The sequence below is a fragment of the Canis aureus genome, chromosome 10 (genome assembly GCF_053574225.1).
Source record: "Canis aureus isolate CA01 chromosome 10, VMU_Caureus_v.1.0, whole genome shotgun sequence".
In the NCBI taxonomy this organism is placed as follows: domain Eukaryota; kingdom Metazoa; phylum Chordata; class Mammalia; order Carnivora; family Canidae; genus Canis; species Canis aureus.
Genome location: NC_135620.1, coordinates 49,495,797 through 49,567,885, shown reverse-complemented (window position 1 = coordinate 49,567,885; position 72,089 = coordinate 49,495,797). Strand labels below are relative to the sequence as shown.

Below are 72,089 nucleotides of genomic sequence, written 5' to 3'. Positions count from 1 at the left end.
GAAGGACACCTACAGCCTGAAAATAAAAGGCTGGAGAACCATTTACCATTCGAATGGTCCTCAAAAGAAAGCAGGGGTAGCCATCCTTATATCAGATAAACTAAAATTTACCCTGAAGACTGTAGTGAGAGATGAAGAGGGACACTATATCATACTTAAAGGATCTATCCAATAAGAGGACTTAACAATCCTCAATATATATGCTCCGAATGTGGGAGCTGCCAAATATATAAATCAATTAATAACCAAAGTGAAGAAATACTTAGATAATAATACACTTAAACTTGGTGACTTCAATCTAGCTCTTTCTATACTCGATAGGTCTTCTAAGCACAACATCTCCAAAGAAACGAGAGCTTTAAATGATACACTGGACCAGATGGATTTCACAGATATCTACAGAACTTTACATCCAAACTCAACTGAATACACATTCTTCTCAAGTGCACATGGAACTTTCTCCAGAATAGACCACATACTGGGTCACAAATCGGGTCTGAACCGATACCAAAAGATTGGATCGTCCCCTGCATATTCTGAGACCATAATGCCTTGAAATTAGAACTAAATCACAACAAGAAGTTTGGAAGGACCTCAAACACACGGAGGTTAAGGACCATCCTGCTAAAAGATAAAAGGGTCAACCAGGAAATTAAGGAAGAATTAAAAAGATTCATGGAAACTAATGAGAATGAAGATACAACCGTTCAAAATCTTTGGGATGCAGCAAAAGCAGTCCTAAGGGGGAAATACATCGCAATACAAGCATCCATTCAAAAACTGGAAAGAACTCAAATACAAAAGCTAACCTTACACATAAAGGAGCTAGAGAAAAAACAGCAAATAGATCCTACACCCAAGAGAAGAAGGGAGCTAATAAAGATTCGAGCAGAACTCAACGAAATCGAGACCAGAAGAACTGTGGAACAGATCAACAGAACCAGGAGTTGGTTCTTTGAAAGAATTAATAAGATAGATAAACCATTAGCCAGCCTTATAAAAAGAAGAGAGAGAAGACTCAAATTAATAAAATCATGAATGATAAACGAGAGATCACTACCAACACCAAGGAAATACAAACGATTTTAAAAACATATTATGAACAGCTATACGCCAATAAATTAGGGAATCTAGAAGAAATGGACGCATTCCTGGAAAGCCACAAACTACCAAAACTGGAACAGGAAGAAATAGAAAACCTGAACAGGCCAATAACCAGGGAGGAAATTGAAGCAGTCATCAAAAACCTCCCAAGACACAAGAGTCCAGGGCCAGATGGCTTCCCAGGAGAATTTTATCAAACGTTTAAAGAAGAAATCATACCTATTCTCCTAAAGCTGTTTGGAAAGATAGAAAGAGATGGAGTACTTCCAAATTCGTTCTATGAAGCCAGCATCACCTTAATTCCAAAGCCAGACAAAGACCCCGCCAAAAAGGAGAATTACAGACCAATATCCCTGATGAACATGGATGCAAAAATTCTCAACAAGATACTGGCCAATAGGATCCAACAGTACATTAAGAAAATTATTCACCATGACCAAGTAGGATTTATCCCCGGGACACAAGGCTGGTTCAACACCCGTAAAACAATCAATGTGATTCATCATATCAGCAAGAGAAAAACCAAGAACCATATGATCCTCTCATTGGATGCAGAGAAAGCATTTGACAAAATACAGCATCCATTCCTGATCAAAACTCTTCAGAGTGTAGGGATAGAGGGAACATTCCTCGACATCTTAAAAGCCATCTATGAAAAGCCCACAGCAAATATCATTCTCAATGGGGAAGCACTGGGAGCCTTTCCCCTAAGATCAGGAACAAGACAGGGATGTCCACTCTCACCACTGCTATTCAACATAGTACTGGAAGTCCTAGCCTCAGCAATCAGACAACAAAAAGACATTAAAGGCATTCAAATTGGCAAAGAAGAAGTCAAACTCTCCCTCTTCGCCGATGACATGATACTCTACATAGAAAACCCAAAAGTCTCCACCCCAAGATTGCTAGAACTCATACAGCAATTCGGTAGCGTGGCAGGATACAAAATCAATGCCCAGAAGTCAGTGGCATTTCTATACACTAACAATGAGACTGAAGAAAGAGAAATTAAGGAGTCAATCCCATTTACAATTGCACCCAAAAGCATAAGATACATAGGAATAAACCTCACCAAAGATGTAAAGGATCTATACCCTCAAAACTATAGAACACTTCTGAAAGAAATTGAGGAAGACACAAAGAGATGGAAAAATATTCCATGCTCATGGATTGGCAGAATTAATATTGTGAAAATGTCAATGTTACCCAGGGCAATATACACGTTTTATGCAATCCCTATCAAAATACCATGGACTTTCTTCAGAGAGTTAGAACAAATTATTTTAAGATTTGTGTGGAATCAGAAAAGACCCCGAATAGCCAGGGGAATTTTAAAAAAGAAAACCATATCTGGGGGCATCACAATGCCAGATTTCAGGTTGTACTACAAAGCTGTGGTCATCAAGACAGTGTGGTACTGGCACAAAAACAGACACATAGATCAGTGGAACAGAATAGAGAATCCAGAAGTGGACCCTGAACTTTATGGGCAACTAATATTCGATAAAGGAGGAAAGACTATCCATTGGAAGAAAGACAGTCTCTTCAATAAATGGTGCTGGGAAAATTGGACATCCACATGCAGAAGAATGAAACTAGACCACTCTCTTTCACCATACACAAAGATAAACTCAAAATGGATGAAAAATCTAAATGTGAGACAAGATTCCATCAAAATCCTAGAGAAGAACACAGGCAACACCCTTTTTGAACTCGGCCATAGTAACTTCTTGCAAGATACATCCACGAAGGCAAAAGAAACAAAAGCAAAAATGAACTATTGGGACTTCATCAAGATAAGAAGCTTTTGCACAGCAAAGGATACAGTCAACAAAACTCAAAGACAACCTACAGAATGGGAGAAGATATTTGCAAATGACATATCAGATAAAGGGCTAGTTTCCAAGATCTATAAAGAACTTATTAAACTCAACACCAAAGAAACAAACAATCCAATCATGAAATGGGCAAAAGACATGAACAGAAATCTCACAGAGGAAGACATAGACATGGCCAACATGCATATGAGAAAATGCTCTGCATCACTTGCCATCAGGGAAATACAAATCAAAACTACAATGAGATACCACCTCACACCAGTGAGAATGGGGAAAATTAACAAGGCAGGAAACCACAAATGTTGGAGAGGATGCGGAGAAAAGGGAACCCTCTTACACTGTTGGTGGGAATGTGAACTGGTGCAGCCACTCTGGAAAACTGTGTGGAGGTTCCTCAAACAGTTAAAAATATACCTGCCCTACGACCCAGCAATTGCACTGTTGGGGATTTACCCCAAAGATACAAATGCAATGAAACGCCGGGACACCTGCACCCCGATGTTTCTAGCAGCAATGGCCACGATAGCCAAACTGTGGAAGGAGCCTCGGTGTCCAACGAAAGATGAATGGATAAAGAAGATGTGGTTTATGTATACAATGGAATATTACTCAGCTATTAGAAATGACAAATACCCACCATTTGCTTCAACGTGGATGGAACTGGAGGGTATTATGCTGAGTGAAGTAAGTCAGTCGGAGAAGGACAAACATTATATGTTCTCATTCATTTGGGGAATATAAATAATAGTGAAAGGGAATATAAGGGAAGGGAGAAGAAATGTGTGGGAAATATCAGAAAGGGAGACAGAACGTAAAGACTGCTAACTCTGGGAAACGAACTAGGGGTGGTAGAAGGGGAGGAGGGCGGGGGTGGGAGTGAATGGGTGACGGGCACTGGGGGTTATTCTGTATGTTGGTAAATTGAACACCAATAAAAAATAAATTAAAAAAAAAAAAACAAAACAAGAGGAGGGCAGCCCTGGTGGCTCAGCGGTTTAGCACCTCTTTCAGCCCAGGGTGTGATCCTGGGAACCCAGGATTGAGTCCAGCATTGGGCTCCCTGGGTGGAGCCTGCTTCTCCCTTTGCCTGTGTCTCTGACTCTCTCTCTCTCATGAATAAATAAATAAAATATTTTTAAAAAATACATAAAAAACTAGAGATGATTAATCTCAGTAAGCAAGGCATGTCAAAAGCCAGCCTAAGTAGCCTGAAAGCTAGACTTCTGGTGCCAACATTTAGGCAGTTTGTAAATGCAAAGGAAAAGTTCTTGAAGGAAATGAAAAGTGCTACTCCAGGGAGTAGATAAATGATAAGAATGCGGGACAGCTATATTGCTGCTGTGGCAAAAGTTTTACTGCTCTGAATGGAAGATCAAACTGGTCACAACATTTCCTTAAACCAAAGCCTAATCTAGAGCAAGGTCCTAACTTTATTCAATTGTGAGAGAGGTGAAGAAACTGCAAAATAGAAGTTGGGAACTAGCAGAGATTGCTTCATTTGGCTTCAGGAAACCATAACATAAAAGTGCAAGGTGAAGCAGCAAGTGCTGGTATAGAAGCTGCTGCAAGTTCTCCAGGAGATCCAGCTAAGATAAATAGTGAAGGTGACTATATTAACAACAGATATTCAATGCAGATAAAACAGCCTTCTATTTGAAGAAGGTACCATCTAGTACTTAAACAGCTAGGGAAGAGAAGTCTATGCCTGGCTTCAAAAGATAGGCTGACTCTCCTGTTAGGGGAGAAGCTGGTAAAGTTGAAGCCAATGTTTATTTACTATCCCAAAACTCCTAGGACTCTTAAGAATTATGCTGAATCTACTCTGTCCATGCTCTATACGAAACAACAAAGCCTGAATCATAATATATCTATTTATCACATGGTTTATTGAATATTTTAAGCCAGCTGTTAAGAACTACTCAGAAAAAAAAAGGATTCCTTTCAAAATATTATAGTTCAAAGACAAGGTATGTGGTTACCCATTGCTCTGATGGAGATGTATGAGATAAATGTTATTTTCATGCTCACTAACACAACATCCGTTCTGCAGCCCATGAATCAGGGAGTCATTTCTACTTGCAAGTCTTATTATTTAAAGAGTACTGGTCGTAAAGCTACAACTGCAATAGATTCCTCTGATAGATGTGGGCAAAGTAAATTGAAAATCTGGGAAGGGATTCATTATTCTAGATGCCTTTAAGAACATTTGTGTCTACGGCCATACCACCCTGAATGTGCCCGATCTCGTCTGATCTCGGAAGCTAAGCAGGGTTGTGCCTGGTTAGTACTTGGATGGAAGAACATTTGTGATTGACAACAAGGGGTCAAAATATCAATATGAATACGGATTTGGAAGAAGCTGATTCTAATCATAGATCTCTGGGGGGTGTTCAAATTCAGCATTCAGTGGAGAAATTAACTGCAGATGTAGTGGAAATAGCAAAAGAACTAAAATTCAAAGCAGAGCCTGAAGATGTGATTGAATTACTGCAATCACATGTTAAAACTTGATTAAATAAGACATTGCTATCTGTGGATGCACAATGAAAATGGTGGGGTTTTTTTTTTTTGTATTTTTTTTATTGGAGTTCGATTTGTTGGCAAATCAAATTGGCATAAAACCCAGTGCTCATCACCCAGTGACCCCAACCCCCAGCCCACCTCCCCCTTTCCACTACCCCTTGTTCGTTTCCCAGAGTTAGGAGTCTCTCATGTTCTATCATCCTTGCTAATATTTCCCACTAATTTTCTCTCCTTTACCCTTTATTCCCTTTCACTATTTTTTATATTCCACAAATATAAAATGAGACCATATAATGTTTGTCCTTCTCTGACTGACTTACTTTACTCAGCATAATACCCTCCAGTTCCATCCACGTCGAAGCAAATGGTGGGTATTTGTCATTTCTAATAGCTGAGTAATATTCCATTGTATACATAAACCACATCTTCTTTATTCAGTCATCTTTCGATGGACACCGAGGCTCCTTCCACAGTTTGGCTATTGTGGACATTGCTGCTATAAACATTGGGGTGCAGGTGTCCCTGCGTTTCATTGCATCTGTATCTTTGGGGTAAATCCCCAACAGTGCAATTGCTGGGTCGTAGGGCAGATCTATTTTTCACTCTTTGAGGAACCTCCACACAGTTTTCCAGAGTGGCTGCACCAGTTCACATTCCCACCAACAGTGCAAGAGGGTTCCCCTTTCTCCGCATCCTCTCCAACATTTGTGGTTTCCTGCCTTGTTAATTTTCCCCATTTTCCCTGGTGTGAGGTGGTATCTCATTGCGGTTTTGATTTGTATTTCCCTGATGGCAAGTGATGCAGAGCATTTTCTTATGTGCTTGTTGGCCATGTCTATGTCTTCCTCTGTGAGATTTCTCTTCATGTCTTTTGCCCATTTCATGATTGGATTGTTTCTTTGGTGTTGAGTTTAAGAACTTCTTTATAGATCTTGGGTACTAGGCCTTTATCTGATAGGTCATTAGCAAATATCTTCTCCCATTCTGTAGGTTGTCTTTTAGTTTTGTTGACTGTATCCTTTGCTGTGCGAAAGCTTCTTATCTTGATGAAGTCCCAATAGTTCATTTTTGCTTTTGTTTCCCTTACCTTCATAGATGTATCTTGCAAGAAGTTACTGTGGCTGAGTTCAAAAAGGGTGTTGCCTGTGTTCTCCTCTAGGATTTTGATGGATTCCTGTCTCACATTTAGATCTTTCATCCATTTTGAGTTTAGCTTTGTGTATGGTGTAAGAGAATGGTCTAGTTTCATTCTTCTGCACGTGGCTGTCCAATTTTCTCAGCACCATTTATTGAAGAGACTGTCCTTTTTCCAGTGGATAGTCTTTCCTGCTTTGTCAAATATTAGTTGACCATACAGCTGAGGGCCCATTTCTGGATTCTCTATTCTGTTCCATTGATCTATGTGTCTGTTTTTGTGCCAGTACCACACTGTCTTGATGATCACATCTTTGTAGTACAACTTGAAATCTGCCTTTGTGATGCCCCTGGCTCTGGTTTTCTTTTTCAATATTCCCCTGGCTATTTGGGCTCTTTTCTGATTCCACACAAATCTTAAGATGATTTGTTCCAACTCTCTGAAAAAAGTCCATGGTATTTTGATAGTGATTGCATAAAATATTTAAATTGCCCTGGGTAGAATTGACATTTTCACAATATTAATTCTTCCAATCTATGAGCATGTAATATTTTTCCATCTCTTTGTGTCTTCCTCAATTTCTTTCCGAAGTGTTCTGTAGTTTTTAGGGTATAGATCCTTTACCCCTTTGGTTAGGTTTATTCCTAGGTATCTTATGCTTTTGGGTGCAATTGTAAATGGGATTGACTCCTTAATTTCTCTTTCTTCAGTCTCATTGTTAGTGTATAGAAATGCCACGGATTTCTGGGCATTGATTTTGTATCCTGCCACACTGCAAAATTGCTGTATGAGTTCTAGCAATCTTGGGGTGGAGTCTTTTGAGTTTTCTATGTACAGTGTCATGTCATCTGCAAAGAGGGAGAGTTTGACTTCTTCTTTGCCAATTTGAATGCCTTTTATTTCTTTGTTTTGCCTGATTGCTGAGGCTAGGACTTCTAGTACTATGTTGAATAGCTGTGGTGAAAGTGGACATCCCTGTCGTGTTCCTGATCTTAGGGAAAAGCTCCCAGTGTTTCCCCATTGAGAATGATATTTGCCTTGCGCTTTTCATAGATGGCTTTTAAGATGCTGAAGAATGTTCTATACCTACACTTGAAGAGTTTTGATCAGGAATGGATGCTGTATTTTGTCAAATGCTTTGACTGAATCTATTGAGAGGAGCATATCATTCTTGTTCTTTCTCTTGTTGATAGGATCTATCACGTTGATTGTTTTACGAGTGTTGAACAACCTTGCATCCCAGGATAAATCCCACTTGGTCATGGTGAATAATCTTCTTAATGTAATGTTGGATCCTATTGGCTAGTATCTTGGTGAGAGTTTTTGCATCCATATTCATCAGGGTTTTTGGTCTATAATTCTCCTTTTTGGTGGGGTCTTTGTCTGATTTTGGAATCAAAGTGATGCTGACCTCATAAAATGGGTTGGAAAGCATTCCATCCCTTTCTATCTTTTGGAACAGCTTTAGTAGAATAGATATTACTTCTTTAAACATTTGATAGAATTCCCCTGGCAAGCCATCTGACCCTGGACTTTTGTGTCTTGGGAGGTTTATGATGACTGCTTCAATTTCCTCCCTGGTTATTGGCCTGTTCAGATCTTCTATTTCTTCCGGTTCCAGTCTTGGTAGTTTCTGGTTTTCCAGAAATGCGTCCATTTCTTCTTCTAGATTGCCTAATTTATTGGCATATAGCTGCTCATAATATGTTTTGAAAGTCGTTTGCATTTCCTTGATATTGGTTGTAATCTCTCCTTTTTCATTCATGATTTTATTAATTAGAGTCTTTTCTCTTTTGTTTTTAATAAGGCTGGCTAATGGTTTATCTATCTTATTAATTCTTTCAAAGAACCAACTCCTGGTTTTGTTGATCTGTTCCCCAGTTCTTCTGGTCTCTATTTCATTGACTTCTGCTCAAATCTTTATTAACTCTCTTTTTCTGCTGGGTGTAGGTTTGATTTGCTGTTCTTTCTCCAGTTCCTTTAAGTGCAAGGTTAGCTTGCGTATTTGAGTTTTTTCCAATTTTTTGAGGGATGCTTGTATTGTGATGTCTTTCTCTCTCAGGACCACTTTTGCTGTATCCCAAAGATTTTGAACAGTTGTATCTTCATTCTCATTAGTTTCCATGAGTGCTTTTAATTCTTCTCTAATTCCCTGGTTGACCCTTTCATCTTGTAGCAGGATGCTCTTTAACCTCCATGTGTTTGAGTTTCTTCCAAATTTCTTCTTGTGATTGAGTTCAAGTTTCAAACATTATGGTCTGAAAATAGGCAGGGGATAATCCCAATTTTTTGGTATCAGTTATGACTTGATTTGTGACCCAGTATGTGGTCTATTCTGGAGAAAGTTCCATGTGTACTTGAGAAGAATGTGTATTCAGTTGCATTTGGATGTAAAGTTCTGTAAATATCTGTGAAATCCATCTGGTCCAGTGTATCATTTAAAGCTCTTGTTTTTTTGGAGATATTGTGCTTAGAAGATCTGTCATTTGCAGAAAGTGCCGTGTTGACATCTCCCAGTATTAGAGTAATATCTACATATGTCTTCACTTCGGTTATTAATTGATTGATATACTTGGCAGCTCGGCATGAATATTCATAATTGTTAGGTCCTCTTGTTGGATAGATCCTTTAACTATGATATAGTGTCCCTCTTCATCTCTTACTACAGTCTTTGGAATAAACTGTAATTAATCTGATATGAGGATTGCTACCCGAGCTTTCTTTTAAAGACCATTTGAATGGTAAATGGTTCTCCAACCTTTCATTTTCAGGCTGGAGGTGTCCTTGGGTCTAAGATGAGTCTCTTGTAGACAACAAATAGATGGGTCTTGCTTTTTTATCCAGTCTGAAACCCTGCGTCTTTTGATGGGATCATTAAGCCCATTTACGTTCAGAGTTACTATTGAAAGATATGAATTTAGTGTCATCATAATACGTATTCAGTCCCTGTTTTTGTGGATTATTTCTTTGGACTTCCTCTTTCTTTTACAGAGTTCCCCTTAATATTTCTTGCAGAGCTGGTTTGGAGGTCACATATTCTCCCAGTTTCTGCCTATTTTGGAAGCTCTTTATCTCTCTTTCTATTCTAAGAGCCTTGGTGGATAGAGTATTCTTGGCTGCATGTTCTTCTCATTTAGTACCCTGAATATATCCTGCCAGCCCTTTCTGGCCTGCCAGGTCTCTGTGGAAAGGTCTGCTGTTAATCTTTCTCCCCATATAAGTTAGCGATCTCTTGTCTCTTGCTGCTTTAGGGGTTTTCTCTTTATCTTTGGAATTTTCAAGTTTCACTATTAAATGTTGAGGTGTTGAATGGTTTTTATTGATTTTAGGGGCAAAATCTCTCTAGCTCCTGGATCTAAATGCCTGTTTCCCTCCCCAAATTAGGGAAGTTCTCACTATGATTTTTGTTCAAGTACACTTTCTGGTCCTCTATCCCTTTTGACGCCCTCTGGAACCCCAATAAATGTAGATTTTTCCTTCTGAGGCTGTGATTTACTTCCCTTAACCTTTCCTTATGGTGTTTTCATTGTTTTTCTCTTTTTTCCTCAGCTTCCTTCCTTACCATCAACTTGTCTTCTATGTCACTCACACTTTCTTCTACTTCATTAACCCTTGTCATTAGGACCTCCAATTTGGATTGCATCTTATTTAATTGACTTTTGACTTCGGCCTGAGATCTAAATTCTGCAGTCATGAAGTCTCTTGAATCCTTTATGCTTTTTTCCAGAGCCACCAGTAGTTTTATAATTGTGCCTCTGAATTGGCTTTCTGACATTGAATTGTAATCCAAATTCTGTAACTCTGTGGCAGAGAGTACTGTTTCTGATTCTTTGTTTTGTGGTGAGTTCTTCTTTCTAGTCATTTTGCTCAGTGCAGAGTGGCTAAAAATGAGTTGTACTTGTTAGAAGCACAAACTCTTCTCTCTGTAGCGTCCCAGCTGTTCTCTCTTTAAATCTCAGGTTGAATTCGTAGGTTTTCAGGATGATTTGAAAGTTATCTAGGTAAGTTGGTGGGGACAGGTGCCTTGGGGACCCTACTCCTCTGCCATCTTGACCCGACCCCCTGGTTTGTTTGTTTGAGTTGGAATCAATTGATGAAGATGCTGTGAAGATAATTGAAATGACAACAGAGGATTTAGGATATTGCATGAACTCAGTTCATAAACCAACAGCAGCTTTCAAGAGGATTCACTCCAATTTTTAAAGGAAGGAAGGCCTATTATAGTTAAAATGCTTTCAAACACATCACATGCTACAGAAAAATCCTTCATGTAAGGAACAGTCAATTGCTATCGCAAACTTCATTGTTGTCCTATTTTAAGAATATGCCACAGCCACCCCAACCTTCAATAACCACTATTCTAATCAGTCAGCAGCCATCAACATCAAAGCAAGACCCCTCATCAGCAAAAAAGATTAGGACTTATTGAAAGTTCAGATGATGGTTAGCATTTTTTGCAATAAACTGATTTTTTGCAATAAATAATTTTAATTAAAATGTAGTATGTACATTGTTTTTAAGACATACTATTGCACACTTAAGAAACTATGGTATAGTATAAACATAACTTTTATATATGTTGGGAAACCAAAAAAAAAAAATCATTTAACTTGCTTTATTGTGAGTAGTCTAGAGCCAAACTGACAATACCTTTGAGTTATGCCAGTAAGTAATCAAGGGTTTTTTGGTTGATTACCTTGGATTTTTTTCCCCCACATTTTATTTATCTGCACCTTCTGCATAGTCACTTATGGGTTCCCATTCATCCAGTCACCCAGAGAAATACCTGATAAGGATCTTTGACCAAATCTCTCTTTATAGGAAAGTATGATTATCTATTTTCCAAACATGGTGAAGTGAATCCTTTTACTGGAACACTTTTAAAAGTGTTTTGTAGAACTAAATATTGACATTCAAATAATCCATTGTACCGAACCACCAAATTTCTTTACTACTGTATTACGGTTACTTTTCTAAACACTGCATAGCATATCAGAGCTAACTAGGGATTGCTAATGACTTACATCTGAGAAAATTAGAAAAAAAAAAGGGTAACATCCTCTGTAGTCTTGGAGATTAAAGCAAAGCATAACTATTCTGGGTTTTTTGGGCTTGTGTTTATCATGGTCAAGATAGCCAATGTCTAATTACCTAGGTAGAGAATTGTAGAATTAAAAAATTATGTGTAAAAAATTTTTAATATGAAATTCAAATTTGTTATGAACAAAGAGAAATAACAACTTCTTACTTAGTGAATCATAGTATCAACAAGTCATTATTTTAAATTTAAGATGAATAAATTGTTATTTTGGGGCTGAAAGTGTATATTATAATCTTCAAAAATGAAGTGATCACTTGCTAAGAATAAGTCACTCAAACATATATCTTGAAAGAAAGAGGGCACATAGAAATAATCAGACCATTAAGAGATACCATCCCAAGACAAGAATAATAAACTCTTAGATGAGTAAATCACAGACATGTGAGAATTTCAGAGTTACATGATATGGAGTCAGAATGAGAACAGCATTTTTAAACATTTTTTTAAAATTTTTATTTATTTATGATAGAGAGAGAGAGAGAGAGAAGCAGAGACACAGGCAGAGGGAGAAGCAGGCTCCATGCACCGAAAGCCCGATGTGGGATTCGATCCCAGGTCTCCAGGATCACACCCTGGGCCAGAGGCAGGCGCTAACCTGCAGCGCCACCCAGGGATCCCGAGAACAGCATTTTTAAAAACGATTTTATTTATTTATTTGACAGAGAGACTGAGCACAAACAAGGGAAGCAACAGGCAGAGGAAGAGAGAGAAGCAGGCTCCTGGCTGAGCAAGCCTTATGTGGGGCTCAATTTCAGGACCCCACAATCATGACTTGAGCTGAAGGCAGATACTTAACTCTCTGAGCCATCTAGGTGCCTCAAAAATAGCATTTCAATAGAGGAGAGGTTATTCAGTTTCTACAGTTGTGAATAGCACATCAAAGAAGAATCTAAGAAGATGCAATTTATTTTGTCTAGAAGGGGATGACAACCTTTGAAATACCAATTTCTGTAGAATGGAAGGGCCAGAATTGAAAGTGCAAAGTATTAATGTATAAGGATTATTGGGGAAAGATGCCAGTTTTAACAATCAGAAACACCAACTATGGTAATGCAGAATAAAGTTGTTTTGGGGGCACCTGGGTGGCTCAATCAGTTAAACATCTGCCTTCAGTTTGGGTCATGGTCCTAGGGTCCCAGGATCAAGCCCCACTTTGGGATGCTTGTGGAGTCTGTCTCTCTCTCTCTTTCTCTCTCTCTGCCCCTCTTCTCCCACTCATGCTCTCTCAAATAAATATTTTTTTAAAAAGAAAGCTATTTTTGAAATTAGAAGGCATTATAGCTAATACCAAGGTTTTAAAATGGACCTTACTTCTTTATAATGTTGAAATACTATAAATTTCAAGAAACACTAGCATCTATTCTTCACAGATATCTTATGTACTCAATAGCCCTGTAATAAACATTTTACATGTACTAACACATTTTTTAAGAAGATTTATTATTTTAAAGAGACAATGAGAGAATGAGAAGAGTAGTAGCAGGAGACAATCCTCAAGCAGACACCCCACTGAGAGCAGAGCCCAAAATGGGGATCGATCCCAGGACCTTGAGATCATGACCTGAGCCTGAATCAAGAATCATGCATTTAACTGAGCCACCCATCTGCCCCTACATATACTATCACATTTAAGTTTCATCTTTGAAGATAGAAATTATGCTTATTTAACAGACCAGGAGATAAGCTTTAGGAGACTCAGTAGCATCTCTAAAGTCACAAATGTAGTATGTGTTAAATCTCCAACTGTATTTCTGGATTTGTCTATGTCTCCCTTTATTTTTCAGTTAATTTTTTTTGTTTATTTTGAAGCTCTTCGATTAAACACATTTGTGATTGTTATATGTTCCTAATAATTTTACCTTTAGTTATTATTGAATTATCTTCTATTTCTGCTGAGACTCATTATTTTGAGATCCACATTGGTATTAATATAGATAAAGCGGCCTTTTTGTGTTTACTTTATGAATAGATTACTTTTTTCATCCTTTCTTTTTCAAAGCATAGTAGGACTTTATATTTCAAGAAAAAAATCTCTTTTAGACTATATGTAATTAGGACAGCCTATTTTCTCTGTGGAGTCTGTCTCTCTCTCTCTCTCTCTGCCCCTCTTCTCCCACTCATGCTCTCTCTCTCAAATAAATATTTTTTTAAAAGAAAGCTATTTTTGAAATTAGAAGGCATTATAGCTAATACCAAGGTTTTAAAATGGACCTTAATAAGAAGGACATTTACTTTTAATACAGATATTTAGTTAACTTATATTTAGTGGAATTAGTGATGTAGGTAGATGTGGAGCTTCCACTGTTAAATTTTTCTCATTTGAACTGTTCAGATTTTCTGTTTACTTTTGAATTAATCAAAAAAACTTAGCATTCTATTTTAATTTCTCTTGGTGTTTATATCCATCTATTTTTGTTGTTGTTGTTAATGCAGAAATTATAGTACTTTATCTCTCATCAGAATCTACATGGAGGAAATGTCACACTTTATGTAGAATATAAGAACCTTGAATAATTCCCTTCACACTGCTGCACTCTTGATAACATTGTTTCTATATATTTTTTCAATTACATATGTTAAAATTCACGAATAGAGAGTTTTAGCCTGTCAACTGTTAGGTAAATGAAGAAAAGAAAGCATTTATATGATCTTTAATCAGGTAGACCTTCCTTCTGGTGTTACCCTTGCTTTCCTGTAAGTGCATGTGTCTCTTCACTTATAGTGCTATCATTTCCATTTAGCCTAAAGAAGTTCCTCTGTATTTCTAAAGAGTTGGGATATGGTGGTCACAAATTCTCACAGCTTTTATTGATCTGAAGAAACATTTCATACTTGAATATTTTCACTGGATATTAAATACAGCTAGTACTCACTTTATGCAATTTTGATATGCTTGAGTTTCTGTTACTATGGTTAAATAATATCAATCCCCCAAAACATGGTTCAAATTTCAGTTACCATGGTGTATTAGCAGTGATAATTGCATAAAGTACAGTATGGTATGGAAAATCCTGCTGGTTCTTAGTCCACAAATCACCAAGTGTCAGATGCATATCATGATTAGCAAGTCACACTGCTTGTTTGAAAGTCATTCAGTGATTGATTACTGCATCTCTATTATTCACTGAAAGCACAGGGAGCAAAGCAAGACATTGTGTCACTTTCTTTTCTCTTAGTGATACCCCTAGGACAGTCTATAAAAATGAGTAATCAAGAAAGGGAATTGGTCAACAAAGATGAAAGTACAGGAAAGAAATAAAAAGTTGTAATGCTTGAAGTGAAATGAAAATCGAACATAAATGGAGTCCTAGAAGAAATCTCTGTCAGAATGTTGATGCTGCTGTCATTTGAGAGACTCTAGATAAGCATCCAGAACACATTCTCGATTTACAGATATGTTACCATCAAAATTGATCTATTAATATGTGAAAAGTTAGGGCGATTCTAAAGTTAGGTTTTTGATCCTCAACTATAAAGAACCTTAGGCATACCTGGGTGGCTCAGTTGAATAAGCATCTGGCTTCCACTCGGGTGATGATCTCAGAGTCCTGGGATGGAGCCCTGAGGTGGATTCCCCACTCATGAGAAGATTCTGCTTGTCTCTCAGTCCCTCCCCTCTGCTCATGATCTTCCTCTCAAATAAATAGATAAATAAATAAAATCTTTAAAAATAAGGAACATTATCTAATAATTTTATGAAAGCTATAGAAACATTTCCAAAAAATACACATAAGTGAATCCTCTGCATACAGCTTCAGGGGTTCACACAAACACTGAAGCTCAGTTAAAAAAATAAAACAAATACCCAGTGTGGAAACTGATTTTTCCCATCGTTTCTCATATAAAACTATTTATATCCTCTATTTCAAAAACTGAACCTGCTTCAAAGGAAATACACATAAACTCAGTAAAAAATAAAATGAATTAGTTTTATTTATTTTTTCAGAAAAAATCTGAACCAATGTGGAAAATTCACACAGAAAAAAGTGATTCTATAATTGACATGAATATAATATTTAAGTTTCTAAACATACTACTTTCAGAAGTGCAAATTTTCAGCTACCTCAAGGAACTTTAGGTTTGTTTTGGAGGTGACTCTCTTTCAGGAGTCTTGGGTGAATGTTGCCACAAATACTGGTCATTTAAACTTTTTAAACTGAGTATCTCATGTGGTTTAAACAGTAGGATTCCAGTTCTATGTTAGTTAATTAAGGGTTATCATTTATTTAAAAAATAAAGAACTGACTTGCAGAAATAGTGCAGATTCTAAACAACTGACTCCTACTTGGAAAATCAGACACCATCACAAAATATGTTTGACTGTGATTATGAATTGGCTCTGTTAAATTGTATCCCTACACTACCACCCACTGGCATTGTGAAGAGTATATGGACTAGGATGATTTATGCTCCTTCTTAAATTGATAAACTCTGAGAGCTCATTCATTTCCAATTAATCTCTAAAGAAATCAGTAAAGTTATCCTTAAATAACCAGAATTAACAAGAATGTGCTCAGCAACCGAGAGTCTCAGGACTGCACTGTTTTGTCAGTTTGTAACTTACCTGATCAAATAAAATCTGTTCTCTCTCTCGGACATGTAAGCCATTAACCACCAAATATAATGCTGTTGATAATGATCATGAAGCATAGTATTTGTACACTAATGTGATTTGAAAGTCTTATTTTATTATATGCTTTCTATCATACTGAATTAGCAGTGTAGCACAATTAGCTGTTGTTTACCCTAATAAGAAAGGATTTGTGGTAATTAGATCTCCTCGTATTTGTAAAAAACAGATATAATTTGGGATAGCAGATTAACTCCTGTAAAATGTCTAATAAAGAGGAAGTTTCTCAGAGTAATATCCCCAAAGCACATTTATTTTTTCATTGTGTGTATTTGTGTATAATCTTTGCATCCCTATCTCTATGTGATCTCTATATATCCTTATATCACATCATTATTGGATGTGTATTTCTCTCTCTATATAAAGCATTTTCCTTTATATATAATATCTATATATCATATATGATATATATTAAATACACATATACTTATTGCATGTGAATAGATATGTTTTTACAAACATGTACACACATACTTTGTATATATGCATATATATGTACTTAGGTTTGAGTGCTAATAAAATATGCATATGACAGTTTTCAAAATACATATTTTAGGTTTTTATTTTTATCTTAGAGAATTTCATATTTTAAATATACTAAATTCATAAAGTTTATTATCTTTCATCTTTAAAATCCTTTCAGCTATGAATCGTGTTTATCATATAATCTACCATCCAATAGTTTTTGAAAAGCCCCATTTGATAGTCATGTTTTCCTGATTTTTGCATTTTATTTCTATGAATCTTTTGGATTGTAAGCATTCGTATATTGTTTAATCATATCTTCTTTTATTAGCTCTGATAAGTACTAAGTTCCTTGATGATATGATAATATGTATAATTAACTAAAAGCACTACATGCTTTGAATGGCTATTCTACGTTTGATAAAGTATTTTCTTCACCCATGTGAGGTTGTATCTTTGTCACATTTCTTAGTGTAGATTACTATTTTTTGCTTGTTTCAGCACCACCACTGGAGTGTGGTATGATACAAGGTAACCAAAGAGAAAAAAATAAATGTAGTAATGAGGTAGAAAATGGGGCATGTTGAAGGTGTTAAATTATCAATCATTGCGTCTGTTTCCCTTAGATGAATGTTTCTCTTAGGAAACATATGGCGTCAATGGTGCATAAAAGATACAGTGGATAGTTAGGAAATATTAATTTGTTACTTGCCATCTAGGGACATGTTCACACTCACATATATACAAGGAACTGTCCTGCAATTTATGCAATGTTAATTTTTTTTATGTTCTCCATTAGATGAGCCACATAACAGAATTCATTTCTTTAAGTAGATTTGCTGTTTCTGAACTGTCTGGGGTTCCACCTTGATTTCTCCTGCTGCAGTTGGACCTAGATATTTGTTGTCCTTTTTAACTTTCAAAATAGAGGAAGGATATCTCCCCTAGTCCTTCAGTTCTATAAAAAAAAAGTTGCTAATTTTTCAAGATCACCTGTGTACATAGAGGTTCCATCTCATTTTGGATAAATAAAAAGTCAAATAGGTTATTTATAAGAACCAATAACTATCCCAATATTCATAGCTAATGACCATATTACAGCAAACAACAAATTAATCTATAGTAGTAAAACCAAATACATGAGAAATTGCAATATAAAATGTTACCTCCTAAAAAAGGAAAAGAATGGCAACTGTAAGAAACACTGAAAGAAAATGACATTATGAATAAAAAGAGAATTATACCCTTCCTTCTTTATTTTTCTTTACTGATGACTAGAATATTCAAAGAACGTGTTTAGCAAAAAAGTAAGGCTTACAATATTCAAGAACCTCTTTTTCTCTTCTATTCGAAAACCTTTTTCCCATTATTCCCTCAAGTGATTGATAGTTGATATTCTGTGAGGTCTCTTATGTATAAATTATCATGCTAAGATTTCCTACCTTGTGTGTCATAAATATAATAACTTTAAATATCTCCAATTTATTTCCTGTTAAATATTTTATCATATGTCTATATAAAAATAAATTACTTCTCACAACAGTAAATATATTATTAAATACTTATATTTATACAAATATAAGAAAAAATAGGAATACAAGTAAAACCAGTAGTTCACCAAATTCTTAAACAATATATCTTAGTCTCATTTAAGAAAACTGAAGTTCTGAGGAGGTGGCTTGCACGGTATAATACAACACCTAAGACATAAAGATGAGATTCAAACTCAGGTCTCCATGGTTTGGTTTTCTGTTTTTTTAAAAAAAGATTTTATTTATTTATTCATGGGAGACACAGAGGGAAAGGCAGAGACACAGGCAGAGGGAGAAGCAGGCTCCACGCAGGGAGCCCGAGGTGGGACTCCATCCCGGGTCTCCAGGATCATGCCCTGCGCAGAAGGCAGATGTTCAACCGCTGAGCCACCCAGGCCTCCCTGGTTTTCTATTTTTAACTATTATTCTTGCTGGATTCTTTAGAGTGGTCATCATTAAATAATGTCCCTTTTTTCTAGCCTGATTCTGAATACACTGAGAATAAACCAAGGAATGAAGATGATGATTAGCATGCCGAAATAGGCATGGTTAGAAGATAGAGCTTACCATGTGAGCTACCGTGCCTTCTGATGTAACCCTAGCATCAGGTTCACTAAAATGTCACTCACAAGCAACGCAGAACAAAGGCAGAAACTCTCCACGGCAAAGTAGAAATGTCCCTTAGAGGAGCGGGAAAGACACCACTTTATGACAAGGTAAAATATTTAACGGAGTAAGCCCCCTCCTCAGGGGCTAAAATGTTGGGGAAGTTCATATGAAAAATCTCCCATGATTGAAACCAGTCAGTCCTAAGGTAAGAGTTTCATCTGACCCCCTACCCCAAGGAATTGACACAGAAGAAATCTATTTCTCATTAAAGAAAAACTTTGTTTCTAAAAACTCTGAAAGTGGGATCCCTGGGTGGCGCAGCGGTTTGGCGCCTGCCTTTGGCCCAGGGCGCGATCCTGGAGACCCGGGATTGAATCCCACGTCGGGCTCCCGGTGCATGGAGCCTGCTTCTCCCTCTGCCTGGGTCTCTGCCTCTCTCTCTCTCTCTGTGACTATCATAAACAAATAAAAAATTAAAAAAATAAAAATAAAAAATAAAAACTCCGAAAGTATACACTCTATGAAAGGAGTATTTTTAACTCTAAGTTAAAGTCTTTTGGAATGATGATCTTCATAGAAATATTATTGAGGAATAAAATCAAGTTTTCCTTTCTCTGTGAATATGTAAAATAAGTGCAATAAAAAGAAAATGAACCAAATTACTTGCTTAGAGAAGTGCAAAATTTTATCAGCTATGTATTACATTTTTATATTTGTTTAGATAAAATGAAATTACTTTCTTTTAAAAATCATAGAAACATTAAAACTAATGACCCAGTGCCACCTTTTTCAGAGAAAAATGTAAATTTCTTTCTTATTAATCTTAAAAGTCATATCAACTTTAGTTTCTATAAATATTAAAAAATACAAATGAATCTATGGCTAAGTTTATTGGTTTCAATATTGCTATTAATATTATTTTTCCTTTGTTACTTCAACACCAACAATGTAAACATTTCCACACATATAATAATCTGGATATTTATCATATTTAACATTTTCTTGTAGACATTTCAAGTTTCTTTTTGTTCCCATCTTCAACTTTATTTCTTCTAAAAAATGAGAAAAATAAAGAATAAAAGCAGAAAGGTCACAAAACATAGTAATAACATTCAAATTATATTTATAGCTAATCAAAAGTATCCCTTGGAGCTATCAAAACTTTAAGATACTTTTTTCAGAAAAGCAATTTGCATTTTTTTCTTTCATTTCCATGTATCTTGGAGAAAATACATTCGTTTTTTAGTAAGCAATGTGTTACTGCATGCATATCAATACTTTTTAATTATCTTTGCTAAAAGTAATATGTTCTTCAACTATATCATTGCACAGTCATAAATCTAATATTATTTTAAACTTTATATAAATTGCTCTTAAAAATATCCAAAATTAATGTTCCATTCATTCTCTTTAGCTTTATATACATATTATAATTTATTTATTACACCTAATAAAAGAATGAAGAATTCATTGCCCCAAGCAAAAACATACTTTTTCAAACACCTTTTCTATGATTTTATCAGGAAAAAATGTACCAGTATTAAATGATATATTATTATTTTAGATGATAGAGCTTATATTGACTTTTGTTTTTAGCCGTGATGTTGTAATAGCAAATTCTTACCTTAAACAACTAGATCGAGGAAAAGATATGTGAAATGATTGTTTTCAGACATTTAACAACAAGAAGTGCTAGACTGTGTTCTGTCGGTCAAGGGCAGTGAAGGCATGGCTTGCTGTCTGGTGGCACCTTTCATCCGCAGAATGGTGTCAAGATTCCACAGCATTACTGCTGAGCTGTGAAAACAGATGCAGAGATGGAGTTCAGGAAGTCTGAGATGACTGACCATTGTGAAGGAGAATTCCAGGAAAGAGAGGTGTGCAGAAAAAAGAACGCCAGAAATCTGTATCAAGATGCCCTTGGGTCTTTGCTGAAAGTGTAGTTCTACAAAGACTTTAAGCATATAGTTTCTGGCATCTAAGATTAGTTCATTTGTCTCCCCTTTTAAAAATTTAAATTCAATTTGCCAACATATAGTATAACACCCAGTGCTCATCCCATTAAGTGCCCTCCTCAGTGCCTGTCACCCAGTCATCCCATCCCCACTCTCCTCCCCTTCTGCAACCCTTGGTTTGTTTTCCAGAGTTAGGAGTCTCTCATGGTTCAAACTCATTCTTCCCCACTCAACCTTGAGGAAGGGAAGGGAAGGGAAGAAGGGAAGAAGGAAAGAAGGAAAGAAAAAGAGGTCCATCCCATAGATTTTTGCTTATGAGGGCTGCCACCCCAAAAGGTTGGCCTTTATGGGGTAACTTGAAGACAGTTTAACCCTTAAGAGCTGCTTACCTGTAGGAAAAGTTTATATCCTTATCATGCAAATAGTTGGAATATACACTGCCTCTATAACTTCTCTCAGCTCAGCCATCATTCCCTGACCTCTACCTCTGTGTCCTCATAGTAACAAACACACAGCTCAGTATTCTGTAAATTAGAGACAAGACATGACAGGTCTTACATTTGCTAAATCAAAATATTTAATTATGGATTTCACTTTTTAAATAATATAGGACGATTTAGAATTTGATTTTTTCTTGTGTCCATTTAGATCATTTACATTTTTCTAGAACTTACCCATTTTTTGAAATTTTCTAAATATTAGGTATAAAGTTATGTAAGAAATTTTTAAGTCCTTTTGAATAATACCAACTTTTTCATGCTATTCTCCTTTATATTCCCCAAACTAGTTACTTGTGTTTCTTTTCCCCTTTTGCTTTCTTAACATGTTTTGGTAATTATCCTAAGTTAAATGAGTCTTATCAAAACTGCTTTTGCTCCTTCAATTTTCTTTATAGTTTTTTTTTTTTTTAAGATTTTATTTATTCATGAGAGACACAGAGAGAGATAGGCAGAAGGAGAAGCAGGCTCCATGCAGGGAGTCTGATGTAGGACTCGATCCCCTGTCTCCAGGATCACACCCTGAGCCAAAGGCAGACACTTAACCGCTGAGCCACCCAGGCATCCCTTCTTTATAGTTTTATCTTCTATTTAATTGCATCTGATTTCTCCATTCACTATTATTTTCCTTAATTTTCTTTTGGTTAATATACATTCTTTTTCAATTTTTGTTAAATGAATACTTAGCATTTTGATTTTCTGCCATTCTTATTTTTTACTATGCACATGTAAGGCTAAAATTTTTTCTGTTAGCAAAACGTAGCTGCATTGCATATTAATATACTTTACTTTTGTTATACCATATGTCTGTTGAAAATATTTTCTTAAATCCTTTTTAAATTTTTCTTGAGTCTATCTTTTATTTAGGAGTTTGTGTCAAAATAAAATATTTTATTATATGACTTCATTTCGCCCCTTAAATCTCTCTAGATCTCCAGTTCCCTCCTACATATTCTGTATGATTTCATTTCTTTCATGTGTGCTGAAATTTGTGTATAGTCCAGCTTAAGGTCAATTTTCATAAAGAATTGCTCTTGAAAATAATGTATGGCTCCAATTTGGGGATACCACAGTTTCTACATATCAGCTATGCCAAACTTATGTGTAGTGTTCAAATCTTAACCTTACCATTTTATTTTCCTGTTTATTTATCTGCTACCAATAGAATTATGTTAATTCTAATTCCAATTATAAATCTTCATTTTTCTACTTCTATTTTGACTTCTCTTGATTTTTACTTTATATGTATTTTGATGATACATGAAATCTCTGTCCAGTACAGTAATCACTAGGCACATGTACCTATGTAAATTTAAATTCAATGAAACTTCAGTGACTTAGTCACAATAGCTGCATTTCAAATGTTCAATAGCTACATATTGGACTGTAGCTCTTATATTGTCCAGTGCAGATACAGAATATTTCTTTTATCCCAGAAAGTTCTATTGAACTACACTGCTATATAGTTACACTTATATAAATTTAGATTTATTATATTTTCTGAGAAAATTAGAAGTTTTTTGAAAGGATCTCTCTCTCTCTCTCTTTTTTTTTTTTTTTTTAAGATTTTATTTATTCATGATAGTCACACAGAGAGAGAGAGAGAGGCAGAGACACAGGCAGAGGGAGAAGCAGGCTCCATGCACCGGGAGCCCGACGTGGGATCCAATCCCGGGTCTCCAGGATCACGCCCTGGGCCAAAGGCAGGCGCTAAACCACTGCGCCACCCAGGGATCCCTGAAAGGATCTCTCTATATCTGGAAATCCTTTTTAAAAATTCCCCTTTGATGCTAGGATAATTACACAAAATTTCTTTGGGATAGTTTTGCATGTTGGATCATTTCTTAATTTTTATTCTTTATGTGTACTTACATTTAAATGTTTTCTCTTTTGGCTAGAAAAGAGAAAGCAATTAATCTACTTAAATGTACTTTAACGCTAATATAGTTAAGTTCATATCTAACATTTTATTATGAGCTTTCTCCCTATCCTCTCTGCTATAAATTTATTTTTCCCTGTTTCTTTTCTTCTTTTAGGCATATTCTATATTTTTTGGCAATCCATGTTTGCCTTCCCCAATGTAGATTAGTTTAGTGTTGTTACTTTCTTTTTGTAGTAGCTACCTTCCAAATTAAAGCATGAGTCCTTAATTAGCTAAAAATAGTAAATATCCATTAATTCCATCTTTAGCTTCTCAATATGTATGCAAACACAGATTCATATGTATATATTTGAAACTTCACAAACCATCATAATTATTAGTTTGCAAAGAAATTGCTATACATAAATATTTAGTGTGTATATATATTTCTACATATATATTCTTTTTTCTTGCAAATTCTTTCATTCCCTCTGTATTTTTCTATTAGATAATTTTCTTTTCTGACTAGAGCACATCCTTTAAATGTTTCCTTATTATGTGTCAGTTACTGGAAAACTCTTCAGTTTTGTTCATCTGAATTTTTTTTTTAAGATTTTATTTATTTAATCATGAGAGACATGCACACAGAGGGGCAGAGACACAGGCAGAGGGAGGAGAAGCAGGCTCCATGCAGGAGCCTGATGTGGAACTCGATTCTAGAACTCCAGGATCACATCCTGAGCCAAAGGCAGAGGTTCAACCGCTGAGCCACCCAGGTATCCCTGTTCATCTGAATTTAGCCTTCATCCTTAAAACATATTTTTTTCTGAATCTCAACTTCTACATAGCAGTTAATTTCTTTCCTCATAGTGAAAATATCTTTATGTTGAGTGCTGCCTTCCATCTTGCACAGAGAGGTCTCTGTGATATTATTGCCACCTTCCATTTTAAAATTTCTTTTTATCTTTGCTTTTCTTTAGTTTATCTCTACTGTGTTCTGGTAGGGATTTTTTTTAACTTATTCTTTTAAGAATTTATAGCATTTCTTGAATCTTTGATTTGGGATATTTCATTAAAAAAACAAAAATTCAAAAAAAATAAAATAAAATAAAACTCAAAAAAAAGAGAGAAAGAAAAAAAAATAAAAAAAACAAAAATTCAAGCTCCCAGTATTGCTTCTTCCTCCTTTTCAATGTCCTCTCCTCCTTTCTCTGTCTCTCGCTTGACACTTTTGTGTTGGACTTTCTGACTTGACCCTTTATGTGTCTCATTATCAACTATTTATTGTTTTTTTTTTGTCTTAGATAATTATCTTCTAACCTATAGCCCAGTTCACTAATTCCGTCTTCTTATGTATTTGATCCAATGTCAACCTCATTTTCCCAAGTTCTTATTTTCTGTAGTTAGCGATTTTTTGGTTTCATATTTAAATCTGCTCTGCCACATGTCTTATTTTCAGTTCCTCTGGACATTTTCACTGTCTTTTGTCATCTTAGATACAGTTGCTCTAGTCATTTTTCAGTCTATATTTGAACATTGCCAACATCAGGGTCCCTTTGAGTCTGTTTCTGCTATCTAATTCTGGTCTTTCTCACTAATGATTTTTTTTTTAACCATTTGTGTCCGACAATTCTTGTCTGTGTACTAGATATTGCACTTTTTAAATAGGAGAAATATTTGGAGCCTAGAATAGATTCGTGTACAGTCCAGCTTAAGGTCAATTTTCATCAAGAATTGCTGTTGAAAATAATGTATGGCTTCAATTTGGGGATACCACAGTTTCTACATATCAGCTATGTCAAACTTATGTGTAGTGTTCAAATCTTAACCTTACCATTTTATTTTCCTGTTTATTTATCTGCTACCAACAGAATTATGTTAAAATCTCTAATTATAAATCTTCATTTTTCTACTTTTATTTTGACTTCTCTTGATTTTTACTTTATATGTATTTTGTCTTTTTTTTTTTTTTTTCAAAGATCATTTAAAAGTTAGAAACTACTATATTGCACATTCATGCCCTTTGATGCTCTGGACCATTGTGGTGATGCTAACTTAGATTGTAGTTTCAGGCCGGTACTGTTTGATTTCTGGTTCACATTACTGTACGTTCATTTTTTGTATTTCAGTTTTCCTTTTAAGTTTCAGTTATAAATGTGGGGAAGTTATCAAACTACATTACCTTGTGTTAGTTCTTTGCCTTACATTCCTTCTACCCTGCTATTCTATCAAGACCACAGCATATTTTTTACAGCCATTTCTTTTGAATTGGGAAAAGTCTTCAGGGAAAAACCAGAAATGTTTAGTACCAATTAGCTTATGATGAAGCAAAAGCTGTGCTATGAAGTCACTTCAGCTATAGTACCTAGCTAGTCATTTATCACCTCAGTACTTCCTGGCCATCTGCCTTTCTCTTGCAATAGTATGTATTATTCTATCAGTTACTTATTAATATTAGTCTCAAAACCAAAGTACAGGTACCCAGTCTTGTATAAAATCATTGGCTAGATTTCTTCATATTTTGGATCTGCCATAGATAAGCTTCTGAGAATCTCTTGATTTTAATGTTTCAGGGAGCTTGAAAAGTATCAAAACTTTAGGGATCCCTGAATCTACTCTATACATTCAGTATTTGTATACTCCTCTTGATTATGACAAGAGACTTAGTTAAATGCCCATGGAATATTTACCCACTAGGACTATTTGTGCTTAGTCTTAGGTTATTCTTTTATAATATATTAATATTTTTAAAGACCATTGTTAACATAGTTTATGTAAATGTTTCCTTTTTTATGGATTTACTCTTGCTTATTTTTTTGTCTTATGTTCTCATTTTTCTCTTATCTCTCAATTTACTTCTCACCAAAGGTTGGCATTTTATGTCACTTTAGTGAGAGTCTTTAGGTACTAAGACTTACTAACGTTCCAATAATCACGAATATTCACTAATAACTAATTTTTGCTTCTGAATGTATCTTAATGTTCTTCCTACTGAATGAGTGTTCAGCTGGGTATACACTTCTGAGTTCATTTTATTTCTAGAGCATTCTGAAGATACAACCATACTGTTTTCTGGAATTGACTGTTGAAGTTCAGATATCTAAGATGAATTTAATGACTCTTTCTTCATAAACACTCTTATTTTGTAGCTCTCTGTACTGTTCATTTTTCTTTGATGTTTTACTGTTTCATTACAATATTAATGGACTTAGATTTTCTTTTATTTATATTATTAATTACTCTGTACTTTCAAAATAGGAATTTATATCTTAATTCAAACCTGAGAAATGGGGCAACCCAGTTGGCTCAGCAGTTTAGTGCCACCTTCAGCCCAGGGTGTGATCCTGAAGACCCAGGATCGAGTCCCACATCCAGCTCCCTGCATGGAGCCTGCTTCTCCCTCTGCCTGTGTCTCTGCCTCTCTCACTCTCTCTCTCTCTGTGACTCTCATGAATAAATAAAATCTTAAAAAAAAAAAGAAACCGGAAAAATATTTTTTCATAATACTTCAAATATTACTTTTTCTGTTATTACCTGTTTTCTTCTGTAACAACTATTACTTAAAAATTGAATTTTTCACTGTATCTCCAACATTCTTAACTATTTATTCATATTTGTATTTAAATTACCTTTTATCTCTCTGCTGTATACTGTGTGAATTTCTCCATACTATCTTACCATTCACTGATCTTTTATTAAATGTGTTAAGTCTGGAAGTTTTCCCACATGTCGCATTTCAGTAACTAATTCCTTTTTCAGCTTTCCTATATAATTTTTTTCTCATGTTGTTTTTGTTTGTTTTTCTTTAAAAGACACTTCTTTTTTAAACTAGAATTTATACACTCATATTTCTCTTTGAATATTTTAATCTAATTAAAATCTTTGTAAGAATCTGTCATAACTTTCTGCCCCTGGACACCACTGAGTAAGCATCATTAAAGTCTCCCCTCCCACCTCCATCATGTCTAAGTCAGAGTCTCCCAAAGAGCCTGAGCAGCTGTGGAAGCTCTTCATCAGTGGTTTGAACTTTGAAACAACTGATGAGAGTCTGAGGAACCATTTTGAGCAATGGGGAATGCTTATGGGCTATGTGGTAAAGAGAGATCCAAACACCAAGCGCTCCAGAGGCTTTGGGTTTGTCATGTATGCCACTGTGGAGGAGGTGGATGAAACCATGAATGCAAGGCCACATAAGGTGGATGGAAGAGTTGTGGAACCAAAGAGGGTGGTCTCAAGAGAAGATTCTTTTTGTGCTCAAGATTGCGAATCTGAGAAACCACCAAGGAACCAACAGCCATGCAAGCCCACAAGGGTTTATTAGCAAGCTCAAGCTTGGGTCCAAGTATACCCAACATAGCAGAGCAGGGACTTGGACCCTGAAGTGGGTTACAGCTGGGTTTTTTATAGGCTGGTCTAGGGGATTTTCAGAAGGGGTAGAGGAATTTTTCAAGTTCTGTTTACATTCTGAAATGGGGCTTTCAAGGGCATTGAGCTCTGTTCTCATTCTAAGATGGGATTCTCTGCCAAGGGCAATTCTGAGCTCTGTTGTCTTTCTGATATGGAATTCCTTGCTGAGGACATTCTGCAGTTTTTCCTGTAAAGTTCAGCTCTTATTCACAGAGGCCTAAGATGGCTGTACTTGTGCTAATGGTAAACTTGAGGTGGAATGGCCTTAATTTTTTTCGGCCTCCACAATTATCAAAGACCTGGTGCCCACTTAACTGTGAAAAATATTTTTGTTGGTGGCATTAAAGAAGAAATTGAAGAACATCATCTAAGAGATTATTTTGAACAGTATGGAAAAATTGAAGTGATTGAGATCATAACTGACCGAGGCAGTGGCAAAAAAGTGGCTTTTGTGACATTTGATGACCGTGACTCTGTAGACAAAATTGTCATTCAAAAATACCATACTGTGAATGGCCACAATTGTGAAGTAAGGAAAGCCCTATCGGAGCAAGAGATGGCTAGTGCTTCATCCAGCCAAAGAGGCCTAAGTGGTTCTGGAAACTTTGGTGGTGGTTGTGAAGGTGGTTTTGGTGGGAATGACAACTTTGGTCATGGGAGGAAACTTCAGTGGTCAAGGTAGCTTCAGTGGCAATCGAGGTGATGGTGGATACGGTGGCAGTGGGGATGGCTATAATGAATTCGGTAATGATGGAAGCAACTTTGGAGGTGGCGGAAGCTATAACGATTTTGGCAATTACAACAATCAATCCTCAAATTTTGGACCCACAAAAGGAGGAAATTTTGGAGGCAGAAGCTCTGGCCCCTATGGTGATGGAGGCCAATACTTTGCCAAACCACGAAACCAAGGTGGCTTTGGCGGTTCCAGCAGCAGCAGCAGCTATGGCAGTGGCAGAGGTTTTAATTACTGACAGTAAACAAAGCTTAGCAGGAGAGTAGAGCCAGAGAAGTGACAGGAAAGCTACAGGTTACAACAGATTTGTGAACTCAGCCAAGCACAGTGGCAGCAGGGCCTAGCTGCTACAAAGAGGACACATTTTAGACAATACTCATGTATATGGGCAAAAAACTCGAGGACTGTATTTGTGACTAATTGTATAACAGGTTATTTTAGTTTATGTTCTGTGGAAAGTGTAAAGCATTCCAACAAAGGGCTTTATTTTTTTATTTTTTTTAAGTATTTTATTTATTTATTCATGATAGACATAGAGAGAGAGAGAGGCAGAGACACAGGCAGAGGGAGAAGCAGGCTCCATGCTGGGAGCTTGATGCGGGACTCCATCCTGGGACTCCAGGACGGCGCCCTGGGCCAAAGGCAGGCGCTAAACCACTGAGCCACCCAGGGATCCCCCCAACAAAGGGTTTTAATGTAGATTTTTTTTTTGTACCCATGCTGTTGATTGCTAAATGTTAATAGTCTGATCGTGATGCTGAATAAATGTGTCTTTAAAAAAAAAAAAAAGAATCTGTTATAAAATCCAAGTGGAAAGTTTTTATATTCCATCATATATATATGGCATTAGATTAGTTTCAGATGTAATCTTGAGTGGAATATTTGGAATTTTGGGAATTTGAAGTATGGGTTCCCTCTTCCTGACATTTTCAGATCATATTTTAGTTTGTAACAATGTTTCAGTTACCTACATTCATTTAACCCTATAGGCCAAATCTTTATAAATTTTAGGGTTTTTTTCCCTACAGTTATATTAGCAATATGGCAAGTATGGACATGGACACAGACAGTGATTTGGTTCAGCTCCATTCAGAGGTTTGTCCACTCATCTCTGAAACTTTCTAGGATTTATAGATCCAGACAATGACTGATGGCATTTTGTCACTTCTATTATATAATATAGTTTCTCCATTTACAAAGTTTGTGGTATAGGGAACCAAATTTCATTCACTGGCTTCATGTAGTTACTCTGGTTCAGAGTCACCATCTTACGTGAAACAATTCTAGTACTTTTTATTCTGCAGAACTAAACTCCTGGCCAACAGTGTCTTCTTTTACACCTAAAATTCAGTGAGCCCACAGCTTCAGCCTGGCTCATTAGTGCATGTTTTTATTCTATTTCTGGCTCACAGAGATTTTTTATCTTGTATTTGAGCTCAGCAGTAACTTTTAGATTTTCTTTTTTTAATATTTTATCAATCATTACTGTGTGTTTAGAACAGAGAGAGTGATCAAAGCATGAACTTCATGCTCCAACTTGACCTGAATGCCAGTGGCATTGATTTTTCACAAAAACCATATAGATGCTGTATAGAATGTTAGAACTACCTGTCCTTTAAGAAGATCATGTTGACCACAAACATAAGACACAATTTATAAATTATGCAACATGCAGAGATGATGCAGAAAAATAATACCTCTATCAATAAAAATACTCTTATATGATATTGAGTTTGATTTTTTTCCAAGAAGTTCAACTTAATTGCCAGATGCAACTTAGCTCTACTATTTTACCTTTAGATTTTATGAGGTACTTTTATTTTTTATGAATGCATATCCATGACATTATTTCAGAGCATATTTCTTTGACTTCTGAGAATATATATATATATTCTCCTCCCCCACCCCAGGCATATTATGTCGCTATTTAATAATTGAAAAGAATAGCTCAAGGCACAAGACCTTAGCACAAAAAAAAAATTATCTTATTTTACTTTTTCATTGGGCTTTGAAGTTTTTCCTTATGTATTATTTTCTGCCTTACAATGTTTGTCAGACTCACATTGATGAACATTGATTAAAGTGGAGCTATTTAGATTAAACTGAGGGACACCTGGGTGGCTCAGCGGTTGAGCATCTGCCTTTGGCTCAGGGCGTGATCCCGGGGTCCCAGGATCAAGTCCCACATCAGGCTTCCTGCATGGACCCTGCTTCTCCCTCTGCCTGTCTGCCTCAGTCCTCTCTGTGTCTCTCATGAATAAATAAATTTTAAAAAAGATTTAAAAAATAGATTAAACTGAGTATAATATAGTTGCAACATTGACTTCTTTTAATATAAACTTAGTCATAGACTCTCTCCGATAAGATCGGAAAAAAATGAATATTTTAACTCCTTAAAATTTGAATTGGGCTGTAACTGAACAAAATTTCTCATCTCAATTGGCCTAGATAGATAGATAGGTAGATAGATAAATGATAGAATGTATGGAGGCATTAACATATAGGGTGTTACCATATCTGATGTCCTAATGATGTTTGGTATCAATTTAATAGGGCTTGTGATACTATAATACATACTATTAAACACCAGTTAGCTTTGCAATGGTGACCCAAAAGAATGAAATAACTCTACAACTGTTCTGAATGTTAAGGCTGTGGTTAAAAAAGTCATACATCAGGAATCAAAGCATAAAACCCTAAGGGAAAGTTAAACTTCAGGAGACTTCATATCAATCTGATTAATGAGACTTGAAGACCAGTGGCTGGTCTCTATTCCTAAAGGCTCATTCCTTCTCACACTACCCACATAGTTCCCTCCCTCCAGCAACCACTGGGTCACTTCTTTCAAATGTTGTTTTCTTTATCCCTGAATTAAAAGTGATAATACCAGTCTGCAATTAAAAAAAATTGTTGGATTTCTTTTTCTTTTTAAGATTTTATTTATATCTTTATGAGAGACATGGAGAGAGAGGCAGAGACATATACAGAGGGAAAAGCCGGCTCCTCATAGGGAGCCAGATGTGGGACTCAATCCCAGGACTCCAGGATCACACCCTGAGCCAAAGGCAGATGCTCAACTACTGGAGCCACCCAGGAGTCCCTTGTTATACTTCCAATTCACTAAGAATTTTTTTCTATATAATGTAAAGCAGAGTATAATTTAATTTTCATCCAGAGGATGAGCTATTTTTCCCATAATTTTGCTTAGAGGGAATAATCTAGTCTTATGGAAGATAAATGTCACTTTTATCATAAGTTAAATCCTATCTATCTCTTGAAACTCTCTGCTATGTTCAATTTTTCTATTGTTTTCATAGAGACATTTTACATTTTTTTTAACTGTCTTATGGGGAAAGTCCCCACTAACTGATTATTAAGTTTTATTGGTTTGTGTTAACCCCATAAACAGACTCTACAATATTCAAACAATTCTTTTTGTAATAGCTTTATCTAATCCATCTCCAAAATGTGCTTATTTTATTTTGTTCCTGGTACAACCAATTTTATTACTTATCTTTGAAGGAAACTTTTAATAAATAATTACCTGGTGTTTTATGTTTTGTTTTGCTTTTTACACACTGTAGTCAAAATTATATCTCCAAAAATGAATGCGGGAGTGGTGGCACCCTCTGTCAGATGATACATTGAAGTGTGGAAGGCTCTAGATGTGCTCTAGATGTGCTCTATAGTGCAATGATGGTATTGGATGAGAAGAAATATCTCAGAGACAAGAAGGGGGCAGTGAATTCTTCTGGGGCCTTGGGACTTTTATAACACTCCTGAGAGAGGAGTAATCAAAGAGCTTCTTCATATAGTACATGTATAACAGAAAAAAATATTATGTATGTGTGTGTTTTCTCTGTATCTCTTTATCTAAACTGATCCAGAAAAGAGACTAGAATTAAATCCTGAAAAAGAACTCTTAAATACATAGGACAGAAGCAAAGTTATAGAGAGCTGTAGGAGGAGAGACATGCTTACAGCTTCATTTTTCCCTTCTATTATTCCCCTATTTGGCAAATTACTCAAATGAATAATCTATATGATATAGAAATTGTAAACTTCAAAGCTGTATGTTGTATAATCCCAACACTTTCTATGAAAGTCTTGGAACAGATGATAAATAATCTAGAGCTAATTCACATGTAATAAAGTTGAAAGAACAGAATTTCTTTTTTCTTTTTTCCATCCTATCCTTTTTATATCACTTTCAGCAGATGTAATCCAGTGGCCATTCTTCATGTACATGTTGCTATAATGATAAATGACAGTAGGCCTGATTTACTATTGGAAAGTAAAAATAATAAATTAAAATCTCAATTTATATCCTCATTTTCTTAAACTAATCACTCTTTTTTTTTTTTTCTTAAGATTTTATTTATTTATTCATGACAGACACAGAGAGAGAGGTAGAGACACCGGCAGAGGGAGAAGCAGGCTCCATGCAGGGAGCCCCATGTGGGACTCGGTCTGGGTCTCCAGGATCACACCCCGGGGTGAAGGTGGCGCTAAACCGCTGGGCCACCGGGGCTGCCCTAATCACTCATCTTTAAGTGAAAAAATTATTTGTCTTAAGTATTCCAACAGAATATCAATTTGGAAACATTTCTGGAAAATAATTTCAATTTTTATATTTAGATCTTAAACTTTTCTTTATATTTATTATTTTAGTAAGGGCTATAATTGAATTTGACAAGCAATAAGCTTTTTGAGAAAGTTAATGATTCATGAGAAAAAATAAAGCTAAATATTAAAATTTTTAAATAAAAAATTAGAATTTAATTACAAATTATATTTAAACTTAAAATGGAAAATAATGATTTAAACATTTCTTTGAAAAATCAAGTCAAACATCTGTTTTTAAATTATCATTTATTAAGCACCTAGTAGGACTCCAGGTATGGGAGTAGGCTCTGTTATACTCTTTTTTGTTCTCAGTTTCTTTTTTTTTTCCCTCTGATATCGTCTCTCCTCCTTTTGACTCTACAAGTTTAACATTGCCATAATATAGATAGATATAGATATATACTTTACCTCCTATGATATCCCAAGATAGTAATTGTATGTTTAAATTTTTTAAATGATTAGAAATATAGAAATGATTTTTCTAATGACCTCCCCCCAAAAAATATTTTCCTTTGACTATATGCAATCTAATCTATACATTGCTTGTTTTGCATAATTAACATAGATTTCTATAAAGATTAATGCTTCTAACAGAATTAGTTGAAACAAAGAGAAATACTATCCAGAATTTGAGAGTAAACATGGTTATACTTTAAGATATAGATCTCAGAAGTTGAGGTATGAAATAATCCTCACAATTCTTTCATCCTGTGCATAGATTTATCCCCTGTAATTATAATTTATATTTCTGTAATCCCTGGCTTTGTATAGCTAGCTCTATTCCTATTTGTATCCCATGATACCATGATTTCTACCAGGTCAGGGGCTATGTCCTAACTGTTTTGCTTTTCTAGAATCTAATGTGGGATGGCACTTGAATTATTAGATGTAAGTCTCATATAAAAAAGCCTAAATTAGGGACGTCTGGGTGGCTCAGCAGTTGAGCATCTGCCTTCGGCCCAAGGTATGATCCTGGGGTCTCAGGATCGAGTCTCACGTCGGGCTCCCTGCATGGAGCCTGCTTCTCTTTCTGCCTGTGTCTCTGCCTCTCTCTCTCTGTCTGTGTTTCTCATGATTGAATGAATGAATGAATGAATGAATAAATAAATAAATAAACAAGTCTGAGTTAATCATTGTGATAAATAATCAATATTTCAACATCTGAAATAAGACTGAGTTTGAGAATGTAGGACTTCAGTTTCTCTTTCAACTCAGATATTACAATATTTTCCAGCTGTTTTTTCCTCTTCTTTTTCTCTAAGCATCCCTTTTCCTGATTCCTAAATTGAGTACACCAAACTTTTTTTTAAAGATTTTATTTATTCATTTATGAGAGACACAGAGACAGAGAGGCAGAGACATAGGCAGAGGGAGAAACAGGCTCCCTGCAGGGAGCATGATGTAGGACTCAATCCCCAGACCCTGGAATCACAACCTTAGCCAAAGGCAGGCACTAAACCACTGAGCCACCTAGGTGCCCTAAATACCCCAAATTTAAGCTGACATTAATTGTATTAAGAAAATTCAATGCTTGTCAATCCCATGTTCAACAGCATTTACAGTAAACTGAAATCTTTTTAGCATACTTCCATCTTCTACATTTTCTGCAAATCTCCTTCACTTTCCCAACTGATCCTACAAATATACTGCATACTAGTACACCAAACTGCTTGCTTTTTTCCCAGTGACTGTCCATGCTCCTATGCCTTTGTATTTGCTTTTCAATGATGAAATATTGCCATCCTTCTTTTGCCTTCCCTTCCTTCAATGGCATTGCCGTGGTAGTAGATACCTTACCTTCATACCTCTGGCAGTTAGCTCTACCTTTTCTCCTTCCATTTATACCTTGCATAAGCCACTATTGTAACACTTACCTCTAATTACAATAAGAAGTAGCTTAAAAATAAAAGATTTATTTATTTATTTGAGAAAGAGAGAATGCAGAGGGGAGGGGCAGAATGCAGGGCTTAAGAGAGAATCTTAAGCAGCAGACTCCATGCCCAGCGCCGAGTCTGACATGGGGCTCTATCTCACAGCCATGAGATTATGACCCTGAGCCATAATTAAGAGTTGGACACTTAACCCACTGAACCACAAAGGTGCTCCAAGATGGTTTTAAAGTACCTCTCATGAGTTAATTTGACCTACATATGTCATATGTAGAATGAATACAAAAAAAAAACTCAACATTGTTTTATCCTAGAAGTTTTAGTATTATGTGACTGCATTTCTCAAATTGAAAAATGTTAATTTCCAGTACCACTATTCAGAAAATCTGTCACACACAGCAATAAAGTAGAACACATTCAGTAAGTCTCCATCATTCAGACTAAATGTGGAAAAACCAAAATGAAGAATTTATATTTCAGTCATAAAATTTTAAAAATAAGAATGTATTTGTAACTTTGGCAAACAGTGTTTACAAGTTTAGTCATTAGTGATGATGCTTTAATGAATAGATTAGATTGCTGGCAATTACCACATTAGACTTTTGATTAAATGGTTATTTGAGATTTCCCTGAAGAATTTTAAACATAGCTTCATTGACTCTATGCTTCTGTTTTATTTTCAGTTTTTTCTTAGAATTTGTCTCTAAAATTAGTTTTAGAGTAAACTTTAGTTCATCTTAGGCCTTACTCCAATTACAAAAATTGACAAAAAATTATCATTTTCTAATTGTCAGGTGCTACAATGCTCACAGATTGAAAGAGGTTTAACTACCCACAGCTTCCATGACTTCCATGCAATAGATGTCTGTACTATGGCAATTCCATTTCCTAGATTTGGCAGGTATTTGAAAGAGTCTGTTGAGAACTCTCAGTCCAGATATAACCACAGCAAATACACATCAAGCACTGTCCTATTCTACCAAGAACTGTGTTACATTTGTGCCATATTGTTGTTCTTTCCTCAACCTGAATTAAATTTTCTTTCCAGAAGAAACTTCCAATCTACTCTTAAACTAAGCTACAATTCTCCTTTCACGAAGTGTTCTCTCATCCTTCACCAAATAATTTGTTTCTTTCTTCTGTCTTCCTATTTCACTTGCTTTGTATATTTCATGTATCATTTTTCAAATACTGCCTTTACACAATGGCTAATTGTTTCCTGCATATTTTTGAAGGATGTGCTCTCATTAAATCTCTGGTCATTAAATTGTAGACTTATGCAGAAAAAACTGCTACCATTGCTATTTTGGACTAAAATACGACGAGGCTTCATCACTCGAAACCTACTTTAATTCATCCTTAATGTATTTCTTTTATGTACAGTATCCAAGCCACTTTTAAAATAGACTGCATTAAAAAAACAACAAAACAATCCTTATTCACAAAAAATTTATTTACAAATTTAATAACCACAGGAAGAAAAGAAAATCTGAAACGTTAAAAGTTTAATTTTCTTTATCCTTGACCTACAGGTCTCAACCCTGTTCTCCAAATGTAAAAGCATTTAAAAAAAATAATTTATACAAAGAGCTAGAGGTCATTTTCAAGAAGCTCCAGAGAATTGAGACCAAATCAGTTATATGGACTTCAGTGATTGCAAACAAGGAAAGTCAATTTCCAGTGCTAATATCACGGAACTTAATTTGATCACTCTTATTAGTATAATTAGGAGTAATACTGCTTGGAGGCAAGTAGCTTAATCTATAAAGGAAGAAGAGAAATTTCAATCCATGTAAATTTACTTATTAATATTTTACATGAAAGTCATACCTTGTATTTTTCCCTATGGTTACAGTTAATTGTAAAAACAAGAGTCAGATATCCATGCCTCTAGTTTCAGGGTAAAAAAAAAAAAGAGAAGGGGTACTGGGGACTTGCCAGATGATCTGATATTGCATGAGTTCTTTGACTTACTTATAAGCTGAGATCATAAATATGTGACATAAGGAAAGGAATGATGCAATTGAAGGAAGAAAATCTGCTTACAAACAGGGGACATGTAGCAAATATTTCAACCCCTCTGAGCTTTGTCTTCCTTAGCTGTAAATTGGTAACATCTCTGCCTTCTCACAGGGATGTTGTGGTAAAGATTTCACTGCAGATGTGCGGGTGTGTTTTGGCTGCTGTCTTCAAAAACTGGGAATTAAGCAGATGAGTTTCCAACCTCTGGTAAATTTATCTTTGGCTGATTTTATTCAAACTTCTTGAGGCCAGTATGATGGAAGACTGAAAACTGTATCAGATTCTGTTGCCCTTAACTGTCATTTTAAGGAATCAAATACTTACTGCTTGAGTTCACTTGCTATTCGATCTTCAATAGCTAATTCCCAGCTCAGTTCATCAGGCAAGGCAGAGGAAGTTGGGTATCAATTTGAAAAGAGCAGACTGCCAGGACTTTTGTCCCTTCTCTACTTTTTACCTAGTGGCAATGGCACTTTTCTCTGGCTCAGCTTCCTGATGTATGATAACAGTAACTATTTCATTGGGCTGGTGTGCAGCATCAAGAGTTCCAGCAGCAGCAAGAGTTAATGCTGTGTACTTAAAGCACTTAGAGCAGGGCCTGATGAATAGTAAATAGGACCTTGTTTTTCTTAGGCATTAGGTATATTCTCTGAGGTTAAGTTCATCTTTATTTTTTCATGGGCTTTATTGAGGTATAAGTAATAAAGAGCTGTAGATACTTAATGTATACAATTTGATAAGTATGGACATATGCAAACATACATGTTACCATCACCACAATCAAGGTGATATTTCTATCCAACATTTTCCAGAGTTTTCTTGTGCCCACCTTTTTTGTGGTAACCCAATTAGAAAATGGGCAAAAGACTCAAATTGGTATTTCTCCAAAGACAACATACAAATGGCCAAGATGTATATGAAATGTATATCATTATCAGAGAAATGCAAATTAAAACTATAATGAGATATCTCAAACCTATTAGGACAACTTGAATTTAAAAACAAACAAACAAACATAAATAATAAATAAATAAATAAATAAATAAATAAAAAAAACAAAATAAAATAAAGATAGCAAGTGTTGGTGAGGTTGTAGAGAAATTGGAACTCTTGTAATAATGTTGGTGGGAGTGTAAAATAGTACAACAGGTGTGGAAAATAGAAGGGAGATTCCTTAAAAAATTAAAAATAGAACTATGTGGGGTACCTAGATGGCTCAGTCCATTAAGCATCTGCTTTTATTTCAGGTCATGATCCCAGGGTCCTGGGATCAAGCCCCATGTAAGGCTCCCTGCTCAGTGGGGAGCCTGCTTCTTCTTTTCCCTGCCTCCTGCTTGTGCTCTCTCTCGCTATTTTTCTCTATCAAATAAAATCTTAAAATAATGAAAAAATAAAGATAGAACTACATGATATAGCAATTCCAGTTTGGGAAATATACCCAAAAGAATTGAAATCAACATAAAGAGATATCTATATCCCTCATGTTCATTGCAGCACTATTCACAGTAGACTAGAGACAGAAACAATCCAAGTGACCATCAAAAGATGAAATGCGTTAAGAAAATGTGATATACACATGCATTGGAATAGTATTAAGCTAAGTGCCTCATCTTAACATCCTACGTTTTTAGCCCAGTAATGGCCATTTGAATGAAATAATATGAAGAAAAAATAATAGTTCATAAGATATGAAATATACTCATAGAATTGCCTTCCTTATTTTTACATATATGCATACAATTTCCTTAGCTTGAAATCCTTTCATATTAAAAAAAATCAGATGTTTGGAATATAAGTTAAGGAAAATTTTATTATAGTATTTCATTTGATCTGATTGTGCTGTAACTTTGTGGATAGGAATCTTGGGTTTTTTAATTTGTTTTTATACAAAGGTTAAAAAAATGTGAATTACCATTAGAATGTTATGAAGTTCAAATGGTTTTTGCCAGCTAAAGTATTTCATTTATCTATCACATCAAACTCATTAGTAAAATGAATGTGAAGCACTAATGAGGTAAGTCCCTGAGCTCTCATTCTTGTTCTCCTTTATTCTATTGGCTGAATGTTGTTTTGCTGGCAATTGTTTGCAGAGCTGCATTTATTACCTGTGATCTTATAGCTATTCTCTGTGGGACCATCTAAACTCTCAGTATGTCTACCCACCAAAATCTGTGGTCTATTTTATAAGCAAGAAGAGAAATTCAAGTTTCCAAAGACATCAGGTGTAAATTCAAGTTTACACATTTGGTAAAATTGAGATCATGATCAAATTATTGTGGATTAAAATATATGCATCAGCATAATACATTATTGTAATGTAATTCATTTCGTATTCTCAATAAATATGCAATTGTATCTATTTTATTTATTTTTTATTTAAAAGCAATTGACATATAGTGTATTATTAGTTTCAGAGGTAGAGTTTAGTGATTCATCAGTTGCATATAACATCCAGTGCTCATCATTAAGTGCCCTCCTCAATACCCATCACCCAGTTATTCCCTCCTCCCACTCACCTCCCCTCCAGCAACCCTTAGTTTGTTTCCTATAGTTAACAGTCTCTTATGGTTTGTCTCCCTCTGTGATTTTGTCTTATTTTATTTTTCTCTCCTTTCTCCTATGTTCATCTGTTTTCTTCCTTAAATTCCACATATGAGTGAAATCATATACTTGTCTTTCTCTGATGGACTTAATTTGCTTAGCATAATACCCTCTAGTCCTATCCACATTGTTGAAAATGGTAAGATTTCTTTTTTTAATGGCTGAATAATATTCCATGATATATATATCATATATATATATATGATATATATATCATATCTTATCTGTTCGTCTGATAATATCTGAATAATATTCCATGATATATATATATGAGATATATATATATCTTTCTTATCTGTTCGTCGAAGGACATGATATATATATATATATTTATGATATATATATATCATATCTTTCTTATCTGTTCGTCGAAGGACATCCAGGCTCTTTCCATAGTTTGACTACTGTGGACATTGGTGCTATAAACATTGGTGCAAGTGCCCCTTCAAATCATTGTTTGTATCCTTTGGATAAGTACCTAGTTCTAACTACTGCTTAAAATATGTAATGAACTACCCCAAAATCTAGGGGTTTCACAGTAGCCAATTATTTAATTCATGATTTTGTGGGTCAACCTCACGGCTCTCCTCTTCTGGAGTGGCTTAGCTGATCACTGCAGTTATTTGGAGGCATGATGGGCACAGTCAGCTAGGATGTTTACATTCTGTAGTATACATTCTGTTTGCATACACCTACATATATATTTCATATATGAGATACACATATCAAACCTATCCAGTACATGTATACGTATATGATTAAAATATAAACAATGCCCTTCTGAGGCATTTTATCAGTTTATATCTTTGTAGACATATCAGAAATCAAGTATATGCATAACTTGATAATCAAGGATATGCATAACAAATAAATCAGGCCATGGTGTGCTACCGCATAACTTATATCGACAGTCATATCACTCTGTTTTTCTCTGGTGAAATTTAAGAGCTCCACTCTATAGTAGAGTTTTATATTTGGTTGCATAATAAATTATCACCAATGGAATGTGTGGCCAGCCTGCTCTGTTTATATACTGTCCTATCTGAGGCACTGAAGAGTAAACAAAAAAAGGTTTAGGATTGAGTAATTTAAAATCTAGTTGAAGTAAACCTCACATACATATCTGCATTTAGTCTAAGTAGAAACATCTAAGTAAGTTAGTACAATTTGGGGCATAGGACTTTAACTAGAGAGACTCAGGGAAGAAGACACCTCGGGGAATTGAGTAATGAGTTTCTTATGTCATGAAGTATACATGGATGAGCAAAAGGGAATAATAAGTGTGGAGGTGAAGTGAGATAGGTTTGTTGGAGAACTAGGAAACATGTATAAAAGGAACAGTAGTGAGGTTAACGTCATAAGCAAGGGAGGGTTACTGGATGTTTGTAGGAAAGACATAATCCAATGTGATAGTCATACCTGAAGGGACCTTGTCTATTTAGCAAGACTTTAAATAGCTCAGAAATATAAAGTTGCATTTTAATCAACCTATTTCAGTGTGTTTAATATAACCTACTTTTAATAATTTTAAACTTATTCCTAAGTATCTAGAGATAGGTTTTGTACAAATGAGTCTAGTTTCTTCTCCTAATTATATATACCATAAATAGTTTAAAAACTTATTGATATAGACATGATTACTTAAAAAGTGTACCACAAAATATCAAAAGTATGAAAATTATTATTGTAATTAAAAGCAGTCATTGGTCTTTAATCTTAGTTTTCTTGAGTTTTTCATGAACTTTTTGGAGATACAGAATTAGAATTAAAGGTCTCAAGTTATCTTTAGGAAATGACTCTTTGCAACACAGTGCCAAATGGAACTTTTCCTATTATGTTGGAGATTCTTTGCTTTGGGGAGTGGTTCCCTTAGGCAACACTAGGTGCTAGATCATAAGCAGAACATAGTAAGATACTGTAAAACTAGTTATTTATCCAACTCCAGCCTATATGCTGATAAAAGAGAGCAATGGTGAAACAAAAACAAAAACAAACCCTACAAATTGGGAATTTATTTGGAGAGAGAGCTGTTATTGGGCAAGTTATGTGAAGTAAAGTTAAGAGTACTATTCAGAGATGATATTTGTGTCCTTTAAATGTTTAAGGATACAAGAAGCATTTTCTGATTTAAGCCCTGTCTACAGGTTTTAGTAGCCTGTGGCAGGAGAGTGACATGAGCTGCATGGGAAAAGAACAGAACTTAAATCCTACAGGGCAGTTTCCTCTGGGCTAGAGTTGAACCTTGTGGAAGGAAGCATGGAGAAAGTGATCTCAAGAGAATGTGTTTGGTATAGACAGCTAGCTAGAGGCTGAAGGGCACCTAAGTGGCTCAGTTGCTGAAGCATCTGACTTCCGCTCAGGTAATGATCTCAGGGTCCTGGGATCAAGCTCCACATTGGACTCCACTCTCAGAGAAGTCTATTTGTCCCTCTGTCTCTCCTCCTCCTAGAGCTCAAATTTTCTCTCTCTAATAAATAAATAAAATCTTAAAAAAAAAAAAAAAAGAAGCTAGAGGCTTAGAGAGCAAGTCATAAAAGCCTAATTGGAAGAAGCTTCATTTTCATCAGGGAGCTAAAGGAAAAGTGGCTTTCAGTGATGGTTATCTTGGAGGTACTCCCAAAATATTCTTTGATGAGCCAAGGTACTTTATTTCAGCAGTTAACACAAAGGTGATCTTGATGTCGTACTACAGTTATACTGACTGCATAACATTATGGTTGTTTCCTATAGCCCATTACCCTGCACATAAGTCTGGGAATAGATGTACTAGTCAACTGAAATGTAGAAGAGGAGATAAAGCAAACACAAGAAAGAAACTGTACATGAAGTATTTGAAAGCTGCTCTGACAGATTCAGGTCAAAGCTGCCTGGAAAAAGAATAGTTTGAATCAAATGAGAGAATAAAGTTTTGTCATTAGACCAGACAGGACTTTTAAATACTAGAATGTGATTATAAAAGCTTAGGGATTTACTCAATATTTTCTAAAGTGAGAGAGATGAACAATTCAACAAAGCAGTTAGAAGGTTTACATATGAGAGTGGGTGAAATTGCTTTATGCTTTAACTTTGAGTCTACTTCATTTAATCAAGTCTACCCTAGTTCATGTAACTTTAGGTACATAAACTTTAATCTTCTCAAGATAAGAAATTATATTGGTAGATTGAGGGGAAATATAATAATACAGTGTATACACTTAGTCACAGAAAAAAATAACCAGTAAAATGTAGTTGTATCAGAGCTAAAATAATATAATACTTAAGTATGGGGGGACTGGTAAGTCTTTGAATTCTGCTGAGATATAGATTAAGAAGACAAGTGTTAGATTCATTATTTTAAATGCAAATCGTTTTGGGGGGGCACCTTTAGATATTCTAACCTATTTAGAAATGCTATATGTTTTGCAGTAGGTCAGCAAAGTCATACTCAATGGCCAATTATTTTCAGTAAAACTATGCTCCAGTACGAAAAATAGCTTAAAACCTTGGATGAGGGGGCAGCCCAACTGGCTCAGCGGTTTAGTGCCACTTTCAGCCCGGGGTGTGATCCTGGATATCCAGGATCGAGTCCCACATCAGGCTCCCTGCATGGAGCCTGCTTCTCCCTCTCCCTGACTCTCTCTCTCTCTCTCTCATTCATAAATAAATAAATAAATAAATAAATAAATAAATAAATAAATTCTTATAAATAAATAAATAAATCTTCAAGAAAAAAAAAAAAAAGAACGTAGGGTCATTGAAAGGTACGCAGCAGCCACTGCTCTGTAGCAATTTTGCAGTCTAACTGGATATGTTGCTAGTTCCAGAAGCCTCTTTATCTTGCTTTGCATTTGTCACTTGTAGTCCAAGGGAATAAAATTCTTTAAAAAAGAAAAAACAAACCTCTGGGTTTCTTACGTACCAGTTTATAATCTACTCATTAAAAGAAATCCACGTGCACTAATCACTGTGATAAATTCTTTCAACTTTGGACTTCCTGTGAGACAGCTGTGGAACCTCATCTGTTAGACTTCATAGAAGTCTACTTTTTACCAGAGAGTACCTCAGGGGCACACACTAAAGAACTTTAGTAAACCTCTGTCTGTCTTAAAGGGTCTATGAGGCATCACTTAAAATTTTTTTGGAGACTTTAACAAAGAGATTTTCAATCACACCCTTGGCTTTACATTTACTCTGAGGCCACATTTTCCTGACAACTTTGCAGATCTAATTATTTGCCCTGAGTCTCTTTACTATTTTGAAATTCTTTTGCATTCTGAAGAGGCTGGGAATAAAAAGTAGTTTTGTTTTGTTTTGTTTTTTTCCCAAACTTTAGCAAGTCTTGTCTCTTTTATAAACTTTTTCTAAAGTTTGCTTGAAAACTGAATAATTCCTTTTTAGCTGATTTCTATTTGTATTCTATCATCCATAACTAAAAGGAACCTGGTGGCACTTTAAAAATTCAACATGGAAATATCCTTGGCAAATTCAATTAGTTTATTAGATGTATTTTCCATTTTTCATGTTACTGCAGGTGACAGTATAGCCAAATTTTCTGCCACTATATAACAAGGATCCTTTCTCCTCTGCCTGAGTGATATTTTTTCACTTTCCTTTAAGCCTTCACTGATAACATATTTACGGCCTGCCAGGCTGATATTTGCAACCTAGTCCCAAAGCCAAGGCCAGATGTTTTCAGTTTTGTTACATCAATACCATATTTTGAGATACCAAATTCTACTTCAATTACCTCCTGATGCACAACAAACTACCTCAAATTATTTGTGTAAAACAAAAAGTTATATATGCTAACTGATTTTGTGAATCAGAAATTAGGACAGGTACAGGAGAGATGACTTGGTTTCCTCCATCATGTCTGGGGACTCAATTGGGAAGAATCAAACAGCTACAGCGACTTAAATGACTATGGGCTAGAATTTCTTTCTTATTTATTTTAAAGATTTTATTTATTCATTAGAGATAGCAAGCACACAAACAGGGAAGGGGCAAAGGGAGATGAAGAAGCAGACTCCCTGCTGAACAGGGAACTCAGTTTGGGGCTCAATCCTGGGACTCTGAGGTCATAACCTGAGCTGAAGGCAGACACTTAACCAACAGATCCACCCAGGAGAACCATAGAATGAATTTCTTTTTCTTTCTTCCTTTCTTCCTTTTTCTTTTTCTTTTCTTTTCTTTTCTTTTCTTTTCTTTTCTTTCTTTTTTCTTTTCTTTCTTTTCTTTCTTTCTTTCTTTCTTTCTTTCTTTCTTTCTTTCTTTCTTTCTTTCTTTCTTTCTTTCTTTCTAAAAGATTTATTTATTATAGAGAGAGAGAGAGTGAATGAGGGGCAGGGGTAGGGAGAGAATCCATAAGCAGACTCTCCATAGAGCATGGAGTCCAATGTAGGGCTCCCTCCCAGAACCCCAAGATCATGATCTGAGCCAAAATCGATTTGGACACTTAACTGACTGGGCCATCCAGATGCCCCTCTGAAGGCTTCTTCATGCATCTGTGTTTAGGCTAGGATGACTGAAAGCTGTGCTCAACTAAAGATTGTAGATTGGAACACCCACACATGATTTCTTCATGGGGTTCTCAATGCATAGCAGCTGACTTTTAAGGACTCCAGAAAGTGAACATATAGAGAGCAAGTGTTTTAAAAGACTAAAACAGGGATGCCTGGGTGGCTCAGTGGTTGAGTGTCTGCCTTTGGCTCAGGTCATGATTCTGGGGTGCTGGGATCAAGTCCTGCATTGGGCTCCCCACGGGGAGCCAGCTTCTCCCTCTGCCTATGTCCCTGCCTCTCTCTGTGTGTCTCTCATGAATAAATAAATAAAATCTTAAAAAGAAATAAAAGACTAACATGTACAACTCAGAAGTCAGCCTGTGTCACTCTAGCCTCATTCTGTTGATTATAAGTGAGTCACTAGAGCCAATTCAGAATTTAAGGGTTTTGGCTCCAGTTTTTGATTAGGTGAACAGAAAGGACACAATATACAGAAGAGTTTATAGAGTGAGAGATAGTATTATAGTTATCTTTGTCAAATAAAATTTGCCACACCTAAAAAAAAAATTTGCCACACCTGTAATCATTAATATGCAACTTATCTCCATGTTGGCTACTATATATTATTTGGGGGGAAAAGGTCCTATTCTTGAATTGACTTCATTATGAGATTCTTTGTGAACATACTCTGGAATTCGAATTATTATTCAAATTATTTTTTGAATAAAAAAACAGGATCTGTAAAGGAAAGATTAAAGGCTTTGTTACATGTATCTGATGAACAAAAATAACTTCCATAAAACTCTTTTCATTTAATATTTCCATGTTAAAAAAAATAAAAAATAAAATAAATAAAATATTTCCATGTTAAATTCTATTTAAATGGATTTGGTATTAGCAATGTGAACCTTGACCAAATTATGAGATAACAAGTTTGTTTTTGATGCTGTCTACTTCTTGTGAGAGACCAGGTCACCTGAGGGTAACCTGGATAAATTATGTAGGGTACTGACAAAAGTATGGGACATTTGGTCTCATGGTGTATATAACCAGCCCCATTGTATGACCAGTCCTCTAATTTGGACTAAAAACCCATTTGACCAAGACATCCATGTGATCCAAAAAGCCCTATGAGTTCAGAACAACGTGTGACCAGAGCCCAGTCATTTAACGCCTAATGTTCCAGCTTGCTTAGTCCTATCAAAATAATTCTTAAAATTTTCTGTTATCTCCAGTCCATGGACTATCACTATCAGCTCTTCATATCCTAATTACACAGTTAATATTCCATGAGTCTTCATTATAATAAGCACCTTTACAAACTGTCATAGTCTTTATGATTCCCCCCTACCTCTGTTATGCTGACTTGGAAACATTTCCGTTATCGTTAAAGACAACTATCTTCCTACTCTATGTCTTCCACTGATCAGTTTAATATTGCTGGGAGGAAAAAAAAGAAGACAATTTGTGATATAATTATGTGTCCTGAATAGATTCGATTTTGGCTTGATTAAAATCATGGCTATACCTAGAAGCCACGGGGTTCAACCTTCAATTAATGAAAAATCCTAGTGAGAAACTAACTAAATAAGCTGATGACTAAGTGCTGTGATAATGTTGAACTCTGGACTAGTTACTAACTTTTGTTTAGAAAGATAAGAAAGGAAATGAATGAATATTCACATCTGTTACCAAAAATTTTAGTTAAAGCTTTATATGTTCTGCGACTTGTCACAATAAAGTTCATGTTCTGCCTAAGTTTCTTTACTAAAGGAGACAAAGAGCTTTCTTCCTACAAATTTAATTTTTTTAAAGATTTTATTTATTTATTCATGAGAGACAGAGAGAGAGAGAGCTGGGGTAGAGACACAGGCAGAGGGAGAAGCTGGGCTTCTCCCTGGGCTGAAGGTGGCGCTAAACTGCTGAGCCACCCGGGCTGCCAGAAGATTTATTTTAGAGAATGTGCACCTGGGTGGGGGGAGGGGTAGAGGGAAAGAATCTCCAGCAGCCTCTGGGCTAAATTCAGAGTCCAACTCAGAGCTCCATCCCAGGACCCCTGAGATCAGTACCTGAGCAGAAATCAAGGCAGATACTTAACCAACTGAACCACCCCAGCGCCCCTCATTGACTCGCCTTTCTATGGTAATGTCTATTATAATGATTTTATGTCTGATTGGACATTATATCTCAAGTCTGTAGGATAAAGATAACTGATCTCTTTAGTTTACAAGCTTTTAAATGGAGGTAAGCCACTTGAGAGCAACAGCTGGAAGAGACTCCTCTGTACCTGGTCTGGACTATAATAGTGAGATCCTGGACTTTTGGTTACTTATGTGATGAGATGTGATGAGATATTTGGAGTCTTCTGAAGTGAATGAGTATATTCTGCATATGGAGGGTGTGGATTTTCGCCAGAAGGCATACTGGAACCAATTGTATTTTCCAAAGATGATGCCAACAGTATCTGCCATCCCACATGATCCTCTGCCATATGATCTTACCACTCCTCCACCAAGAGGACAATAACCTTTCATTTGAATGTGGGCTTTACTTAGAAGCTTATAATACATGAGAAGTAGTCAAAGTGAACCTGCAGGTCTTTGGAGGCTAGGTCAAAAGAAGCTTTTTAGCTTCTGCTTGTTTTCTTTTGTTTTGCATGTTCTCTCTCTAACTCTCTCTCTCTCTCATTTCTCCCTTTAAGAACTGAGCTGCAAGACGATATAAGATATTCAAACCATGTGGAGAGACCACATTTCGGTGTTCCATATTCCATCCTCAGCTGAAGTCTTGGAGACCTCCCAGCTCAGGTGCAGATAGGTTAATAAAGAAGCCTCCAAATGACTTCAGGCACCATTCATTTGTGCTATCCCGCTGTTTAATTCGCTCAGCAGAGGCTCCAGAGATCATGAAGCAGAGCTAACCCACCTTATGCCCTCTCTGAATTTCTCACTCACAGAATCATAAACTTCATAAAATGATGGTTATGTAATGCTGTAGTTTGGAACCATTTGTGACATAAGCTATTGATAACTAAAGCATCAGGAAGTGATATTTGAGTTTTGGAGGTCTTCCCAACATTTTAATAACTCCTATTTAATGTTATTATGCTCATGCTTTTGAGGATTAATCCAGCAGAGGAATATCTTGAAACTAAGCTCTGACAAAAATGAAGCCAAAGTATGACAGAAAATAACCACAAAAGAAGAGGGAATAACTGGAGTTAACAAAAATATAGTTGAACCACAGGAATGTATAGATTAAGGACTTATCGGGGCAGTGCAAGCTGCCTTCAAATATGTGAAGAGCTGTCATGTGGAAGATGGATTCAACTTGTACTGTAGAGCTCGAGGGAGCAGAACTAATACCTCCCATCGGAAGGTCCAGGGAAGCAGATACTACATCTAATAAGAGGAAGTATTTTTCAGTAATCAGAAAAATAAAGTTGTGGACTGCTTTTTGAGGTAGAAAACTTCTGTAATTTTCTTTGCGGGAAGCCTGGATATTGTAATTGTGGTACTTTTCTAGAGAAACTTCTTGTTTGAGGTAGAATATTAGAATAGTTCTTCTGAGAAACTCCAACCACAAGATTGTGTAGGAGTCCATAAAATACCCTATATTTTTAATAGTAATCTATATTCAGAGTTTAGGTTTACAGAACAGTTAGAAGACACAGCAAAAACATCACATACAGGTTTTCAGTGACTTGTGCTTTCAAGGACAACAAAATGCCTAGTAATTACTCAGTGCCCGATAACAAATCCAAAAAATACATACTGAATAAATTAGTAGAACATCTATTCTGCCTATGCATACAGGCATCAAAACCTAAAGTTGATGTGATTTTATTTATATATAATTCCATTTTACATACATATATATTCTTTTGTATGAATTGCCTCATTTTTCTGAAGATTTGATGGAACCTCCATGAACATAAAACACATAATAAGAAAAAATACAGATAAGCCCTGAGTAATTTAGATGATACAGAGAACAAGAACTATAGGAAAGTTAACACTCAGGTATTCAGGATTTGACAGCTTAAACTGATTATAGACAAATAGGAGTGGAGAGGAATAAGAAGTAATCAAAAGAAACATCATCATCATCATATCTTCATTTAGATTATCCTTCTCTCTGGGTGGCTGTTATTAAGTATTCTTACATCATGATTGTCTCTTTTAATCTTCAACTGATTTTTTAAAAATATTTTGTTTATTTATTTGGGAAGGTGAGGAAGGGAAAGGAAGAGGGAGAAGCAGAGAATCTCAAGCATCCTCCACACTGAGCCCAACATAGCACTTGATCTCATAATCCTGAGATAATGACCTGAGCCGAAACTAAGAGTTGGACACTTAACCGACTGAGCCACCCAGGAACCCTTAAGCTGATAAAGCTGATAAACCCTTAAGCTTTTTTCATAAAGAAAGCTAAAGTTTAGAAAAAGAGTAGGGCATGGTTGAAGTAACTTAGTTAAGTGGATTAATTGGAAAATGAACCCAGACATTTTATGATGACTGAGCCCAGTTTATTACGTTTTATGGTTTATGTGATATAGATGAGATCTGTATTTTTATGGTATAGGCTTTAGTTATAAAAAGGGATGGATATTTTATCAATAATACATCGCCCAAATACCTTCCTTGCTTTTGTTCACATTTCTATAATCATGTACTTCCCTTTGATTCTTGATACAATAGAAGATGTAAATGTTCTCCGTTTATCTGTGAATAATAACATTCAAATGGATTAGCTAATACATTTGGCTAGTAGACTAAATATAGATCTCCCCAGTTTAGGGAGCTGGAAAGGTCTGGGCACTGTGGAGTTGTCAAAAAGGAAAAAAGGTCATGAAATTCAAGAAAGTAAGGCTGACACAGACAAAACATCTAGTTAATAATATTTCCCACATAAAAAGATCTGCAATATATATTCCAGTGAGGTAAAGAATATAGAATTGTTCACTTTCATTTTGGAAGCATAAATCTTAGCACCAGCAAGTCAACAACATATGATTTGCACCATCGGTGGGTAAATTTGCATCCCAGTAAAGGGTGGATATTGTTGGAATATAGGGGACAAATATAGCTGATATTTCAATAGGTAAATCTTTCTGAACATGTAGAAAAAAATTAAGGTAAAGAAAAGTTCTCCAAATTTCAAATGTGAATTGCTCAAGTCTTCATCAGAATATTTCACTGAAGACTAAAGAGAATGTGCAGATATTTAGGCAGGAGGTAAGAAAGTCAGATAGGGATGCTAGAAGCTGGAGAGAGAAATAAATCATTTGGAATATTTACCTCTTGCTCAAAGTTTTTTGAAATATTTTATACCATCCCAACAAAATTCTCTTAGGTGGAAAGAAATGAGAGTAAATCATAGTCTTTTGTTAGTTTGGTATGACACTACGGATCCTAGGAAGTTTATGGTGGGGATGCCAAATGACAGTTTATATAAAGACCAAGATTCATGAGGTTTGAACTGTTAGGTTTAGCTGAAAAATGTTAGGTAGAAGGAATACCTTTATGTGATTTGCCTAGTACAGCGAGTTCAAATTCAGCTATTTGAAGTTCAAATATTATAACAAAATTATATTTTGGGTATTTTTCATAATCTAGACAAAATGTCCCTCACATGCAACTCAAATTTAATGTGAAATCCAGGACAGGTGGACAATTTTAAGAGACTGAATGTTCTAAATGTTTTTACTTAGCAAAGGAACTAAGATTCTAAAGAATCTATTTAGATATTTTTCTCTTCTGTTATTATTTTTTTTTCCTCCTCTCTTCTTTCTTTACTAAAGCACTTATAGAAAACATGCATACTTACAGAATGGACCAGTTGTGTAGGTAAGTTTCTAAGATCTCACAATTTAGTATTTATACAAATACTTCCAACAATAAGAATAACTCAGATTTACTTGATTTGCTATTTATCAGGCACTGTGGTATCTGCTTCCCATTCATTCTCTCATCTAGTTCTCACAAAAGTTCTGTTAGGTATTTACTACTGACATCTATCATATTAAAGATGGGAAAATTAAAGAAATAGAATTATTAATTAAAAATTTTTGAACAATTAACTGGTTTGAGAGAGATTGTTTATCTCAAATGAATTGGTAAGCAAATCCCTAGACTTAGCTGCATTTTTCTCAATACAGAAAAACATATACACATATATACATATTTAATGAGTTCTATAATTTTTAAACAGTAACTTATGGTTAGTTTAAGGTGGATCATCTATTGCTCAGATCTAATATTTTACAAAACTGATTTGTAGAGAATATGTACAGATCTTAGGGACTTTTGTTAGTAGGTGATTATAAATATTGTCTTTAAAGTTCTAGCTCCTGTAGCACATTTCATATTTCATTATTTGGCACTATTTGGCATCCTTAAATCCTCACAAAAAAACTTTTTTGAAGTGCGTTAAAAGTGCATTAAAGTGTAAAATGCATTAAAGTGCATTTAATTAAACAAATTAGAGGAGTTCCTAGATGGCTCAGTCAGTTAAGCACCTGACTCTTGAATTCAGCTCAGGTCATCCAACTCTTTTTTTTTTTTTTTTTAATAAAGATTTTATTTATTCATTCATGAGAGACGCAGAGAGAAAGGCAGAGACACAGGCAGAGGGAAAAGCAGGCTCCATGCAGAGAGCCCAACATGGGACTCGATCCAGGTCCCCAGGATCATGCCCTGGGCGGAAGGTGGCACTAAACCACTGAGCCACCTGGGCTGCCCAGGTCATCCAACTCTTGATTTTGGCTCAGGTCATGATCTCAGGGTTGTAAGACCAAGCCAAACAATGGGCTCTGTGCTGAGTGTGAAGCCTGCTTAAGATTCTCTTTCTACATCTGCTCCCACTTCTCCCTCTCTTAAAAAAAAAATCTTTTAAATGAACTAGAAAAATCTAGTTAGTGTATCCAGCATGCAGTGGGTAGCCTAAAGAGAAGAACTAAACATTCAAGGTATAATTTAGTCTAGACATTGACCTCAACAGTTACTACTCATGCTTTGTCAATGTTCTTAAGTGATGTTTAAGATCGTTGTCCTCACTTTTATGTATTAGACCTTCCCAAATTTCTAGAGATCCCACAATTATGTGTAGATTATTAAAGTATTTATACAAATCTTTTGTTTGCTTTTTTTCCTCAGTCCCAGAATCCATTTATCTTCTTCATGTCCCTTTACTTCAGACAATTGTAATAGTAAATTGACTAATTGTCAATAATGTTCCAGGTAAAATGCCAAACACTTTATAATTATATTTTGATGTGATTTTCACAAGAAATGATGAAAGATTACAGAATATTGTAATACAATCTTTACTTTTTAGAAGTTATTTGTCAGCAGCCAGACAAAAGAGTGATTCAAGTTCAGGCCAAACTCTGGATTCTAGCATCCAACCATTGACCCCAGCCTCTTAGTGATGAGATTGTTCAAGTGTGGTATCTTTTTGGTTGCCATTTTAGTCCCCTACAGAGCGAAGACTTCCTGTGTTAGCAGTGTCTTGCATGGCTTCTCCTTGCCTCAGTGTACCAAAGTGCTTGGTAGTGTAAGAGTCTTGATGTATTCAGCTTATAAAGTGAAAAAATGCATTGTCCACACTTTAAAAAGTCTGAAACCAACAGAATTCCATTGGTCAAGTACTCTATTTTCAGATAATATGTAACATAACATTAAGCCTGATAGTGTGTTTTTGTTATTTCCAGAAATGATGATTCAAAATGTGCAAGCTGTGTATTTGGACAAAATTAATATTTCCCAAACTGACAGTGGCTGTAATGGAAATAATAAAAAATGTACCATCCCCAATATGCTGGCACTGTACCCGTGGAAGATAAGGCTGAGTAAAACTGTTCCTTGTCGCATCCTTTATGAAGAAAAACGCTCACAACTTCAAAACAGTCTTCTTCTTCTATGTTTTGTAAATGTGGCAAAAATGTATCTAAAATTTTTTCAGAAGTAGTGAAATTTGGAAACATTGAAAAGTGATACATAATATATCCTGCAGAGGTTGTTAGAGTAATAGATATTAATAAATGAGCACCAAGTAATTCTTTTTTGGATATTTAATTTTAGAATTAAAGTTGTTCCTAGGCCAAGTAGACCATGGGGGTTTAGGACAATTTAGCTTTGCAAAAAGTTTTCTAAAACTGTCTGGCCTACATAGCTTTCATTAGGCTTGAACACGTAGCAATTGCAATTTACTCCCTGTATTTTCATTTCATTTTTCACCTCCTTCAAGAAACTAAATGTACACTAGCAAAACAAAATTTTATAAAAAGATAAACAGGGAAGACAGAAACTTAAGCATTAGATGAGTGCTTATTCAATTCATCTATAAATATTTATTCTCTTAAATATGAGGATTTTAACAATATCCTAATTAGTATTGCTTTGATTTGTACCTAGAGACAAAGTAATCATACACATCACATTATATATGTACATATACAAGGTAATTAAATAGATTAACTCTTGAGTGTGTGTGTAGGATATTCAAATCTAATATTAAACCTTGAGGATCATCTTGGAACTATTACATTTCTATATCTCACTCAAACATTTTGAAAATGTTGTCCACTTTTCTTTTCTCCAGAGCAGCACTTATTATTTCTTTCTTGTCTTATTATCATCCATTTTCTTCTCCTAGACCTCTGTTGAATTGGTAAATTTTTATTAATTTCTTATTAGCCAGATCTAATTGCCTTGTTTCAGTTCTCTTCTTTTATGAGGTCATTCTGTCTACCTTCCTCTTAAAACTCAAACCTCCAGTAACTTCCACACCACTGTAGGGTTCCATATTTCTTCCTATAGTTTTCTTCCCTGGTTCCTTCTCCCTAATGTTTCAATGACACTATCTTTTAATTTGCACATATTTCTTGGATTGTTAGGCTTTTTCATGAGTTCAAGAAACATTTGTATGCTACTGATTATCACATAGCCAGCACCAACCACCCTCCTTTGTCCCTATGTATATGCCCATTGCCCCCTCATATACTCAGAGTTTAGCTGGACCTGCAAACGTGTGTGGCCATTTAGTGCATTTAACACCACAGAAAGTATAGGAAAATTGAAGTTGCAAAAAATAAAAAATAAAAAGTGGTCTTGAATGACACTGGGTAAACATTTTAACATTTGTAATTTTATAGAAACATATGATTATGTGCATACACATGTCATTCTCCTGTCCAGGAAGAGACATGTGGAAATGAAGGTTCCAGATACTTAAGCTTAATTTGCTTTATCATGTATCTGCCCCTGCATCTCCTTTTCCAGCCCATAGTCCACTCTTCATTCATGATTTCCTGCTAAAATAAGTATCTCTTTACTCTCCACAATTCAAATAATAGCCTGTAAATTATGAAGCATAGCAGACAAACCTTTAAATACTATATTTCAAATATTTTTCACCATTTTATCACAATTTAGATTCCCTTGCCACCCACCCACACACACACATATACACACAAACACATCTAATTATTGAAACTAGGAGCTAGTTCATGATACAGCTATGGCTTAGCCTCAATGGTAGTGGCTCCCACTGACTTCTGACAGCTGATTATGTCAATCTCTTCCTAACTCCATGTCCAATGACAGCATGATGGTAGCAGCAAACATTTAAAATCCAGGCCTATTTTTAGAGATCTGAGGCTGTTAAATATATGTCAGCATACCACTGCATAATCTCCTTTGAGAAAATATGTAAATTATGAAATTATTAGCATGTAAAGGGCAATACCAGTCACATGCAGCTCAAGCAAGGCATAATTTTCTTATAGCATATTAATATACATTTCCAGAGCACATCTTCAGGTGCAGTTTGATTCAACAGTCTTTTGATATGACCAGGTTGGGAGTTCTTTTTGTTCACTTCCATTTTCAGGTTTCTGGATATTGGCCTTCTTACTAGACAGGCTCTCTCCTTTTGGTCTGAAGGTGATTGTCATCAGTTCTTGGTCTGAAGGTGATTGTCATCAGTTCTTGTTCATTTATTTCAAAGGGTAAAGAGAGCTCCATGTAGGAATTACTTCTTGGGCTTCACTCAAGTTTGAATTCATCGAACTGAAGCCTACATTATTGAATTAATTGCTCTGGCCATGAGGTTGGGATTTGACAGATTAAGTTATATCTAAGTCCTATTGCCTACCACTAGGTTTAGTAGAGATCATCAAAAGAAAGACCTTACAAAAAAAAGAAGAAGAAGAAGAAAAAGAAGAAGAAGAAGAAGAAGAAGAAGAAGAAGAAGAAGAAGAAGAAGAAGAAGAAGAAAAGAAAGAAAGAAATAAAGAGAGAAAGACCTTTCATACAGAGGTGGTTTCCAAATGAATAAATCCAACTACACTGAATATAATATATTCATGTAGTTCCTACTCTAGTGAGAGAGGCAAGTAATAAAACATTTTTAAAAGTTAGAAACTGGGGATGCCTAGGTGGCTCAGTCAGTTGAGCGACTGACTCTTGATTTCGGCTCAGATCATGATCTCAGGGGCCTGGGACAGAGCCCCACAATTCCACGCTCAGTGAGGGGTCTACTTGAAGATTCTCTCTCTTCCTTTCCCTATGTCCTTCCGCTTGCTCACATACTCTTTTCCCCTCTAAAATGCAAAAAATAAATATTTTCTAAAAAAAAAAAAACCATAAACTGTATACTAAGCAGAAAATTAAACACATTGTTATACAGATGTCAATTCAGGTGAGACCTAAAAGAAAAAAATAAAATAAACCAATACTGACCATCTCAAAATCAAGAATATTCTAGAAGTCTTCATATAATGTATTATGTAATAGCCTTTTAAAAAAAGATTTTACTTATTTATTTATTCATGAGAGACACAGAAAGAGAGGCAGAGACATAGGCAGAGGGAGAAGCAGACTCCCTGTTGGGAGCCCAGTGTAGGACTTGATCCCATTACCCCTGGATCACTACCAGAGCCAAAGGCAGACCACCGAGCAACCCAGGTACCCCTGTAATAGCTTTTTAAGCTAGCTTTTCGGCAGGCATACAAGTCAGGTACAAGTAATTTATGGCACATGCATATAAAATGTGGAGCAGGCTTAGGTCAAAGTAAGTATTCTAAGATGTTGTTATCTGTGCTTCAATTCTAAAATATTGTTAATACTTTAGTGGGAGCAGCTTTAACATACTCATCATATATAATGTGAAAGAATTTTCTTGCCGATATTAAAATTCAATTAGACACTGCTACCCAGAAGGAAAAATCAATGAAAGTACATAATGTCATTTGAGTTATCTTAAATTGCATAGGCCCCTACCCAGATTTGAGGTTAGGGAAGTGGCTCTGACATTCAGTTTTGTCAATCTATATTAGAATGAGGTGAAAAATGACAGAAAGAGTCAGATTCAAGGCACACATTGAGAAATCATTCCAAATTGTAATTTCATTGTGAGTTATAGATGTGATAAAATTCATTGTACAATTTTTAAAATGTCAAAGAGAGCTTAATAGCATTTTGGACTATCAGGTCAGTAAAAATTTCTTTTACAAAATATACTCACACTCCCACATTTGTATTGTATGTTGCACATCATTTGAAGATGAATCTATTTAAATGCAAATGTACAGTCACAAAGCAGTGGAACTAAATTATATGCAAACAAAGCTAGTTGAAGAAATTGAGTAGTTAAGCATTTTTCAATCAAATTTAAAGGCAGATTTGTTTCTTTTCAAAAAACACTACTTAGTAAAGTTCAAACATGCCTTTTCCAGAATTGTTATTGAATTACTGTCCAATATGCCTATAGCAATATACCCATATTTTGAACAAGTTCTCTTGCATTTATCATGTTTTGTGTTCCAGATTCATTCTGTAATAGTAAAACACTGTTCTGTTAAATCCTCTTTTTTCATTAATTTATTTAAGATATTAGGTAGTGGAAAGGAACTTGGGAAACTATTAGATATGCCATTTGGCATAAATAGATTTGACAATTTACAAAGAAGTGCATTGTTTTGCTCAATATGGCATACTGTATAGTAAATGAGATCAAAAATCATGTTCGTTACAAAAATAAGGACAAGGTCAATATTTAGCATTAAGAGATAGGATATTGGGATCCCTGGGTGGCGCAGCGGTTTGGCGCCTGCCTTTGACCCAGGGCGCGGTCCTGGAGACCCGGGATCGAATCCCACGTCAGGCTCCCGGTGCATGGAGCCTGCTTCTCCCTCTGTCTGTGTCTCTGCCTCTCTCTCTCACTGTGTGCCTATCATAAATAAATAAAAGTTAAAAAAAAAAATGAGCGGTAATCTTAAAAAAAAAAAAAAGAGATAGGATATTGAATGAAAAAAAGTTTTAATATTACAAATAATTGAAATAGTTTATGCCATATTAAATGAATAAGAATTCTATTATTGTCTTTGAGCCAACAAAGTTAAGGAAGATATTTGATAAAGTCACAGTACCTTTAAAAAAATAATATTGGCCAATTAGGTAAATTTTAGCTGTCTTTGCAAGTATATGGTTTCACTCATATGTGGAATGTGTAAGAAGACCATAAGGGAAGGAGGGGAAACTGAATGGGGAAAAATTAGAGAGGAAGACAAATCATGAGAGACTCTTAACTCTAGGAAACAAACTGAGGGTTGCTGAAAGGGAGGTGGGTGAGGGCTGAGGTACCTGGGTAACAGGTGCTAAGGAGGCCACGTGATGTAAGAGTGCTGGGTGTTACACTATATGTTGGCAAATTGAATTTAAATTTAAAAAATTAACCATCTTTGAATTAAAATATACAAATCTTTCTCAACTTGCAATGAGGTTACATTCCAGTAAACACATCTTAAGTTGGAGTGTCATTAAGTCAAAAATACACTGAATACACATGACTTACCAAATATCATAGTTTGGTTTAGCCTACCTTAAAAGTGTTCAGAACACTTACATTAGCCTACAGTTGGGCAAAATCATCTAACACAAAACCTATTTTCTAATAAAGTGTTGAATATCTGATGATTTATGGAATACTGTACTGAAAATAAAAAATGCCGATCACTGCAAGAGAATATCAGACCACAAATCATTAGCCTGAGAAAATATGAAAATTCAAAATTCAAATTATGCACTCTTGCACCTAGTAAAGTCAAAAAATCATAAGTCAAACCACTCACTGTATGTGGGGGGCTGTCCTTACTACATAAAAAGTTACGGAATAACTGAGTGAAAAATTAATACTGATGACAACTGATATTAGGAAATATGTGCAACTGAAAAATTTATAGGAGAATATTGCTTGTGAATACAATTTCTTTGATAGATGTAGACTATTCAAGCTAATAATTTCTCCTTGAATGAATTTGGCAGTTGCAGTCTTTCAAGGAATCTACCCATTGCATCTTAGAAGGTGGGGGCATACAGTTCGTTTAATGCTATGTGAATATACTTTTAATGCCTATGGAAACTTTTGTGATGTCCCTCATTTATTCTGGATACTAGTAATCTGTGTTTTCTCTCTTTCTCTTTAATGCAATTTACTTGATCTCTTCCAAATTACTAGCCTTTGGTTTCATTATTTTTTTTATTGTCATTCTTTTTTCAGTGTTTCAATGTTTCTGCTCTTGTCTTTATTTCCCTTTTACTCTTCTTTTTTTTCTTAAGATTTTATTTATTTATTTGACAGAGAAAGCATAAGCATGGGGAGGAGCAGGCAGAGGGAGAAGGAGAAGCAGGCTCCCTGCTGAGCAGGGAACCTGATATGGTCTCAATCTCAGGACCCTGGGATTCTGACCAAAGCTGAAGACAAATGTTTAACTGACTGAACCACACGGGTGCCTCTATTTCCCTTTTTCTACTAGCTGTAGGTTTAGTTTGCTTTATTTTGTTTTGTTATTGTTGTTTTTAGTTTATTTAGGCAGAAGCCTAGATGATTCATTTGAAACTTGACCTACTGTTTAATAGAAGCGTTTAATAGGCTATATTTCCCTCTAGTCACTGTTGAAGCTCCATCCTGTAAATATTGATATGTTACTCTCATTTAGTTAAATATAATTTCTCTTATTTAGCATGTGATTTCTTCTTTGATCAACATACTATTCAAAAGCATGTTGTTGAATTTCCAAATATTTAGGAATTTTTAAAATATCTTTCTGTCTGGGGATCCCTGGGTAGCTCAGCGATTTAGCACCTGCCTTCCGCCCAGGGCGTGATTCTAGAGTCCCAGGATCAAGTCCCATGTTGGGCTCCCTGCACGGAGCCTGGTTCTCCCTCTGCCTGTGTCTCTGCCTCTCTCTCTCTCTCTCAATCTGTCTGTCTCATTAATAAATAAATAAAATCTTTAATAAATAATAAAATACCTTTCTGTCATAGACATTTCCAATTTAATTAAATATAGCCAAATGTATAATATGTTCATTTCAATTTTTAAAATTTATTGGAACTAGTACTATGGCTCAGAATATGGTCTATTTTACCAGATTTCTTTGAGCATTTGAAAAAATTGCTTATTATTGTTTGGTGAACTATTTTTTTTTTTTTTTAAGATTTCATTTACTTATTCATGAGAGACACAGAGAGAGAGAGAGAGAGAGAGAGAGGAGAGAGAGAGAGGCAGAGACACAGGCGGAGGGAGAAGCAGGCTGCATGCAGGGAGCCCAACGTGGGACTCGATTCCGGGTCTCCAAGATTACACCCTAGGCTGAAGGCGGCGCTAAACTGCTGAGCCCCCCAGGCTGCCCTGTTTGGTGAACTATTTAAAAATTTCTGGTCAATATTGTTGATAAAGTTGTTAGAATTTTCTACACTTTCTTTCTACTTTTTCCATCTATTACTGAAAGAGGCCTGTTAAAATATAACTCTGTAATTGATTTTTTCATTTCTCTTTAGATCTGTCCATTTTTACATAAGTTATTTTGAAGCTCACTTAGTAGTTTCATACTCATTTAGAATTTTTATTGGGGTATCCCTGGGTGGTTCAGTGGTTTAGCGCTGCCTTCAACCCAGGGCGTGATCCTGGAGTCCCGGATCCAGTCCCACTTCAGGCTCCCTGCATGGAGCCTGCTTCTCCCTCTGCCTGTGTCTCTGCCTCTCTCTCTCTCTCTCTCTCTCTCTCTCTCTCTCTCATATGAATAAATAAATAAAATCTTTTTTTAAAAAAAGAATTTTTATTAACAGCAAATACTTGGGGGACAAAAAAGAAAAAGAAACCATACAGCTCGATACCCCTTATGACCTTAAGCAAAATACCCTAAACAAAATTTTAGCAAATTGAATTCAACAATTTATAAAAAGTCTAATACATAATTACCAATTTGGATTTATCTTAGTGATGCAAGGTTAACCTGCAAAAATTAATATTGTTAACTATATTCTTAGAATAAACACACAAAAATATTACCCCAACATATAAATAAAGTATTGACAAAATTCAGTCTCCTTACAACATTAAAGACTTTCAGCAAACCAGGAATAAAAGAGATATTTTAACCAGAAGGACAGCTGCAAAATATCTACTAATATTGTACTTAATGGGACACTGAAGGTTTTAACCCACAATCTCAAAAGAAGCAAGGATTTCCACTAACCACTTTTATTCACTATTGTACTGGAGGTCTTAGATTTCTGTAATGCAAAGAAAAAACCTAAGAGGCATAGAAATTGAAAATGAAAAAGTCTTTATTTGCAGATGGTATTTTTCTCTATGTAGATTATCTTAAGGGATGTAACAAAGCTAGGAATAAATTAGAGTTTACAGTATTCAAGATAAATCTTTTAAGTATCCTTTTTTCCCCCCAATAGTAATGAAAAACTAGGAATTGAAAGAATTGGTACCATTTATTAATGGCACCAAATATATGAAGTATTTGGGAATTATTTAATAGCATATGTGTACGAATTGTACACTAAAACTATAATGACATTTAAATACAACATATTTATGAATCTGAAGATTCAATGTTATTCAGATGTCAATCCCTCACACATTAATTTAAGGGCTCAAAGCAATCCTCAACAAATCCTAGCTAGTATTTTTATTAAAATTAACAAGATAGTTCTAAAAGTTATGCGGAAATTCATATAGACTGGACAATTTTTAAAAACAGCAACAAAGAAAACCCTTAAAGATATACTTTTCAATTTCAAGATTTACATTAAACCTATATTAAGATTGTGTGGTGTTGAAAGAATGGAAAAGAACAGTGGCTAAAAGTAGCTCCCAATGTATATAGTCAGTTAATTGTTAGCAAAGTGAAAAGGGAATTTCATAGATAAAGAATACTGTTTTCAATATATGGTGTTAGAAAAACTGGACATCTATACATAAAAAAATAAACTTTGACATCATAAACCAATATTAACTTGAGATACAATATAATCCTAAATGTAAGAGCTAAAACCAAAAAAAAAAAAAAAGAGCTAAAACCATAAAATTCCTAGAATATAACATAGGAAAAAATACTTATAACATATATTAGACAATTTTTTTCAGGTGGGATGCACAAGAAATCAAGAAGTCTAAAAGAAAAAATAACTTTTATTCTCTGGAAGACACTGTAGAGAAAATAAACACAAAGGCAAGGCACAGACTATGAAAAAAATATTCAAAATACATATGTTTAATAAGGACTTTTTTCCTACATATTTTAAAGAACTGTTATAACTTAATAGTAAGAAAACAGCTCTATAAAAATGGGCAAATGATTTGAATAGTGAATTCACAAGAAAAATAACTGGATCTCTCCTTTTGATAGCCAAAGAGTAGTTTCTTAGAAAGCTAGGTGTATACTTACTAAGGAAAACATAAATTTGCCTTCTATACCTTCTGATCCAACAATCCCATTCTGAGGAATTTACTCAAGTGAAATGAAAACATACATCCATGCAAAGATGTAAACTTTAATATTCAAGGTAACTTTATTCATAATAAATATCCATCAACTGATGAAAAGATTAACGTGTGGCACATCAACATTCAGTAATAAAAAGAAACAAATTGTCAATAATACAATAATCACATAAGTATTATGGGAGAATGAAAGAACCAGACACAAGAGACTGCATAATTCTAGAGAGTACATAACTAAAATTACCAAAAGTAGATCAGAGGTTGACAGAGCACTGAGTTGGGAAAGAGGAAAATGTTCTATGCCATGATCACATGGTGGTTACTCAACTTATATGTTTGTCAGAACTTACTAAATGTTGCACTTAGCATTTTTAAAATAAAAAAATTATGACAAAAAGTTCAAGTTGGCTTGGTCAATCAAATATAAGTAGTAGATTGGGACTATATAAAAATGTGTGTCCAAATGCTACCCTTTGGCTATTATTGGGGGTAGGAAGGAGTTGATTCTTCCTCTCCCATACTACAAAGATGTAGGAGTTTTTAATGAATAACAAGTATGAACATTAAACAATTTCACAACTGCTGGATCTCCCATGCTCTCAGGATCAAAGATAAGGACGTAGTATTTTCCAGTGACAAAAATAACAAAAGCCTTAGCCAATAGGCATATATGATAAGTATTGTTGAATACTTTTCTAACAGAGCCATGGTTTAGTTTAGATAGTCGCCTCTCTGGGAATTTGACCTTTTCCCAGTTCTGAGAAAATCATAAATAGCCTAATGCCTTGTGATAATCTTACTCCTCAGTTTCTAGGTTTGTCTTGCCATGTAACCCACATATATCCCTTAAGACTGAGAAAAAAACCTGACTTAGGAGTAGGGAACTTCTGAATAATGGAGGCCTGTTCTTCAACAGGAGAAAATTATTTTCTAGCTTTCTGGGCATTGTTAGATTTGGATATTTTGCTTGAAAAAAATGTAGCCATCTGGCAAAGAGGTTTATGACCATCGTAAGGATGGCAAGGTGATAAAATGGAAGAAAGATGGATTGTTGACAACATCATGGAGTCATTAAATCATTCTTGAAGCTGGAATACCTTGGGTTTATTGTTACATGAGACAACAAATTTATTGTTTATGCCCTTCTGAAATGGACTTCTTATTATTGGCTGAGTATAGCAACCTACCTTATATAGCACCAAAAATAACAATCAAAGGATGAACACAATTAAGATATTCATTTTCCTATAACATTTTCCATTTGACAAACCAATCTCATATGCAATATATAGCTGACCCTCAAAATAAGTCTAAGTATTACTAATGTTATAAAAATTAAGATGTTAATGAAGATGTTAAGGATGACATCGTCTTGCTTAGGGTCCTGTGCAAAACAGAAAATTTAGGGTTTCAATGATCTGGTCTAGTGTTTTTTTCTAACAGTGGAAACACTATTGTAATAATTTTGGCTAAACATTGAATTTTTTAAAAAGCTCATTCTCATTTATTATACATAATTACAGATTTCAATATGTCTAGTTTGGGTATATTGTATTTGCTTTCTATATCTAATATGACTGTGGTATAAAATAAGCCTGCAAAACATACAAATCTGTAAATTGTAAAAACTGAAATATAGATTGAATCTTCTTTCAAAATAGCCACTTAAAGAAGATTTCAGAAACTCTTCTGTATTCTAATAGTACTTAATTTTTTTTGGTCTTCTTCCTTTGGAATTGTTATCAGTGCTAGTTTATAAGTCACAGATACACAAATCACTCATACTATCTCTTATTCACATGTCACCTTGATCAAAAATAGTATTTTTCACATATGATCTTTTATTTAATACACCATACCTGGTTATTGTCTCCTCAAGCCAAATCCATCCTCAGTGGATGAAAATTATCTATCAGTAATATTATTCTTAAGGAAACATTTGATAGACTCTATAGGCAATTTTAGCAGAAAAGCTTAAAAGTTTTTTGGTCAAATCCAATATTTTTTTGGTGTTTAATTATAAGTGAATAAATTGAACAGAGTTAAACGTTTTACAATTCTCCATATGATTAATAAAAATTTGTATCATAGGTCTTACATTGTAGCAGCCTTCATTGTGGCTAATCAGATTGGTCAGATGTGAAAATTTCACATTCATTCTATGTAGCTGATTTTAATAATAGTTCATTTCTTTTATATACTATATTTGCTTATAGCCAGTGCAATTCACTTCAAAAAAAAACAACGCAGAAACTTTTTTTTTTTTTTTTACCAGCAATTTCAGTAATTCTGAAATCAGAGTGACAAGAGTAGGAATACCCAAACTATTTCATATGCCTTAGGAAGATACTTTTATTCTTGGAGACACAGTCTGATTTCTACCACATTCATGATACTTTCCTCATATGTAAATCTGATAGTGTAGTCTTTCTTTACTATAACATCAGAGAAAAATAGTATATCATATCTTGGGATTCTGAGCCTAGAGACTTCTAAATGGGAAGTAGTCACAACAAATTCTGACCAGGAATGAATTTGAAATTCTCATTTTGCCTATTAGAGTTTGGCTTACTGATTTCTTCTCCTAGCAAAGCAATGAATGTCCATTGCCATTCTTGACCTGTTTCTTACATTAAACTTGTTTTTACCCAATGGTCACTAATGTAAGTTTCTCATCATTTAAAGAATGGGCCTACCATTTAAGATCCACTATAGAGGTACCTGGGTGGCTCAGTCGGTTAACCATCCGACTCTTAGTTTCACCTTAGATCATGATCTCCGGGTTCTGGGGGTAGAACCCCACACTGGGCTCTGTGCTCAGCCACAGGGTCTGCTTGTCCCTCTCCCTCCCCTTCCACTACTTTTCTCTCTCTCGCTTTCTGAAATAAATAAAGAAAATCTTTTTTTTTAAAGGATGCACTATAAATAGAATAAGGATTCCAATTATTGTCTGTGTCATCAAACTAAGATATTGTCAGAATCTTGGGACGACTGGGTGGCTCAGTGGTACAGCATCTGCCTTTGGCTCAGAGCATGATCCCAGGGTTGAGGGATTGAGTCCTTCATCGGGCTTCCTGCATGGAGACTGCTTCTCCCCCTGCCAATGTCTCTGCCTGTCTCCCTCTCTCTGTGTGTCTCTCATGAATAAATAAAAATCTTAAAAAAAAAAAAAAAAGACATTGTTAGAATCTTATGACAGTTGAGTTACCAGGCATTTGGGAATGCATTTAACTCAACTCTCTTATTTACATATAAGAAAATCTAAGTATAAATGACTTGCTTATGGACTCCTAAATCATAATTTGAAATCAGGTTCCCAGATCCCTGGGTGGCTCAGCAGTTTAGCGCCTGCCTTCCGCCCAGGGCATGATCCTACAGTCTTTGGATGCAGTCCCACATTATGCTCCCTGCATGGAGCCTGCTTCTCCTCTGCCTCTCTCTCTCTGTGTCTGTCATGTAAAAATAAATAAAAATCTTTAAAAAAAATGAAATCAGGTTCCTATATTAATGTAATGGAAAAAACACAGATTTTTGAAGTCAAGAAAACATAGAATATGAAACCTGACCCTATGATTTAGCCACTGGAATGCAGATAAGCTCTTTTATTTTTCTAAGACTCTTCCCTCACTTATGAAGGAAATAATGACATTATTGAAATAATGACAACCCTCATGATCTTTGTCACCATTAAATGAGCTATTATATCAAAGAAGCCTAGAGTTCCTGGGAAAAAAATGAAATAATAGGTACTCAATAATTGCCTGTTTGTTTCTAATTGGTGTGTGTGTGTGTGTGTGTGTAAGAGAGAGACAGAGAGAATTATGTTTAGTGAATAATACTATCCAACTTCTCCCATATGAAACATTCACTAAGCACTGTCTTTGTTTAGTACATATTTGCTTGCCTGATGGAATATCTGGGATTCTTATCTAATCGGCTTCTTATCTAATCATGGCAACATACCTGTCAAATAATTAAGAAAGATAAGACATAGGCAAATTTCCCTATATTAGAACATTTATTTTATTACCATTTGAATTATAGAATTTTGCTGAACCTCTATAAGGTACATTCTATTTCACTTCCAAAGTTGATTAATATCATTATCATCATTGAGAAAAAATAAACAATATGGATTACTGGATCTAGCCAAGAGATTATTTATTTAATTGGTTTAAGAAAATTAAGAACTACCATTTGGATGGATTCTAAGGAACAATTATTGGTTTTAAGACAGATGCTTCCAATAATTAGGGATTTTAAAAAACATATCCCAAGAATGTACAACCATCTTAGAAATACCCTAGACCAATGTTATCAATACACCTTTGCCATGTAAAAATTCTGAGCACCAAAGAAATCTTTCAAAGGAACTTACTAAGAGAAACAATTTTCAGACTCACTCTGGCTACATTCTTAGAGATGTACCTTCTCCCAGCCATGCTGACTAGTATGCGTGATGTGCTCTAAAATTAGGTTTGTAATGCCTGTAGTCCTTCCTCATAATAAAACTGTCAACATGCATGTCAATTAATGCCAATTGGGATGTGAACACCTATTCACTAAGAACTGGACTGAAACCACCAACTAATTTCACATAGGCCATTGAACAGTAATGACTTTCCATCACTTACAACCTGAGCTACTTTCAAACTAGTGACCCAGAAATGAAAGGCTCTGTATCCCATTATCATTTCCCTGGAAAACATTGTTCCCTTGAGTTCACTTACTCCTAAACAGTTCTCAAATGCTTTATTGGCTTTAACAGGTTGTATTAGGCAGAAAAATCAGAATTTCATTAAAAATTGTTTTTAAAATCTTGAAGACCAATAGCCTAAATTTCTATGGATGATGATAGAAATGATGGAAAAGTACATCTACTCAGGCATACAGGAGACAGAAATACTGTCAACCTGTAATTCTTTCTAATATACATCAAACTCTTTGAATGAAATACCCATTTAAAATAATTAGCTAATATGATATTACTAAATATGAACAGTCAAATGGAGGTAATTCAGACCTGGTTCTAGTAATTATGCACATGTGTATTTATGTAAGTATATAAATGTCTACATTTTTAAAAATACTTTTTCTTATACTAAGAACTTACAATATTTAAATGTATGAATTTTATATTGTTAAATTTCCTATGGCTTCTTAGTGAAGATATAAATTTATGATGAATTCTATTCTACTCAGGAAAAGAAAAAAATTCCTAAGTTGCAGAGTATATTTGTAATTATTATACTACACTTGATTTCATAAAGTCTCCTGAGCAGTTATATTTAGATTTATCTTTAAGTTTATTTGAAAGGTACAATAAGTTAAAAATCAACATGACAACAATAAATTTGTCTGTGATTATGTGTTATGAGACTCTTTACTCCCCCATTAACTCTATGGCCAAAATTAATTGATTCTCATGGTTTACTCCCCCATTAACTCTATGGCCAAAATTAATTGATTCTCATGGTTTTCTATTTTCCTAATAAGTCAATAGCCAAATCAATTAAATATCAAAATGATGATATATTTATCATGATTTATTGGGAAAATTCTGGGCTTTGATGTAATTGAAACTCCTAAATAGTTGTATTCATTCTATCAATTTCACATAAGAGGTGAATGTAGTGACTCAAAAATGGCAAGAAATAAAACTTTTTACTTGCCATCCCCAAGTTCTCATCTTGGTTACCTTGGAAGATACATGCTAGAGCTCCAAGCTTCACATCCTTACTCAAGAATATCCCAGCAGAGAGGGAGATGCGGCAAAAGATTTTAACCACATAAAAGTGTGGTTATGTTACAGAGGAAGAAGGAATGATCGCTTTTGGATAGGCAACTGTAGTATTCCCTTTTGCTCATAAAACTATTTTTCAAAAAAAAAAAAAACAACAAAAAAATAAAACTATTTTTCTTGCCTTTCAATAGCATCAACAATTATAAATATGTTCATGTGATTGTCCAATTAATTTGTGTTTTCACCATAGATTCTTAGCTTCTACAGAAGCAAATGATGTCTATTGAATCCTGTCTAAATGTCTTCAGTAGTTCAGCAAATATTGGCTGAATGAATGCATACATGAATGAAATGTCTATAAAAATGTTGAAGCTTGTATTTTATTGATTTCTCACAACTTAAATGATGCCAACTTATGACAGATTAATATTTTTATGTGTGTAAATAGATGTTATCTTCCCATTTTTGCATTATACTTCCTTAGTTATATCTCATACTCATTTCTTCTCAAATATCAAACTGAATATTTTATAATTTCTAACTAGAACAATTATAACAACTATTTCCATTGCATTATTGTTATTATAATAGTTCCTGGTCTGGAGTAGCAGGAAGAGGAGGAATAAAGAGGTAGGTCAGTGTGACTTCAGTTCTAGTCTGATAGCCAGGATTTGGTAGATGCTAAATTTTGCACATTCCAGTACACTTAATATTTAGTAATTCTTAAATTGTTTAGGTGAAGGCTTCTAATACTCTATTAATACATTCATTGGTCCATCTCTATTAACTGAAAACTTGTAAGACAGAAAGGTGATTGTGTTAAAAATGGAAAGAATTATTTACCTCAATTCCAATTTTTTAAAAAATTATATATTATCAGAGTATCATCATAGACCATGCTTTTCTTTGTAGGTTTTACTGTCATAATATGGCAATTCATCCTAGAAAAAATCTATAACCAATCACATGCCTATAGTCAAACTTGCTTAATTAAAGCATTGGAATATCTAGATTCTGTGTCTTGTTATGAAAAAATAGCTTGCACTGACAAATGCTCTTTCTTAAAACAACTAGAAAAGATAGATACAATTTTAAAATATTTTACAAAAATTTGTTGAAAGCAGCAGGGAACTTCTAAGTCAAGATGTCAGATAAAAAGGATGCAGCACTCTTTGAAGTGTGGCCAGCATTCCATGTGCCACATTGCCCGTCAGTGAATTTGCTGGTTTCTTAAGTAGCATAGGATAAGATGCTTAAAGATACAGGAGTGACTATGAAAAGGTAGACAACGACATGTATTTTATAATTCTATAGGGATTAGAAGGCAAAAATTGAAATAGGGATGTACTGTGTCGATGGGGGCTTGAGAAGCTGAGACTAGAAAGAAAAGAGAAGCGACAAAAACTGAATGCACAAACTCTGCCAACTAGTTTTTTTATTTTTGTTAGTCTTTTAAATCTATGGCATACGTACATTACACTTATGAGTAATATTTGATTTACAATCTAAGAAAAATATTCTTTCAGTAAGTGCTTACAAGTACTCGTTATGTGTTCATGACTATGGAAGATAATGGCCCAATTACTGAGAAAATGTGGTACAGTCCTTGCCTTTATGGGATCTATCTTTTTCTAGATGAGATTGCAACATATTTATTCCCTGAGGAACTATTTATCAATTACCTATTGTGCTCCAGAAAATGTCCCGGTAGTGAATACCCACAGTAAACAAAAAAATTCCTTTCTCTCATGAAGTAGATATCATATTGGTGGGTGGATAAACAATAGCATCAAACAATAAATACATATTTTGAATCAATAAGAGAAATACTATGAAGGAAACTAAAAGATAGTAAACATAGGGAAAGGGACTTGGTCAGAAGGGGTCTATTTTAGGTGAAGTTGTCAAGAACATCTCTGTATTGAAGTTGTCAATACATCTCTGATAAGACAATTTAAAGAAGTAAATAAAGGAATGGATCAATCATATGTCTAAAGGAAACGATTTTTAGTCAAAGGAATCAGTAAGGCAGAGAGTCCTGGAATAGCAGAAAGAGATCAATGTGCCTGCAAAACCCTGCACATGAGCAACATGGAAAGAAAGATCAGAGGGAGAAGCAGGGAACCAAATCATGCAGAGCCTTAACATCTATCATAAGGACTTTGAATTTTATCCGGAGATGGAAATCGACTGGAGACAGGTGAACAGATACAATAGGACACCACTACAATGTGAGAATAGAAGTATGGTGCATGTCGAGTGTTATAGTACAATAGAGGGGATAATTCCTTCTGACAGGCAGTTTCTTAATAAGACTTCACAGTGGAGATGAAGTTGGATTAATCTTAAAGGATGAGATGAAACTTTTTAGATAATGAAACAATAGGAGGAAAATAATACAAATAGATCTTTCCTACTGGAGGAAACTCTCTTAAAAATGTTACAAGTCTGGTTTGTCTTGGCTTCTTCATCTGTTCCTACCATGCTCTGAGTCGGTTCAATGTTTTTAGAAGGTTGCAAAGCAGAGTTCAAAATAACAAGCTGGTAAGTATAGCCACTCCAATCTTATCTCAAATGACAAAGACATCCTGGAGAACAAGCTTTGGCTTATTGTCAGTCATTGGATTTCCTGACTTTTCTTTCAGACAGCAATATTGATAAATGGAACAGGTGATTCTACATAAATATACAACTACATAATCTATTCCATATATTGACTTAACCAAATTCAACAGGAAAAGCAATGGGTCTTGAGAGCCTAGAAATATTGGGAGGTGGAAGTTTCAAATTAACTTTTCATACAAAACTGATATTTTTTTTTTGCTTATCACTTATTCGAGGCATAGTTCCCTTCCAGAGTCCTGCACAGATCTTATCCTAAGTAACTCCAGGTGTGTATTTGACTTTGACTCTTACTATGATTTACCTAATATATTTGTAACTTTTCACCTTCACCCTGAGGAGAGGATCCTGAAAGGAAGGATAACTGTAGCCAGAAAAAGAGTATATGCCACACAATCTTTACTGATTACTTCCATTTTCTTAGTTATAATTTTCTGTTTTTAGTGATGTTCAAATTTATAGTGGCAAGAATGAAAGTGTTTTAGTGTTTCTGGTATTTTCTCTTTTGTCACATTTATTTTACCACTAATACTAAGTGTAACTGTTTCTCCTGGCTTTCTAACTGAAATTATTGAAGTGACTACTAGCTAACTGTCTTTCTACAGGGTTAGAATCTATAGAGACTCTGTAGAGATTGACTTTCCTTTAAATTTCTCTGTGACCAATTCTGCCTTTTCAATTGTGTGTTTCATACACTAGGTAAATTATGCCCATCAAATCTGAATTTATGCACCAGGCAGTAAGAGTCTAAATCAAATTTTGAAGTAGGAAAGTGACTCAAATAAGGCAACGATTTTTAAGTAATCCCTTTGCCAACAGTGTGGACTACACATTGAATTTAATATAAACTAGAGGCAAAAAGTCAAATTAGCATATTGAAATAATCTTGTCACAGGATGATGAGCACAATTAAGGATCAAAGGAAATAAAGCATAGAAAATAAATATACAGAGAATATGAAACTTGAATATTTTACCATAAGGAAAAGAGAAGGCCAAACATTTATAACTTAAGAAAGACAAAGTAGATAGGAAAGAAAGAGAAAGAAAAAAGGAAAAGAGAGAGAGAGAGAAAGAAAGAAAAAGAAGAAAGAAAGTAAAAGAAAGAAAGAAAGAAAAAGAAAGAAAGAAAGAAAGAAAGAAAGAAAGAAAGAAAGAAAGAAAGAAAGAATAGAAAACAAACAAGCAAACTTCTCTTCAAAAGAAGCATTTGTTGTTTAGGAATTTAACCTTAAATGACAAGCAACTTCTAGAAGTGTGTTTGTCTCTAGGAGGCACCTGGTAATCAGAAATTTCACTAACTCAAATGCTCTGAGCTCACTGAAGAATCTTAACAAAGAATTTATTAATCCAATAGAGTTTGAGTGGAAACAAATAAATAAAGAGAAAAACCATGCCTTGAAAATGTGGATATACCATCTTGCCATCAAAAGTTGATTGAATGTTGTCAGCTTCATATGCTCCAACCTGATTCACAGAGTATCCTGATCCTATATGAAATCTAACACAGTGGACATAATATTCTGGCAGTACAGAGTTTTAACAGGAGAAACTAAGAATTAAAATCAGATTAAAGTAATGTCTTTGAAGCAAGGCTGTCTTCATGGGTATGTTAGCAGTTGCATAGGATCCACATTCATGGATGCCTGGGTGGTTTAGTGGTTTAGTCTGCATTTGGCTCAGGGCATGATCCCAGGGTCTCAGGATTGAGTCCCACATCAGACTCCCTGCATGGAGCCTGCTTCTCATCCCTCTTCCTGTGTCTCTGCCTCTCTCTCTCTCTCTCTCTCTGTCTCTCATGAATAAATAAAAATCTTTAAAAAAAAAAGAAAAAAGGATCCACATTCAGAAAGGCTCCATACTTGGTATGGTCTGTTTTCACAATCTTGAAATTCTTAATTTAATACTTGA

At 35.1% G+C, this 72,089-nt stretch overlaps 1 pseudogene; it reads left to right on the top strand.

Moving 5' to 3' along the window:
• The first annotated feature begins 27,211 nt into the window (after nt 1-27,211).
• LOC144321730 (heterogeneous nuclear ribonucleoprotein A1-like) lies at nt 27,212-28,728 on the top strand (annotated as a pseudogene).
• Nucleotides 28,729-72,089: the final 43,361 nt, after the last annotated feature.